Genomic DNA, 58,511 nt, shown 5'->3' on the forward strand with positions numbered 1-58,511 from the left:
TAATTTGGCCAATTGTATATATTAATTTAATAACATTACACATACAACAAATAAAATAGGAGAATAATACGGATTCGAGGATTTCGTAAAAAAATATGCAATAATTTTTTTATGATATTTACAATTGAATTTAAAAATATTATACAACATAAAAAATTAATTAACCCACCCCATTTAACAATTTTCTCAAATAAAATTTATCACAAAATCCACATAAACCTACCCACTTAACCCTTCCCCCAAACACATTTTATCATAAAATTCCCATAAAACTACCCACCTAACCCTTCCCCCAAACACATTTTATCATAAAATCCCCATTAAACTACCCACCTAACCCTTCCCCCAAACACATCTTATCATAAAATCCCCATTAATCCTCCCCACCTAACCCTTCCCCCAAACACATTTTATCATAAAATCCCCATTAACTCTTCCCACCTAACCCTTCCCCCAAACACATATTATCATAAAACTACCTTTTTAAACCCTTCCCCCAAACAAGGGTTATGATAAAACTAGGTTTAACTTAACACTAGTTTTTTCTTAACACTAACCCTTCCCTAAATCAACCCTTCCCCCAAACGCACCCTAAATGATTGTGCAAAAAAAGTAAAGAATCGTGCAAAAAAAAAAAATTATCGTGAAACGATAGTATACCAAAAGAATTTAAAAAAATTGTTTAGCCAAATCTAAACGATTGTCTACTAAATTTTGAAAAAAAATCGTTTAAATTTGGATCTAAATTTAAACAATCGTGTAAGAAAATTTAAAGAGACAATTTTTATAAGATTCAAATCATTGTAATCAAAACAAAATTGAAACCTCAAATACTTAAATTTGAAAAATTGATTAATTTATTTGCTATGAAGTTTGGAACTAAGAAATTACGAATTCTTATAATAGGATGTTATCGTCCATATTACCAATAAACGCATAGTCCATCTAATAGAAATGAGAAGATTCAAAATATTTTTTCAACCCCACATTTAAGATATATGAACCATATCTTCTATGTTACGCATTATTAAACTTGATTATTTTTTTCTCAACATAACTTTAAAATTTGGCTTACATACAAATTTATCTTCTTAGTTCAAGAATCGTGGGAATGGTCAGATATATCAAACACACTTTTGTTTGTTGTTGATAATTTAACGATATTTTGGTTAAGGAAAGCTATTCCATATTCTAAATTCTATAAAAGCAGAGAGCCTCTTCTCTTTCTTGGTCTTTTTTATTTCCTTAGGAAATCTCTTGGCCTCTTTGTTAGGTATAGATTGGGCAGGACATTTAGTTCCTCTCTTTATGCTTAGTTTATGGAAAAAGAGAAAGAAAGAAAAAAAAAACTATATAAATACAATATAATATAATTCAATGTTGTGTATAATTCATCATATTTGATATTTAATGAATGAATGAAGAATATAATAAAGTTACGTGGTTATGTTGGGTGGTGGAGGCAACATATATCTTAAAATATATATATATTTGAAGTTAGTTCTAACAAACACATAAGCTTGGGTGTGCGTACATGTATGTATCATAAACCACTCAAAATATCTTCATATATATATATATATATATATAGTCCACGACTCATTTCTAATTTATCAAAAATTCAACATATATATCCTATGTTTCTTTTCAAATATATATTTTTTTAAGATTAGTTAAATGAAATTTTAAATCAAAGCGTAGGATAGATAATTATTGCTATTATTTACAAAGTTTACACATGTCTGTTTTATATGTGAATAAAGTTTAGTATGTTTTATCTCTACGGTTCATATAAGTTGGCAAAAAAATTTATGAGATATATGAATCTCCGACTTGATGATCAGGGTGGGGAATTCACGATTTGAGAGGGAACAATGATGGGAGAGTATCACTACCCGTCCTAAATCTTGATTCTGTCTCGTTTAGCTTTTTAATATATGTATATTTTAAAAAATATAAAAATATATTAATATATTAATATACTAAATATCATTTATTCCTATAAAGTTTTGAAATTTTGGAAATAAATGGTTTTTTTCTTTTTACTTGCTGTGATGTAAAATGTAATACCTTTTTATAATTTTTTATTTCTAATTTTTAAAATAAATTTATTAACTTTCTTTTAATAAAAAAAATGTTGTTTTTATATTCAACCAAACATGTGAAACTAATAAGGGTAAGTATAATTTTTTAAAAATATATTTTTTTAGGTAAATCTTTTAAATATAACAAAACGCTAAAATATTTATGATCTGTGTAACAAAATAAAAAAATCCATGAAGCCAGTAGAAATTTTTCATAAATTTCAAATTTCCTTTCTTCTATTTTTATTCATCTTCTTTCTCTTTCTTTCTTTTTTCTTCTTCGCTTTCTTTCTTACAGCTCATCTTCTAAAATATCAAGATCGTTTAGATATCACTTTAATACGATCACGATCTAAACGGTCGTCTACCTAGTCAACACGATCGTTTAGATTTAAAGCATTTTTTCCATTGTTAAAAAAAATTACATGATTGTGTATTATTGCCTACACGATCGCGTATTATGATCGTATAGAAGAAGAATTACACGTCTGCATGTAGTAATTGATTAATGACGTGTTGGCTGGGACATTTTTTGTATTTTCCATTGTGGGCCTCTGGGATTTTTTGGTTTTCAAAATTGTTCTATGTAGTGCAAATATTTTGTCGGTTTATTATATTTTGGAAAACCCCAGTTTTCTATTCAAGTTGTACTTTCCAACTTCTTTGGGATGGGTCACAGGGAACCAATGCCCCAACATGATATCCTTGTTCTTGTCTAATCCGACTTCAAGTTTCGAGATTAGGAGCAGAGATGTGGATTAATACCCCTACCTTATTGCCTCTCTAGCGATCATTTACATCTTAGGAAAAATTTAGGAGTTCACACTACAAGAAATCAGGCTTTTCCCAACGTCGAAAAAGACCTCGGCATAAAAGACGTCGGGAATAAAAGGTTCTCCCGACGCATAAAGTAAGACGTAAGGAGAAAAAGTTATTCTCGACGCATAAAGTAAGATGTCCGAAATAAGAGGTTTTTTCGACGCACAATTCACGCGTCGGACACAAGACATCGGGAAATAAGGGGTTTCCCGACACTGACCTAACGCGTTGGGAAAGACCGTCGAAAAATAAAGGGTATTCCCGACGCGTTAGGTCGACGTCGGGAAAGGCCTAGGTATTCCCGATGCTGTAAGTAGTGCGTCGGGAAAAGCCTCACGTGGGATAGGTTTTCCTGACGCCGTAAGTGTGCGTTGGAAAAGGCAAGTAGTGCGTCGGGAAAGGCCTAGGTTTTCCCGACGCCGTAAGTAATGCGTCGGAAAAGGTCTAGGTTTTCCCAACGCTGTAAGTAGTGTGTCAGAAGATCCCGTGAATATTTATTTCGTTTCTGTTTTACACAGAACTGAAAACGAAAGGGAAAGGGTTCGGAGAAGAGAGAAACATTCGTCGTCATCCGTAGCTCGCCGCCATTCGTTCCATCGTCGTTGCCGTCCCTCGCCGCCATCTACAATGATTGTAACTTCCTGAAATAGTTTTGATCGCTCTACTTTCTCTATTATGATTGTGCTGTCATCAATGTAAAGACTTCAACCTTCTTTTTGCTGTCTTTCAAGTTCTTCTCTCTCCATTCTCACATTTTCAGGATCCTGTTTGTCACCCTGTAGCTAAGTCAGTCAATGACTTTCTAAACAGATATATCTTAAATGAATATTTTTTTTATTGAAACAACTTTCATTGAATGAATATGTGTGCGCCTGTGCATCATAAGGTTAGCCTAAAATTGGACAAACAAGAAAAATATCAAGTTTAACGAACCTTTTCAAGTGCCTTTTCTTGAGCTTTCAGTATAGTGTCGGCAAAACGGTTCCTTAACAAAGCTGTACGGTAAAGCCTGTCGAGGGAGGCTTTCTTGACGTAGTATATGGCGTCGGAAAAGCAGATGAGGCTTTCCCGACGTCGTGGATTGTGTCGAGAAAGACGGCGTCGGGAGAGGCTTTCTCGACGCGTGACCAACACAGCGTCAGGAAAGCCTATCCCAACGCGTGACCAATACAACGTCGGGAAAGCCTATCCCGATGCGTGACCAACACAGCGTCGGGAAAGCCTATCCCGACTCACTTCTCCCGACGTTTGTCCCAACGCCGAGAACTGCATCGGGAGATCCTTTCCCGACGTATTTTTCACTTCCCCCGACGTTTTTCGGCATTGGAAAAATTCCGATTTCTTGTAGTGTCATCCAACTCCCAAATTACCAAACATGCTAAATTATGGAATCCTTATCGATAATATTGAAATGAAAGGTGTGACCTATTGGTATAAGTAGTTAGGTGTGTCTTTTAATTTTTTTTAAGTTATTAATTAATTATATTTTCATATCCTCAAGATCCCTCCGAAAATTTACTTCTCCATGAAGCTATCATGATTTGTTTATTAATGTAGTTGATCTAGGTCTTTTCTATAGATTTTGGATTATCTTTTAACTAATTGGGTTAAGATGTGTCTCATTTGATAGTTTGATAGAGTCGAATGTCTCGACCTCCCTTAGCCTTATTTTAGGTCCTTCGACTCTATCATTAGCCTCATTTTAGGTCTAAGGTGATCCGTTAAGCTGGTGCAAGTGTGAGGCATGGCAAGGTTGAGGTTGAGCATGTTGGATTGACCGAAGGCTCAAAACCAACTCTCTTCCTGGCATAGTTTGGTCCTAGCTAGGGTATCATTTTTAGCCTATATATCACTATATTTTGGCTTTGTCTTGCCTTTGAAAAAAGTCATCTAATACAATTTCAAATGTAAGAATCTAAAATTAAATTAACAGTCTTTTAAATTTAGGAAAATATCAAACCATTAATTACACCAATATCACTACAAAATCTACTTTACTTGACACTAGCAACTTTTATATACTTGACGTTTTTAGTAAAAAAAAACGTCACTATTTTAAAGAAAAAACGTCAAGTATAGTCTCCAAAAAGTGAAGTTTTTACGAAAATTTTTGAACTATTTTACGTTAGCTTTTATTTGATGGCTTTTCGCGTTAAATATAAATGAGAGCTTACTTAACGTTGTATCCGTGTCAAGTATAGTGGACATTTACTTGATGCAAAAAACGCGTCAAGTATAGTGTGAAGAAAAATAAAAATGTCGAATTATTTTACGTTAGCTTTTACTTGACGTTTATTTCGCGTCAAGTATAGTAGAGATTGTACTTGATGGTTTATTAACGTCAAGTATAGTACAGAGTTTACATGACGTTGTGGTCGCGTTAAGTATAGGTAATATTTACTTGACGTGAAAAAAACGTCAAGTATAGTTTACATTTTTGTTTAAAAATGTTTTGAAAATGTTAAATATAAAAAATAAAAAGTATAAAAATACTATTTATTCTGTAACGCCCCAAAAATTTAGATAATTTATTGGGCTTATTTTGAATCCATCTAATGAGAATTATTTGATTTAGGTGGGAATTGAAATTAATTAAATTTTTCTTGGATGAATATTTAATTAATTAGAGGTTTTGACATGTGGTGTTGTTGAGTTTTATTAAATGGTAGGTTAAGAGGATTAAGTAAAGTTGTGGATTTTTAGTGTTGTTGAAGTTGAATTTAATTAAATAATTATGGACGTTATTTAATTAAACCGTAGGGTGGAAAGTTTGTTGGAGATTTGATAATTATATGTATACGTGGAAATATATATATAATTATTATGTTAAAGGAAAAGATAATTATATTTGTCGAAATATAATTATTTAAGGAAAAGATACTTGTATTTTGGAGAAAGAATATTTATTAAAGGAGAAAAAGTAAAATAATCATATTTTGGGAAAATATAATTATTTGTAAAAGGATAATTAATTACTTTGGAGAAGATAAATAATAATTAATTATTGTGGAAGATAATTAATTATTTTGGAGAAAGATAAATAATAATTAATTATTGTAGAAGATAATTAATTATTTTGGAGGAAGATAAATAATAATTAATTATGGTGGGAAATAATTAATTATTCTGTAGAAAGATAAATCTTGATTATGAAGTTGAGTTGCTATAGTTGGGTTAAGATAATTCATGTTGAAAGTTATATATATATAATTATTATGTTAAAGGAAAAGATAATTATATTTGTTAAAATATAATTATTTAAGGAAAAGGTAATTGTATTTTGGAGAAAAGATATTTGGTAAGGGAGAAAAAGTAAAATAATTATATTTTGGGAAAATATAATTATTTGTAAAAAGATAATTATTTTGGAGAAAGATAAATAATAATTAATTATTGTGGAAGATAATTAATAATTATTTTGGAGAAAGATAAATAATAATTAATTATTGTGGAAGATAATTAATAATTATTTTTGGAGAAAGATAAATAATAATTCATTATTGTGAAAGATAATTAATTGTTTTGGAAGAAAGGTAAATAATAATTAATTATTGTGGAAGATAATTAATTATTTTGAAGAAAGATAAATAATAATTAGTTATTGTGGAAGATAATTAATTATTATGTAGAAAGATAAATATTGTTTATGGAGTGAAGTTGTTATGGTTGAGTTAAGATAATTCATGTTGGAAGTTATAAGTGATTTATTGGAAAAGATTTGATTGATTAAATTAATTGAGGACTTAAGTTAATTTGAGATTTTGGAGGGAAAAATTAGTTTTGGTGGAATTGTAATTAATTGAGTATATATATATGGATATATATATTTAATTAATAATTTGGAAAAGTGTAGTTAATTATATTATGGAATATAATTATATTTATTTGGAAAAGAAAATAATCCATGAAGAGAGAGATGATTGATTTTGATTGGACGAAAAAGATATATATTTATAAGAGAGAGTAATGGTTTAAATAAATATATATTTATTGTAGATTTTGGTGAGAGAAAAATAATAATAATAAAGAAGTATCATTATTATTATTAATGGTTATAAATTCCTAAGATTAAGGCATTTATTTAGGAAAGATAATGGGAATAAAGATATATGTATATTTTTTGGTATTTTATATATATATCCTAAAAGGAAAGGGAAAAGGAAATAATAATAATAATTATTATTATTGTTATTATTTGGGTCTATAAATAGCATTAGAATGCTTAAGATGGAAATAAAGGAAAAAGAAAAAGGTTCTTTATCTTCTTCTCTAAGATAACCCTCTGCTGTCGCCGTCTCAGTTGAAGTTAAGATTGGTCTCTTTGGAAGCTTGAGGATTTAAAGTGATGAATTTTTCATCAAGGATAAGAGGATTTTCCAACCTCCATCCGAGTAACCTTGGTAAGCCAATAAAATTAAATTAATATTTTATTAATTTAATTTTGGATCTATTTGGGGTTTCTGTAAAGGTTCAATTGGCTAAACTTTTTAAGATTTAAATCTTGGATTTTTCCCAATCAAGGTTGAATTGGTTTCAACCCTTTTTTTAGAAAGTTAATTAATTTGGGAGGATTTTTGGATGTTAGCCAATTGCTAATTTCATTAATTAAAATACTAAGTTTTCCTTTTATGATTAGGATCAAGTTAATTGGAGAATTTTACTGTCAACTAGGGAGTACCTTTGTTTGGCTAAAATCTCCAGGTAAGAGATTCTCCTACTAGACCTTCGAACTGAATTCAAGAGACCGCATGTAATTATGATTATGCATTGATGGTAGCTAAAATGCATAACTTGATGCTACTGATAATGACTGTCATTGTATTGATGTTGATGATGATGACTGAGATTATTATGTTGATGATTGATGATGATGACTGATGTTATGTTAATGACTGGTAGATTGATGTTGATGATTGTTAATGCATGATATATTAATCACATGATTAAGGACGTTAAGATTAATATTCATGCCATGTTATGATGTTATGTTATGCTACATGCTATGGATAGGGTGTTCTGTTAACTTTGTCTATTAGAGTCGTACCTGCATGGGTGTCCTTCGGGATCACCACCTATTTAGGACTGTGTGGTCCGACGGGACGCCAGTCTAGCATGGATATAGATATGATTCGAGTGATTCGACGAGGTCCTCGCATCCCGATTGTCTTAGTGTTACCCCCGGGTTCACTACAGACCAGCATGTCCTAGGTGCTCCCTCGGGACACCGAAGACCAGATTTTCGTTCCTACGGGAGCGCATGTTGCACGTGTTCGGGAACGTGCCAGAGATTGGGTACCATTTTTAGGACTCTAATGGGAAGTTAACAGACACCTAGCGGGACTAGTAGTAGGTCCCTTACTGAGTATATGTTTATACTCACTCTTTCTATGTTTAACATTTCAGGCGAAGGTAAAGGTAGAGGAAAGCTGGCGAGCGACAAAGAAAGATCCGTGACATGCCATATGGGGACTCAGTTTTGCTTCCGCGTTTATGTTTCAGTGTTTTAATATTCCGTTTTTAATGAAAATTTATTCTTCCCTCGTTTCAAAAAGTGTCTCTTGTCATTGTTTCTTTTTAGTAACGACCTCAGCTTAGTATAAAAATTTGGGTCGTTACATATTCCATCCTTTTATTAAATAAATTTATTAAAATAAACTTATTAAAAATTATTTTAATAAAACAATTTATTAAAATAAATTAATTTGGACGTGGATATTATGTCATGAGATACATGAGCGGAATCGTGAGTAAGGACACAAACATTATTACTGATGCGGTATGTTTTTAAACTACTTACATTGTAACGTTATAAATAGTATAATATGTGACTTATTTTTTTAACAAAATATCTACTCGACTTTTTATGTTTTACAGATTGATACGAGAAACTCATACTCATAACTTGAATTGGATGAAATACGAGTGGAGTGAGCTGAATTTTTAGCTCGGTACATATGATAGGCACCTAGATATGATCTTAATTTTGTAAATGGCTAATATACGAGAATGCCCATAACCTTTTTTGTGTAAATATTTTGTTCAGCCATTATACTTATATATATGGAACAATAGATGCAAGGGGATAGACTTTAGTTTTGGTATACAACGCATGTTTTTTGTTATATAAGGATAACTATTATTATTGTTGATTTTGGAATAGACCACATATAAGAAATTTTAGTTGGTTATATTTGGAATTGGAATTCTGTAATTGTTGATATTGCTGAGAAGAAAGAAATTATTGTTGGTTTACTAGTTTATTTGTCATTTTTTTGTTGTCTAACTACTGGTTGGAAAGTAATGTACCTAATGCAGGAAACAAAAAATAGAAAATTTGTATATTTAATATATTAATAAACAATATACATAACGTTAAATACATGACGGTTTTTTAGTGTCAACTATACAATTTTACTTGACGTGTAAATAGTGTCAAGTATGTGATCTTGATGGTAGATTACTTGACGTTAATACAGTGTTAAGTAAACGTATACTCAACGTTTTATTAGTGTCAAGTAAAGGAATACTTGACGTGTTTTGAATGTCAAGTAAATGTATACTTGACGGTTTTTTAGTGTCAAGTAATCTGATTATACTTGACAGTCGATTACGTGACGCTTTTAAAAACGTCACTTGACACTGTATTAACGTCAAGTAATCCATTTTCTGTAGTAGTGCAATTTACAAATCAAATCATATTAAATTTGGTAATTTGGAGCCGTTTCATTTGATTCTATTTATAATGAGCTTAAAATCACTTAAACAAAATTATTATTCTTCAAAAATTAATTAATTAAAGTAGGAAGGAAAAGTTTATAACGTAATTTCTCTAAATGATAAAAGGGAAGAACGAACAAAATGAGTAAATAAAAAAAAATTAAAATTCAATTAAAAGTAGGGTTCTTAAATATAAAAAATAGATGAACTATTTATAAGTTGGACTAATATTTTCTACTTCTTTAGCGCTTATACACATGCGGATAGAAATTTACCAATGTCTATTGGTGATAAAAATTAATACAAATCTATTATTGATAGATGTGGGATTATATGACTGTGAGCTAAATTCACTTTAAAAAACAATATCATCTATTTTATATTATTTATTGCTTTGACCAAGAATCTTGGACCTAAAAAGAATTTCTAATAGGTTGTCTAATACTTAACTATCATGAGTTGACTTAGTAATACGAAGACATAGTGATCTCAATAACTAATTAAGAGGTTATGATTTTAATCCACAGTGACCACCTGCTTAACAATTAAATATACAAATGATAGTTTAACTTTGTCTATATACAATGTTTTTGACGTTTTGAAACGTTTGCTATTTAAAATATATATTTTTTCCTAAAACCAAAGAAAAATGGCTTAAAAAATAAGAATAAATAGGACCGATGAAGAAATGAAAGTCAACTAGAAAGATTCTCGTAAAATGTGAAGAAAAAAAAATACCAAAACTCAAATAACATATTGTTTAAAAAATATTTAAATTTTGTTTTTGGCCCTACACATACTTCTATGCAAATAACAACTTCTGTCTACTTATAAAAAGTATAAATTTAGTACTTATAATTCTATCGGCAACTTTTAATAAATAACATCTTCATCTCTTTATTATAAAATTATAAGTATCAATTTTTAAAACATACCCACGAATCTAATTGTATAAAAATTGAAGTGTGAATAAGTCATTACAAATTATAAAACAAAATAACTTAATGTTATTTGTTGAAGTTGAACTCAATTACTACGTCTATGAAAATTTGACCATAAGTACTTTCTTAATTTTAAAAATAAATATTTTTTATAATATGAAAGTTATAATATTTTAGTTTTGATGTTTGTATGATTTGAATCGGTTAAATAAATAATATTATTTTCATGAAAATATAATATGCGATTATGTTTGTTAAATTTAGAGTGAAACCGTTAAAATATACAAAATTAATAAAAGTCAACAATAAACTAACCGGGAATAATAAAGTTAAAATTTATCAAAAATACGATAATAAAGTTTAAAAGCATGGAGACTAAAATATAATAAATTTGAAAAAATCTCAAATAAAGAAAAGTTTTCATAAGTGTGTAGAGTTAATTATATTTTTTAATTTTTTAAAAAATAAAAAATATAATAACATAGCTTTTTATTATTATTTAACCCATTTGAATGAGAATTAAATTGTGATGATCATATGTATGAAAGACTTAAAATTAGACAAATGAAAACATAGGAAGAAAAATAGAAAGAAATTATAAATACAAAGACTAGAAAGAAAGAAGATGTTAAATTATGATAATTGGCAAAATAGAGAGACTCGTGTTATTTTGTTTCAGCATAACTTACAAATATAAACTTAGGCGGCTCACAAACAAATGATATGTTAATCCTCATGCATGATCAAAGGTGATTATTGGTTAGTCCCCTAAAGCTTAATTTGGATGCCTTTGTCATCTTTGATCATTGGGGATTTTGATGATGCAATACATCATAGGAACTCAAATGGGGTAGGCTATATGGTTAGACTTTTCATGTTTTGAAATCGATCCATGATAAGTTTGTTATCTAACTTATCCAATAAATCTTTCTCAATATAAGCTATAAGACAATCATTCATCCATTGATCTCCCATTCGATTGCGCAGTTGAGTCTTCACAATATTCATAGCAGAAAATGTTCTCTCTATAGTAGCTGTTGCAACCGGTAAAATCAACCCCAATGTGAGCAACCGATAAACTAATTGGTAGACCCTTATCTCTTTTCGTAACGACCATTTTTACTGCAAAATCATCAACGCTTTTTAGTTCAACAAACTCTGAATGCATATCAATAATATAATTTTGAAGTTGATCCTCAAGCATAGAGAGTTCAATAGTTGAAAAGTCTCTTGGATAAAACTGACATGGATGATTCCAATAAATCATTCAATCACATGACCTTCATCCACATATCGTATTACAACTGACATCCGCTCCTTTAAAGATATATCTTTGATTCGTCTATCAAGATATAGAAAATTATTTGTCACTCACGTCTCTTATAACTATATTAACAATTTCTGTTGCAATGCAGTTTACTATATCTTTTTGAATATCAGGTGCAATCAATTTCAAATTATTTGGAGCATTTTTCAAAGTCGCAGTTTCAATATCCTTGTTATGGTTGCACAACAATCGCAATAGTTCAAGAAAGTTACCTTGATTCTTGAGGATTGGAAAGATATTTGATATTTAGGGAAAGAAAATTAATGATGTTTGGAATAAAATATATTTTGTGACAATTTAGGAAAAATTTTGATATTTAGGAAATAAAATTATTGATATTTGAAATAAAAATGATTACAATTTGTAGGATTTGAATCTATAACTTAAAGAGTTACAAAATGAGTACACAGTAACTATACCAAAGCCAAAATTTTGAAGAAAAAAAAACATTGTTTAATATATATTATAGTCTGAAACTTTAAAGTTAATATTAAAATACAAAAATTGATAATGTGAGGGGGGCACCTTCCCCTGGTGACCCCTTAATAAATCCGTCCCTGAATCGTTAAGATAGTCCTTAAAATCTTTGTCCAAGACTCACTATTCCATGCTGGTTTGACCCATTGTAAAAAGGGTCCATTATCTTTTTCTCTCCTTTTATATTCTTCTAGAATGTTTTTGTTATGTGAGGAATTGTTCAATGTGTATGAGTGTAGGGGCAAGATTTTTCATCCCTTTTTTTTATATATATTTGAGGATTATTATATTCAATATCAAAATATAATCAAAATTCAGGGTTTTCTCTTGCATTTATCCTCTCTCTCCATAACTATTGATATTCTAAATGAACTTCTTTAACAACAAAACTTCAGTCGATTGTAAATGAAAGTGGAACTCTCTTCGACCACAACTTCTTTCAAATTTTCTTTCTAGTCCTAAAATTGGTTGAAGTTTGATTGTGTATAGTATAACTTTTAAGTTGTAGTCATGGCTAAGGACAACATGTACCATTGGAATATGGATTGAGGAATGAAGCTATTTGAGGGGGTTTTCTAGTATTTGTCTCTTTTTTTTTTTCTTCACTAAAAAATTACATTATAAAAGGAAAATTTTAAAAAAGAAAGTATATTATTGAAACCCTTTATATATTTATATTATCCTCATAGTTACCTTATAAAGTTTGCATTTGATTTTCTTTTTTATAATTATGGTAATAAAATTATATATTTAGCATAAATATAATTGGATCACTCATCACAAAATCCCATAGTATTCACATGCTATTGATTTAATAAAATTGAATTTGAGGTATGTATAACTTGAAATATGTGATATGTCAATATAAGACTTTCTTGTGACAAAAATAATTAAATATATAAACACTAGTTCAATTATTCAAAACAAATTATAGGAGAGAACTAATTTTAAGAAAATTGGGTTATTTTGTAATCAAATAGAGTCAAACCTCTATCCAAATTCCAAAATCCAGTGAGCGGCTAAACATTAACCAAAAAATATATATAATTTATTAGCAAACTTTCCTAAATATAACAAACTACTTAAATATTTACGGTCGGTAATAAAACTCATAAGTTTAGCTATTTTTTAAATATTTCAGATTTTTTTTTTATTATTCTCTATGATTTTTTATTGTCTTCCTCCTCTACCCAAATTCTATTTCTTTTTTTAAACAGATAATGTATAAAGAATCTTTAAAAAATTGGTTAGACATTTAAATTAGACTAACCAAAATTAAAAGATCGTGTATAAAGAATATTGAAAAAAAATCATTTATACCAAATTTTGAAAAAAAAAAATCGTTTAGATTTGGCGCGTTTAGGGAAATATGATCGTGTATAAAAAAATTCGTTAGATTTGGCTGTCAAATCTAAACGATCGTTGCAAATCTAAACGATCGTGTAAGCAGATCTAAACGATCGCATACCAAATTTTGAAAAAAAAAATTTAGATTTGAAACACCAAATCTAAACTATAGCCAAATCTAAACGATCTCGTACCCAATTAATTAAACGATCGTATACCAAATCGTGTTACCAAATATATTACGCGCATTGTTGACAAGACATTTTTGGTATTTTACACAGTAAGCCTCTAGGCTTTTTCCATTTTCAGAATTGTTTTATACAATGTAAATACTTTGCCGTTTTTTTATATTTTTGAAAAGATCCCTAATTTATTTATGGATTTTTTTAAAATATAAAAAATCGACAAAATACTTATAAAACAATTTCGAAAACGGAAAAATTTCATAGGCCCTTAATGAAAAAGATAAAAAATATCTCAATCAATGCACGATTAATCAGACACACGCACACGTGTAATTTTTCTTTTAAACAATCATGATACGCGATCATTAAATCATTAATAAATGATACACGATCACATACCAAATCTAAATGATCTTGGTTCAAAATCATGTACTAAAATCTTTCATATTTAGTACACGATCTTGTACCAATATCATTTAAATTAGTACACAATCATTTAGACATTCGTGTACCAAGATCTTCTATATTTAGTACATGAATCAAATGACACTTTGAAAAAGGATAATACAAGTTTGATGATTGATTGAAAACAAAGATAATAATAGCAGAAGTATAATTAAAAAATTTTGTACAATAATAATAATGATTTTAAAAAATATAAAAAAAAATCGAATAAGAGAAGACAAAAGATGGAAGGAGAATGAGGAGATCAAAGTCGAGTGAAATTAAAAAGCAGTAAAAATAAACTTGAAATATTTAGAAAAATTGGGTCTTTTCAAAAATATAAAAAAACGACAAAATATTTTCTATAGAACAATTCCAAAAATGAAAAAAGTCCAGAGGCTCACCGTGTAAAATACAAAAAATGTCCCTCAACCACACCGTCAATAACGCGAATGTAATATATTTACGATTTATATGCGATCGTTTAGATATGATTCAATATATACGCGATCGTTTAGATATGATTTAATATATACGCGATCGTTTAAATATGGCTACAAGGCGATCGTTTAGATATGGTTCAATATATACGCGATCGTTTAGAAATGATTATAATTTATATGTGATTGTTTAGATATGACTACAATTTATCTTTTCAATTTCATCATTTAATTTTATTACAAGGTCGGGGGACCCAAATCTAAATGATTTTTTTTTTTAAATTTGGTACATGATTTTTTTAATTCTTTTGCTAGTCGGTCGAAGAAAGACGAAAAGTAGAAAGACAATGGAAAGAAATCGAAACGAAAAAAAGAGAAAAAGAAGAAAAACGGTAGAAAGATTAAACGACGTAAATAAGGAATTGAAAAATAAGAAAGATAATGGAAAGAAATCGCAAAAAAGAAAAAGAGGAAAAAAGAAAGACGAAATCGCAGGGAAAGAACGAATAAGACGAAATGGAGGAGGAAGACGAATCGTGAGTAAGAAAAAAGATAGAAGGGCAAATCTAAAATATTTAAAAAATAAGTAACTTTATGGTATTTGTTACACGGGTCGTAAATAGTTTGATTCTTTGTTACACTTACGATAGTTCCCTAGAAAAAAAATAACATAAATATTTTGGTATTAACAATTTATTTATTTATTAAAAAAACAAAACAATAATGAATCGTTTTATAAAAGAAAGAAAGGAAAAATTCCTTCTAGCAAAGGGTACGCGATGCTCTCCACGTGGTAAGACTATGCACCGTCGATTTCACTATCACGTGGAGCGGAAGCTATTGGACTATAAGAGGGTGTTGATAGGAGACTTGTAGACGTGGCAAGCTCTAAGTGGTCAGAGGGAAGAAAAATGGAAAGACACTTTTCTTTTCTCAAAGAAAAAAAAAGAATAAATCCATACCCTTTTTTACCGATTTAAATCTTTTAACTAATAATTTTGTTAATTTTAATTCTAAACTTTGTTATTATATCAATTTTAACCTCAAACTAATAATTATATTAATTTATATCATAAACTTTTACAAACGTACCAATTTAGATCAAACTTCATAATATGAAAGTTTGAGGATTAAACTGATACATTTATAAAAGCTTAAGATTTAAATTTATATAACTTTTAGTTTGAAGATACTCTAAAATTTAGGATTTAAATTGATACAATTTCAAAGTTAAAAGAATTAATATTGATAAATTGATTTTAATAATTATTGTTAAGAGGGTTTTTAAAAAGTAAAACAATTGGCAAATTATTTATATTCCATATAGAACAAATGGAAATGAAGTATATATATTTTGAAAAATGTTTTATATTTTTTTTATAATTTTTCTATTAAAATAAAAAGAAAAAAGAAAAAAGAGCTTATCCACTCACATTGAAGTCATTGTCTAAAGACTCAATAAAGGCTAATGGGTTATAGAATTATAATAAGGGAGGGCCCATTAATGTTTGACAATAAATGTCTCCTTTTTGTCATTTTCCCAACATATATTTCATAATCCAATTCATCCTTTTTATTATTATTATTATTATTTATTCTACTTCAAATATCAACATCTTTCTGTTTCTTTCAACCTTCTAATTTTTCATGTCTACTTCACCCATTTCTTCAATATACACACATCAAATCTTCAATTTCTTGCAATAGATCATTTATTAGAGTTGAGTTTTTTTAAACTCTTCCTCCAGTGTTGTGTGGTATATTATATTTAGATCCACTTGTTAAGTACTGAAAAAAATGTTTTTCTAATCAAATTTAGATTTTGTATTTAAGTTTGACCATTTGAAAGTGATTGCAATTGTAAAACATAGAAGAAGAAGAGAGACTATCATTAGGTTTAGAGGTATCAATAAAAGAAGCTAATCTTCTTTGAATGCTAACAAAAAAATATGTTGTCTTTGACTATATACATATTTATAGTTTACAAAAAGCCAACGAGTTAGTATACTTCATGTCCAAATCAATAATATTTGAATTGATTATCAACATCACGCCAAAAATAGATTCTTTCAAACAAATGTTGGAATTGGGTTTTACCATACGAATGGATTGTTGTTATTTATCGACAACAAAATTTATTTTACACTTATTGTTAAAAGAAACGTAGTATGTTTGTAGTCTTCTTCAGTACGAAATTGTAGGATAAGGAATCAAACTTTAGTCTAGTAGAAGAAGATGTTATACTAACTAATATCGGGTTAAGTTTATTTTGGCTGACACATAAAATATGCATTATCATCTTAACCAACTATATATGTAAAATTGAATGGTTAATGTAGAACTCCACTTTAAATTTATATGGCCTATGAACCATATGTGTTAAAAATACTAAGCAAACACATACCCTAATTATACAATATCTAAAAAGTTATGACCAAACAATTTCAAGGACTTAATTTCTAATTTTTAACCTTATAAATTCATGGATTTGTTAGACACAAATATAATGGTTTTCTCTTATAGAATGTAGGTTTGATTTTTTGTCTCTTATCACACCGTAAATGATATTTTGGAGGAATATAATTCAAGATCTAGTAAATTATTCTTTTAAATAATTTGATTTGATTGGCAAAGCGCCATAGCTCAATTGATATGTAGAATTTGATCGTTTTGAGTCGGTTTTGTTGACCAAAGTTAAAAGAAGTTGAATATGTATAGATTGTTTTAATCCACCACCAATTTATCAAAATAAATTCCCACAACAAAATTGACTAATAAGTTATATATATATATATATAGAGGTTAATTCTAAAAAGAATGCAGTTGTTTATAAAATTTACAAAAAAGGGATCATTAGCAAATTTATTTTAAAAATAATACGTAGAAAGTAAATAAATGACAAAAATAAGGTGTAATGGAAAATATTACCACAAATAGAGGAGGAAGGAACTCGTGGACATGGTTCACGATTTTTGAAACTCGTGAATCAGATCCACAATTTCTACATAGAATTTATAAATTTCGTTACCTAAAATGCTACCAACATAGTAATTAAAAAAAATGGTAAATTGAACCCACAATCTAAGATGTGATAGTTACCATGTTGATACCAAAAAAACCCATAAGATCACAATGACAACTTTAAAATTTATAAGGTAACAAAATTTATAAATTCTATCATAAATCAGATCAATTCCATGGTTTTTTGGAATAGTGGCAAGATTCATAACTTTGATACCTATTTCTGTCCAATCCTTTTATTTGCACTATTTTTGTGGTTATTTGTTAAAATAATACTATTTTTTTAAAAAAAGAAATTTATATATATTCTGTATTAACCGAAAATTATTGCTCAGATTGATGAAATTAGGTAGTTTTTGGTCTATTTCATAAGTTCTTTCTCAGTTTTGACTTCCATTCAAATTTAAATCAAATTTAGCCTTTTCAACCTCAACTATACAAACTCAAATCTAATTAAAATTAAAATGGTTAAGTCAAACATTTTTAAATTGATGGTTTGAAGGCTGAATTATGTATATATGAGACAAATTGGAGGGTTGAACAACTTGTTTGTTGAATGTGATCCAGTGATGTGAAATTAAGAACAAACTCTATACTATGATTTCTCTTCGAGATTAACACAACACTCTTTTTTAACGTGTACGATGCACTCGATGCAAATGAAACCTCCACTAAGAATTGTATTAAGAAAAAAGTAAAATCCGAATGTATAATCAATTAAAATGAATGAATGTTTATCTCTTTCATTAACCAAATACACATAAGCCAAAACGTGTAAAAATAAGAGGTATCACTTTGAACATTTTTTTTAAGTCGAAAAAAAAAAAAAAAAAACTTGTAAATCTATGTTTTAAAATAGCTTGTAAACCTTCCAATTTAGGATAAAAATAAAAAAGTTAATCCTTAGTTAAAAATTCGATTCTTTTTTATACGAATTTTGAAGTGAAAAAGAAAGGGTTGGAAAGAAAGAAAAGGAGAATTGTGTTTGAATGTTAAATAAAAAGGGCAGAAATGGGCGGCAATCATGGCTATGGGGTTGGGAAAAGTGTGTGAGAGAGTTAATTAGGACAATTATCAAAGGAATTCAAATAATATATACATAAATCTATTTGAAAGAGAAAAAGATGAAGGTTTTGTTGTATTCACTATTGATCCACGGAGGAATTTAGGGAAAATTCCGCATTTTATGGCTCCCAAACTTGCATGATTATTTGTCACTATCTTCCCTCCAATCAAATTAATTCAATTCCTCTTTTATCCACATCTTTCCAAATCAAATTAGGGTTTAGTACTTAGAATATCACAATTCAAACCCACGAGGAAACATTTTAATTCCTTTTTTTTTTTTCTTGTTTAGTATAATTTGGTTCGAGAGATTTGAATCATAAATCTCTTGATGTTCACGCACATATTTTATATATCTTGATTTAGTTATGTCCGCTTTAAAATATTTTGGTTGTAAAAAGTTTTTAGTAAGAAGAATATTGAGTTGTATTTTTTTTTTGTTTAGTACAATGAAGAGGAATGTGAAGATTTTGAACTTTCAATGTTGATAGATAACATACGTTGAACTAGGGTCGCTTCGATTGACAAAATTTGGATGATGGATGTGAGAAAGAAATGGACAACTTGAATTTTCTCTAAATATTGTTTCCTTCCATTTTAGGATCTTTATGGAAGAGATGCAATATCAATCATTGACTTAAATAAATATTTGAAAAATTATAGCAAACAGCACAATTTAGAAAATAAACTAACAATATAGTACAAGTATTGGTAAAAATAGCATACATCGACTAGTCGACTAGTAAATTTTTTCTAAAATATCAAATCTACCCATCAATGGCCATCATTGTTATAAGCTATTATATTAATGATAACAACTTATAGCACATTTCTCAAATTGAGCCATCACCAATAGCATATATCAGTAACAACTTATAGCAACTATAAATTGCTATCACTAATACCTACTATCCGTGATATTTTCCAATTTGAGAAAATTGGGAAGAAACACTCGTAATGGTGACAAATAGAAAATTATCATTAATAGTAGCTATCGGTGATAATAATTGATAGCACAATTGATAGCAATTATCAATGATAACAACCGATATAAGTTATTTATATTAGTTGTAGCTTTTAATTTGAGCAACTCGGGAAGAAACGTCCAAAATGGTGGTTGTACTTGAATATTTTATCCTTGTACTATATATTATATTAGTTTTAGCTTATATACCATTTATGCACGTGGTCCTAAAGGTTTCCTTTCAATTTTTCGTTTCTTTCGGTTTAAGAGATGGTTATAAATATAACAATTAGTTCCAAAATATTAACTATATAGCAACATTTAAAAAAATTGTAAAAATAGCAAAATCTATCAAAGTTTATTAACATTGATAGAGCATGTTGCAAAATATTAGTTCATGACTTTGCTATATATTTGTAATTTTTGTTAGATGTGACTATATATTTAAGTATTATTCACACTACCGTTGGTTTTTGAACATTCTAATTGTGGGCCTCTAAGTGATTGAAAACGGGCCTTGACAAGAGATTAGGCCGAGTCTTGATTGACCCAACTAAAACTTGATCAGATTTTTGGATTATATTTTGTTCACCAAAATTTTTACATTTGGTTTTGAAGGGATATTAAATTAAAACTTTGTAGAAAGTTTAATTCTAAGAAAGTTTGTTTTATTTCAACAATAATTAACCTGACTTTTCATTTTAAAGGTAGAAGATTTGATTTTCCGAGAATTTGTTGTACTGGACAAAAGAACAAGAGAAAAATTTTAGTAATCTAAACTTAGAGCAGTGAGCACAAACTTCATTGTTACAAAGAGACGAGAAAGAACACACTAATCTACTTACTTTTTCAAAAGCAATTTCAAAATGGTTACGACCATTTTTTCCAATCGTATTCAAAATCTCTCTAAAATATACTATTCAAAATCAATTTCATTGGTACAACAATTGGGTTTAAAATTATAAAACTAAAACATTCAGGGGTATTTAGCCCACCAATTTTATAGGTTGGTTTAAAACTAATTCCTCTTTTTGTTTGGACATTTATCAATAAACTTCCATCTCACAACTCTATACCAAACACAAACTTTTTTCAACTCCAAAACATTAACTTCATATTTTATAAGTCAACTCAATGCCCAGAGACCATCTAAATTCATTGTGAATTATTTAAAACATGTTTAATATATTACTTTTAAATTTAAGAAAAAGTGATTTTAACTATTTGAAAAGTTTTTCAAACAAGGCCTAAGAAACATCTGTCGGAGAATGGCAAGAAATACCAACCTCGGCTTAACTCAAGTTCAAGTATTCTTCACTCGTTAAAATTGTAACTCAAAATTAAGAAATTTTGAGGGGCCTAGGTGGCTCAGCCTACTGATGTCAACAAAGAACTTGAATTCTTGCTTCACGAGAATATGCAATAATTTGAGAAATGGCGCAATTGGAACAAAGTTGGAGAAGGAAAAAACAAGCTGAAGCTTCTTAATCCATTTTGGCTGCAAAAGAGTTCGAGAGGGAGGATCTGCACTACCAGCAAGACGACCAAAATTATCGAATAATTTAGCACTCAAATCACGCAACAACTATTTCAACATCTACTCTTCTTGTCTTCCCTGCTCAAGGCTCGATCCATCGAAATCTGTTTTCTCAATGAGACGGATACAACAGATGAACAGATGGTACCTCCAATACAACAATCAAATAAAATCAGCTTCATTCTTGATTCTACATTCTACAGTTTTCTCTGAAATTCTAATGGGGGAATTTGGCAATGGGAAAACAGAAATTTGCACAAAAGACTGCCGAATTCTTATGGCCATACTCTACAAACATATCCCCAATCTACGGTGGTCCATTCAGGTTCAATCTTAATCACAATGCCTAAACCAATAAAAGGGAAGAGCTCTACCTAATGTAGAATCACTCCAGTTGAGGCATGTTAACTACTGAAACATTAAAGCTGCGATCGAGACGACCCAAGGACCTCTGCAAAATGTTCTACTCCTCTTGAAGTTACTTCCTAGCTACCTGATTGTTATGTAGCGATTTGTACCGTGTCTTGCCCAGTGGTCCTTAAGATCCACTGGTACTGACAGATCATGACCTGCTGCTGCTAGCCGACTAAGCAATTTTGTAAAAACACTTCCACTCATTTTCCGCCCACCCATTCGAGCATGGCGTTTATTTTCCAAATGTGGAAGTGGATACATGGACATATGGGTGGTACAACACGACGATTGCCAACCCCCATTTCCCCATTTGTAGCACTGTCTTGCAAACCCAGTACAGGAACAAATTGGTGCTGGCATAGAAGAATCATCAAAACTTACAAGATTCAAACCCACGTCCTGACCATCCCAATCAGTTCTGTATTTTGTACCATCAGTGGCAGCGTGTCTATTCAAATCTTCGCCAACCTTCTTCCTTGGCGGCTTTGATGTCTTTGATGAAACTAACTTGTTATCCTTCGCTCGCTTTCCCTGCTGAGACTTAACAGCTTCAGAAGCTATAACTGTAATTGGAAAGGCATCAGTTATATGCACGTCTTTTGTACCATAGGAAGTTTCCGATATGTTCGGCATATGATTAGATAAATGGTGTAATCGCTTTGTTTTGCGTTGTACCCCACCACCAAGAGGGAAGTTAGAAGCATTATCACGAATTTCAAGAGCAGCAAGGGCATTGTCCCTTTCCATCAATGCAGAATCACGCTGTACAAGTGCCTCATCACGCTGCCGGAGAGCCTCATCTCGTGCAGCCAATGCATCCTTCTTCTCAGATAGTGCTAAATTCCGTTCCCGAATAGCAGCATCTCGCTCGGCTATAATGGACATGATCTTCTTATTCATGACCAAGGCATTTGGTTCCTTTACATGATTTGGGGGCACCATATTCCACTGCATACATCATTTCCAATTCATTCAATTAATCAGGACATTTTAATTGAATGCATTAAAGATTAAGAAGACAACAAAAGAATAGGCAAATTACTGGTGAGGGACTCCCTCGGAAATAATCTAGTTTGTGCCTCCCGTTTTCATGTTGACGGCCATCATCCATAGTCCCAAAAAATAACGACCAAGGCGAATGGATTCAGAATGCTGGTTGGAGTTCGATTCAAAATTTTTTCACTATCAACTAACCTTCCAAATCATAATCATCTACTCTGATTTTACATGAAATTGAAAACATCAGCAAGATTTAGATAATGGGAAGCATCAACAAGGCTTAACAGGAAAGATAGAAACTATGTGAAATAAAACCTCGACAACTAAGAATGAGTGGTAATTCAAAGTCACAAAAGTTTAAAAGAAAACTTAAACCTACAATAATTAACCTAAACTGGAAGGAGACTATCCTTTGGTCAATATACCGACATGATAGAACTACAGTAAAATCATAAAGAAGACTGGAATCACCCCACACTATGATGAATTCTTTCAGCTGCATCAAGCAAATAATTAAAAATGATAAGTCTCTTTCATTGACAAAGATAAGGTTATAAGTTTTGGATAACAGGAGGTACCAGCACGGTCACATCCAACATATCTTGGGGATCAATTCAAACACTTATTATCAAGAGCAAAGAGAAAAAGAGCCTAACAATACTATGAATGTCCAAATAATGGACACAAACTAAAATAGGAGACGAACATTCGAATTTGCAATTAATCAAAATCAAGCTTTCATAAATCTTTAATGGTTCTCATTGGATTGCTCTTTCAAAGATAAAGCATAAGCAGAAGCCTGGTTTGGCAATTTGAGTCTCTTTAAAACTATGTTAGGAGTATGTAGATTCTTCCATTTCAGCTTAAGTTTAATGAAAGCTGGTCATTACCATCCACCGAAAAAATTTTAAGGTCATATTCCGAAGCAGCATTTTACTTATAACATCAAGGGATAATCAACTTCACTTATTCAAGTCTATACCAATTTCTTCACAGCTCTGAACACAAGACAAAAACAAAACGGCATAAATTAAAATAAAAAACAACAGTCAGACTCGTAACCATTATTTAGTCATCTTTACCTTACAAATACATAAATAAACAACCTTTTACCAAACATAGAAACAATACTCATAAATAAAAGTCCAACCAACACTAAGTCCACAACAATTTCCTCAGAACTCTAGACACAAAACATATAACACAAGCTAAACAAATAATAACAAAAAATGTTAAAAACCTTACAAAGTATAGAGTGATGACATTGACACTCACATTCACACACACACACACACACACAAACACACACATATGTTTATCACTATTTCCTTGGCATCAAACATACAAAGACAGTAAAATTTACAACAAAAAAGTGTTAAAACAGCAGTTGATTCAAAAGAAAAGGAATAAACCATACCGAAAAAAAAAAAAAAAGGAGCAGCAGCCCAATCTCCTCGAACAAAACCTAAAAGGAGGGGAAAAAACATAAAAGGAAGAAGAACAAAGAAAGAATGGAGGAAAAGGAATATAGAGGAGGTAGGAGTGAGAAAAGGATAGGATTTAGGAGGAGGAGGAGAAAGAAATTTGAAAAGGGAGAGGGGGAAAAAAGGAGAATGATGAGAGGAAAGAGAGGAAGTTGAAATGGAGGAAAGAAAAACTTACAACAACAGATGCAATGGAGAAGAAGGAATGTTGAGCTGAGAAGAATTTGGAAGAGATTTGGTGAAGATTTGATAGAGTCGGAGATTGAAGAGAGAACTGAGGGAAGGAATGGTGGTGTGTAGTAAGCCTGCTTCCTTCCTTCCTTCGTCTTCTTCGTTTTGATGTGTATTCTCATCCGAAAACGACCCCGTTGGCTTCCAATTCCTTACGACATCGTTTTGTAAGGAAAAATATTTCTTTTCTTTTCTTTTTTTCTTTTAAACTGGATTAAAAGTCTAACCCCCTAAAACGCGTTTTTTCTTTGCCGTTTTGAAGTTTGTTTTCGCCCCTCGTTTTCTTTTTTCTTTTTTTTTTTCCTTCCTTTCTTTTTCCTAAATTATTATTATTAAATTAACAAAAAAAAAAAAAAAAAAGTTGATGAGAATGAAAATATTATATTTTAATTTTAATAAAATGTTTGGATCCCATAGATTTTGCTATGAAAAATTATAGAAGCGAAATTTTTCAAAAGAAAAAAAACTTAAATTAATAATAAATAAATACTGTTAGGAGGTTAAAAAACCTACAGAAAGCTAAACAAGTAAGATATACAAGTCTCCTCACAAGTAGCACAAGAGGAGCAAAAGCATGCAACCTAAAAGAATCTATGTCATCTTCTTTAGAGAAGGAAGAAGAGATTTATCAAAACTAACTCCAATCTTTCTAACGTCGCCGTCATAAGACGATGATTCATTCCATTGGTTGATCTCAACCATTAGGCAAAATATATAATTTGAGCAAACCTCAAACAATGGGACAATCTCCTCGACCAATCTACTAAACTTAGACAAATCACACCCCTCACGATTTGTAATGTTTGTAAGGTTGATGTAATCGATTTTTTTTCCAATCAATTGGGTCATAAAGTAATTAACTACTAGTCCAATGAGGAAACTTCGACAAGTCCTTATTCACAATAATGATTTTGAGATTATCGATGTATTGTCTCTCCACCACCTTCTTTGCAACTTGCAAAGATCAAAGTCCCACCGAAGTGGTGGATGATCTAGTTTATCTATGCACACCATTTTGTTCATATCACAAAACATGCAAATTTAGATTGTAGAATCTCTTCTTATATGGATTCTACAAACGGGATTCTACAAACACTTTTACTCTTCGAGGCTTTAGTTCGTTCACAATGCATAGATCAAAGCAAGAAGTTTAGAGAAGAAGTTCAACTCACATGACTTGAAACTATGGAACCGTCGCTTACTATATTTATATATAGTAGGACAAAACTTAAGGTTTCCTTCCCATTTTAAGAAAAATATAATTAGATTTTCTTTATCTTTTAAGTAATAGAACTCCTGCATGCCACATGGTGTCACCACATACAACCTACTAAGTACAAGCTACAAAAAAGGGAGAAAAACTTGGCCTAAGTCTTCGACTTTAAGGTCAAGATAAGTCATTGTGTTGCACTCTCTTTTTTGACATCAATAAAAAATAAAATGGGCAAGCCGATTCTTTGCCTCAGTTTCTAAGAGCAAGTCGCTCCAATTGGGTGCAGCAACCCAATTGCTTTGCTCACTCTTCGTTGACATCTCTCATGAGTTCTTTTTATGTTTGTCTCAGATCTATTTGGGACGAGACAACTTTTCTTGTTTTACCCTTACATTTGACTTCTTCATAAGTCTAAAGTTACCCACAACACCTAGAATTAATAACGTTGTTTGAAAGATCAAAATGAAACATGTCTTGCTTTTTAAAATTTAATTATTTTTCTATTTTGAGAAAAAATTATGCTAACAAAACATCCCACTTGCAAATTTGAGTCTCTTACTCACGCTTTTTTTCTCGCCACTTTTGAAAAAACAAAGCCATAAATCCAACCTACAAAAACATAGAAGGATACATCTAAAACAAAAGTTCAAGTTATATCCAAAACCCACACTTTGACGAACTCTCTCATTCTTTAATGGTTAGGCCATGACCTCTTTGATGAAAACATGGTTGGTAACCACCTTTGTAGGAACAACTAAAAAAAGTGGAGAAAAAAAAAACTATCATAATGAAAGGCAAAAAAGAAAAAGAAAAAACGAAGATAATGTCACTAAGCAAAATGTCAAAATTGGAAAAAGCTATTTTTAGCTTTTTATTCTTTTTCCTATACAATTATCCCACAAAAATATAAATATGTCTTTTTTCTTTTTCTTTTTCTTTTTATGATTATCTAATTATTTTTATTGCACTATAAACATCAGTCACCGTGACAGTGGAAACCGTCGAAACACTTGTGGAACCGGCGACATTCTTAGCATCGGTACTTGTATTTTCCCTAAGAAATTCTCTCGATCACGCCTAGAATCTTTCAAAATGACGATTCATACTTCCTTTTATCCTGTTAAACTTCCCCTAATTCGTCTTTCTCTTCCCCCAATCTAATTCTATTCGCTTTTACTTTCATTTCAGACGAACAATCGCTTCATTCCTACAAAATACTGTAAAAATCAAGTTTATTGAACCTAATCTTTTGGCGAAATGGAGCTGGGAATTGTTTGGCTTCTCAGAGCTGCTTGGGTTGCAGGAATTTTGCCTATAATTGTAGTATTCTTACCCTTCCCTAGATTGGATTGGTTTTGTGGAATTCTATTAGGGATTTGCGAAGAGAGGGAAGATCTTGAAATCGTCTTCTCAAGTAAGTGATCGAATTCTCAATTGTCGATTTACTTGAATATATTTATCCTCTGAGCATGATTTGAATATCTGTTTGGTGATTGAGAAAATTGAATGGCAGTGAAGAGTGTTGTAAAGCTTTTGAATTAGGATTTGTATTGTGGGTATTTGATGAATTGATTCTATGTATTTTGCCTTTTTTTCTTCAATGATCACTTTCACTTTTAAGAAGAGAATTGAAAATTTTAACCATATGTTGGATTTTTTTTCTTCATGTATATAAAATTTTCAAGTTAAGAAAAGAATGAACGAATGCAACGAGGAATAAAAAAACATGTAGGTAGGCATGAAATCTATGAAAGGATCTATAAATGTATGCAAGTAAAGTTGAAAATTTGGTCCATACCGTTTGAAGAAAGTTAGAAATTAGAATTTAGTCCCGATAGTATATAGTTATAGTTTAGTTTTTATGATTCGATAAAGTTCTCATAAATAGTCCCTATCGAACTATAAGGGATTTTTTGTGAGGTTTTATTACTGACATTTAAAACCATAGTTAGATTAAATTCTAAATTTCTTAGAAGTCAAAATCATTAAGGACCAAATTTCTAATTTAACCAAATATCTATTGTTCCTTTCCTCTGGTGACCCCACCAAAAAACACTATGGGAGCAATTTCAATCTATATAATGACTAGACCCTACACTTAAGACTTAGTCTCACTTTACAAAGTTTTCATTATTTCATTAACATTGGATTTTGATCCAATCTAGTGTTGGTACTGATATTGAAGAGGGACAAGGAAGTAGGTCAACTAGATAGGATGTGGGAGGAGGATATACCAAATATTTGATAAGGTTTTAAACCATTACATCATGTTAGATGTTTGTTTGTGAGTATCTGACATAAACTTATTTGAACCAAAACCGAAAGTACCATGACACTAGCGAAATTTCTTGAAATTTTAGAGCATAACTAACACAACCATCTAAACTTAGAAATTAAATATGCTCTTATCTACCTATATTTTTTAATTTCAGAAATTCACTATACCTCAAAAAATCTTCTACCACTTCTATGTGTTGGCTATTATCTGGACAACTTTGTTGCTAGGAACAACTTGGATTTATGCATATGTATCAACCCCAAAAATCTCAGATCCATTTAACTTTCCTGCCATTACCGGAGTTGACTGGAGGTTTGAGTTTGTTTCCATGGCAAAATTCTCATTCATCTCGGAGGGAACATGGATTCTTGGTCTGGAAAGCGGTTTTTCTGCTTTTATTAATGGAAGTTCAAGTCCTGAGACATCTTTATGAAACAATATACGTTTTCAACTACAGTCCCTCGGCTCGAATGCACATCTTTGGATATTTAACTGGCTTGTTGTAAGTACCACTTTGAAGCTTTCTTTAGTTGACTTGTTGCAATATATATTCACTGGTTTTAGTATTGCTAGTTTTTTTTTTTTGTACTTTTGGCCTTGTTTTAATATGTTGTTGAAAGACTTAAGTGCTAGAATCAAGACTATTTGCTTCTCTGGATGGAAAATACTCTCCGGGCCAATTTGAATTTGAATTTTTTAGATTAATTTGTATTTATTTCGTTTTTCATATGTAAGGATGTAGTATGATTCATTCTTCTAGGCTCTAGTTTTTGCATGGATGATTGGTATTTTGGGGATTCATTGTTCTTTGTTGTAGTTCAATCCTGACGACTAGAGGCTTGTTATGTTGATCTCTATTATTTTCTTTGATTAGTTTCTATACAGCAGCTCCTTTATCACTTTGTAGCAATTGTATTCTAGAAGTGTATCACTTTGCCGCAAGTGGGCTAGCCCAATTTATTGTTCAAAGAAAAAGGCATATGCATGATGTTGAAATTAGCCCGTTGGATGCTATGATTCCTCTATCAAATTTAGGGTGGCGTCAATGGATTGGTGCAACTTTATTCTTTTGAGGTTGGATTCATCAGCATCGTTGCCATCAGATTCTGGTGCAGTAAACATCTTCAATCATAAATTTTTTATTTCATATCTTAACTATAGACCTTGATAGTTCACTATCCTCTCTTATCCTTCATAATCAACAAATTCTTCAACAATACAAAAGTGTTTTGGACTTAAAATAACAGAACTTTTAATGCTCGAATGTGTTCAAAACAAATTTCAAATCAAATACTAGATTCACTTGACTGATACGCAGTGAGTTTAATTTGTTTAGGGCTCACTGCGGGTAGTAGAGAACAATCTGAAGAATATAGAATTCCTCATGGTGATTGGTTTGAAGTCGTGTCTTCTCCACACTATCTTGCCGAGATTGTATGTTTCTCCCTCATGAACTTGCAATGGACCAACTGCTGGTTTTCTTATCACTAACCCTTACCCATTCCTGATGGCTTTGACTCTCTTCATTTTTCCTTTGAAAGGTTATATATAGTGGACTTGTGGTTGCAAGTTGGAGGAGAAGATTTGACAACCTGGCTACTTTTTAGATCTGTGGTAAGAGTCTTATTTATTAAGAAAATTAAATTACATTTTCGAACTCCGTATCCAAATGTGGAACTAAAGATGGAGAAAGGTGAATAATCTTCTGTTGGGTGCTTGCAGGTGGTAAATTTGGCCTTCGCAGCAGCAGAAACTCATAGGTGGTATTTTCGTAAATTTGATGATTATGCGGGAAATCAATTTGCTATTATACCATATGTATATTGAGCTATGTGACATTTTCAAGAACCCTTGCTCAAGTACTTTGTGTGTCATTGTAATTAGGTTGCTTATTGTAAATTCTATAAGGTAATGACAATGATGCTGTGTAGAGTTTATGCATTACACTGGAGTGAAAGCTCTCAGTTATTAATAAGTTGCTCATGGAAACAGAAGAAATTGATAATTAAGTTCTCTAACCTGTTTGGATCTTTAAGTGTAAAATTGAGAAAATAATGGGTTGGTTTGATTTTGATGGACCTGGTCGGATGGTTGGTTTGCAAAAATGGGAGCTCAATTGGTCATGTTATTGGTTAGAGGTTCAAATCTTTCATCTTTGTCCTCTCAGTATTACTTTTGGTTGATAAAATTAACTATGAGTCTACCTCTTCATCTCTATCTGCTACATGTGCACATTTTTAAAGCAATTTTGTGATTGATTTTAAAAAATTTCTAAAACACACTTTGAATAATAAAAAACCAATTATACAACAAAGACTAAAAACATGTTTGAAATGATTTTGAGCCTTAAATTTGTTTTCAAGCAAGCTATTGAAAGAAGATGGCTGTTGTCAAACTGGACTAAAACAGTAAAAACTGTTATGTTCACAAGTTCAACTGTACCAACTGTTCAGTTGACCAGCTTTATAAAACCTATAGAAATAGTATGTTGTGTTGTTGGTATTCAAATCTCCTTTTCCTTATTTGTTGGATTTATTGTGTTCATTTTTGTTTTTTTTTTCTTGTTACATGTTTTTCAAGTTGCTACCTTCTTGCAAACAATGTGTATCAAGTAGCAAGTAACCATAATTAAAAACAAAAATGGAAAAGAAATATTGAAAATTAAGGAGAAATGTTACAAAACTTGCTCATTATTTAGATCCAGTTTCTAATTGTTCCATTTTTAACTTTTGGTTTTTAAAAGAGAAATTATTGTAGTGGACGACAGTTTAGGAATTTGCAAACATTTCACACAATTTTACATTTTATAAATATGACAGAAAAAAAAAAAAAAAACATATCTGACTCATTAAAAACAACATGATGCACTTGATATACTACTCAATACACATAATGCACACATATATACACAAATGTTAAAAACGACAAAATATCAAAAGCCTTTTATTTAATGGCAATTAAATAGGGTAAATAAAACAATTTGACATTCTTTTTAAGTAAGTTGATCTTTATCAACTTTAGGCTAAAAGTCATTACACTTTTAAGAGACATTTAGAGTAAGAGGTGAGTTATTATAATCTTACGTCATTACAGTCGGATTATAATAGTTTGTATTTTAAGGGTAGATTATTTTAGTTTGGGTTATAATAGTATGTGTTTGTGGTTTACATTTTTATTTTTCTTTTTCTAATCATTTAACGAAAATTCAAAATCTTTTACCATAAATCCAAATATTTAGTAATTCAAGTGTGTATCAAATATAAATCCAATGTGTATCAAAGTGGATATTAATAATGGTATATTGAGTCCATATCAAAGTGTATCCCATGAGGTAAGTTTTTTTTTTTTTTTTGCCATTTATACAAAATTAAATATGTTTAGACTATGGACCTAATTTTTAAACTTATTTTACCAGATGTGGAACAAACCATTTTTAAAAACAAAAACAAAAAAGTTAAAACTTTTTCTTTTCAATTTTTGGCTTTGTTTTTAAAACATTTCTAGGATGTAGCCAAAAAACCTTGAAAGCCAACAAATAAAAGTGAGAATCAAAAGGCTTCAATTTTTTTTCTTAAAAAAAATAAAACCAAATGATTACCAAATGAGACTTTAGGAGTCTAATTTCTACAATTATAATAAATTTAAGGGTAAAATTGCAACTGCCATACATGAGGGCAGTTTTTCCAATTTTTGCTTAAAAAGAATTAAAAACAGCCCACACACTACTAACAAAAGGCATCAAATGTGCTAGAAAATTTTCAGATATGAAGAAAGAGATGACTAACCAATTTGGAGACCAACATTGTTTTTCCATACACAAGGGATCTTCATTTACAGAAATGAACACAAGCAAAAAAGACAAACCAATTAGCAGCGTCAAACACCAGAATCCTTGCATTATTTTTCCCGGTGAAAAATCTCTCCCAGATTACCCATTTTGTAAAAATGAACAACGACAAGATAAAAACAACTGCTGAGAAAAGAAAAAGATAAAGAAAACTGTTTATGTTTATTCGATGACAGAAAACAAACGAGAATGTAAGCAAACTGACCTAAAGAAACCGGCTTCTCAGTGGAAGAATTTTTTACTGCTTTTTAGGGAACACAAGACAGAGGAAACAGTTCAAAAGTTTATTATCCATTTCAACAACAGAGAGCATTTAAGAACCGATTATAAGATAAGAGTTTTATGCACTACCTCCTAAGCATATAAGTCTATGCCCCAGAACCTGGCAGGTTGGTTTGTTCGATATTTCCTGTCGATTCCGTTGATCAGATCCATATCCTCTTTCACAATCTGAAAATCGAAGACTTGGAAATTCTCTTCCAATCTCTCAGGTTTTGACGTTTTTGGTATCACGACGGTGTTCCTTTGGATGGCCCACCTCAGCGCAATTTGAGCAGCACTCTTCCCATATTTCTTGGCAAGTTCCTGACAAGAAAAAGGGCCAAATATGAATTGCCTGCAAAATCGAATACTTTAAACAACAAACGTATTGATCTCAGTTGTTCGTGAAAGAAGAAAAATCTAACTTACTTGAAGAACTGGATCTTCAAGACAAGAAACTGTACCAAACCATTCGTTGTTAGCAGCAGCACCCCCTAAAGGAGTATGAGCTGTGACACAAATTCCATGCTTTTGACAAAATTTGACGAGAGATTCTCTTTGAAAGTAAGGATGCGTTTCAATTTGGTTCACAGCAGGCTTCACTTTTGAATAAGCTAAACAGTCTCTGGTTAAAAATATGTCGTAATTGCTGCAAGGAATTATTCCATGAGAAAATAATGTTCAATTGTTGCAAAATTGTGCTTCCAACGTATTCATGTCATCAGGGTTTCAACATGTGATTCATAATCAAGCAAAGAATTTTATTGTTTAGTTCTAATATTTCAAAATTGCTTCTGATAGAAAATGCATGGATTATGGTATAGACAGATCAAATAAATCATAGAAAGTACATATGTGGTAATAGCTGTTCATGGTAGCTGGTAAAAAGTTTATGAGAAAATATCAGTAGTTAATTTACAAATCTAGTTCGACCTAGAACATTAGGATTTTTTTTTAGAATTCAAAGATCCATTAGATACAACATTAATTAGATACAATTTAAATTTAAATTTAATAGATTAATTAGTTTTTAGGACTTTCAATTATCAAGAACTTATTGGATACAAAATTGTAAGTTTCTAGACATATGACTCGATTTGAAAGCATAGAGATCAAATAGGCACGAGCGTCAAAGTTCAAGGACTAAACTTGCAATTTAACTTACATGCAGTTAAAAGTTAGTGTGAGGTAATATCAAAGTTACAACACCTGATTCCAATGCTCCGAACTAAACCACTAGAAACTAGATCTTCCATGGCATGCCAAGTGGTTTCTAAAGATATGGTCGTATCAATGTCCAATATCCCATCTTCAGCCAATTCACTGCTAGTATTGCCGACTCCTTCAAATAATAGGATTTAAAAAAAGAAAAAAGGAAAATGAAAATTTATTTGATGAACAATCATGAGAAAAGGGAGATATTTACAATGAATAGAACCTGTATGCTTTATGGCAACTGGGAAGTGCACCAAGTATAGATCCAAATATTCCAATTGAAGCTTCTCTAAGCTGTCCTTGCAAGCCCCAAGAACATGTCCGTGGTCTGAATTCCAGAGCTGCCATTGTCATGAAAGCCAACAACGATGGTTTAGATGGTTTAAACTTGACTCAGAGATTACTTTGTTGGCTCCATTGGTAACCATTTGGTTTTTAGTTTATTAAATTTAAGCCTATAAACACCCCTTTCATCACTAAATTACTTACTCCTTATCTACTTTCTAAAAATGTCTTTTTAAAAATATAAAGCCAAATTTTTAAACATTTGTTCTTGTTTTTTGGAATTTAACTAATAACTCAACTCTTCAACTTAAGAAAGATGAAAACCATGGTAAGAAATTGAGAGGTAACACATGGGACATGGGAACTAAATGTTTCTTTTAGAAGCATTTTTAAAATTTTCAATCTCTATCCGTTGTGAAAATTATAATTGGCTAAAAGTAATTCTTGTCCTCAAAAATCATACAAACTCATCCTGAAGCTCCCAACTGTATGAACATAAAGAAGGATTCAAATACAGAGAAATAAGAATTCAAAATCAAACTCACTTTTGTGGTAATGAAAAGTTCTTCCCTCTTAACAAGTCCACTCTTAAAAGCTTCTGCTAACGCCTCCCCAACCTCAGCTTCATTTTTGTAATCAGCTGCAAGAATACAACAAAATCTCTATTACAAAACTATGTCACTCAAGTTTTCTTCAGACAAGTATTCCCAACACATTAATACTTTAAAGTGACCACTATTGAAAGTTGACCAACAATTATAATTGCCAGATATGACTGGGAGTGCTTGATCTTGATGTCTATTCTTTAATTAAAAATGCTTCAGAATAAGAAGTCAACCTTTTCTTTAAAGAAAAAAAGTAATACAAAAAGTACCAAACATAAATCCATATATTCAAACCATACTCAACCTTTAGACTAAGCGATTAAATTCAAAGTTTGAATATATAAGAATTGAAAAAAGCTGAATAATCCACTTGTTTTTTTCGAAGTCCTCAGACTCAACGAACATTTAAATCGGAATTAATTGTCTGTAACTGTAAGTACTCCAAAATCAGGTATCAAACATTTTGACACTCAATCCCTCCTACAAGACAACCTAACTCAAGAAAAAAAAAATGGACCCAGAATCGGAGACATTCCATGATTTCGACTTGATTTCTAAGTTATACACAAGGAAAATCAAATTAAACCAAATCCAGTCTCATGGAAGAAAAGATGATAATATCAAAAGAGAAGGAATTAAAAAGCAAGAGAAACTGAGAAATGAAGGAGAAATGGAATGAAGCACGAGAAGAGGGTACCGGCGCAGTCAAAATGGCGATAACCAATCTTAATGGCGTTGATAATGAGGTCTCTGACTTGTTGCTTCTCCATACGCCAAACTCCAAGCCCGATCACTGGCATCTTGAACCCACTGTTAAGAGTTATCGCCATTTTTTTTTTATCGGAGCTTTGTTCTTTCAATCAATTCAATGGGTTCTTCCGGTTCCACAAAAGCTGAGCTCTCTTGTTTGTGATTTTTGTGATTTTAAGCTCTTCTTTTAAGATTTTTTTACGCCGGCTTCAGCTACCACACAAAACGACATCGTATGTAATTATTCGATTGATGGTTTGGGGTTAATTGAAAAAATACGGTAGTTTTAGGCAGAAGAGGGAGGCAATTTTGGAAACATATTTTTCTTGAAAGAAAGAGATTCATAAACAATAAATCAAAGGTAACTTAAAAGAATTTTTTTAAAAAAAATTTTTAATTCATTTTTCTAAAATATTTTCAAAACAAGTAGATTTGAGTAGCTTCTATACACTTTAGTTTTTTTTTTCAAAATAATTTATTTTTTAAAGTCTATTTAACTAGAGGAGGATAAGAATCGATCTACAAACTAGAAGCAAAAGAGCTTAAAGCATAGACATATACTCTTACCATTTCTAAAAACATGAGAAAAGGCGGCCTATTTCAAGCTAGTGGATCACTTCATCATAATAATTTTCATAAGGTGAGTGAGTAAAATTTAATGAGAGAACCATATTAATAACTTAGAGGGCATCAAATTCCAACCAAACATCTAAGAAAATTGGCAAAAGTAGTACACTTTTAGTTTTACATTTCAAAAGTAGCACACTTTCAAAAACTCGTAAATTTATTTTTTTTCAATCAATTTTGGCCAACCTCGACACTTGGGATTCTTCTCAAATTTTAAATAATTGTTTCAACACAATTTCTCGGTCTATCTCGGTCAAGCTCGACACCGAATTTAGGTTATGTTTTTAAATTTCAAAATAAAGAGTAATCTCAAATGACCAAAGTATCCTTGGAAGCATGAACGTTTGATATTCGTAAAACCCAAACCATGTGCTCATTCCGGCCTAGACGAAACGTGTTCTCCCCTAAAATTGAAGAGATTTGACTTATTTGTGTGTGCCCAAAATTTAAGAAGTCATCCTCAAGCTTAAATCTGCGAAGGTGATTTACTTTGAATGGTTTCATAGTTTAGGCACTACAAGAAAACACCTATTTCCCGACATATGAACTTGTTAGAAAATGTTCAAATACACGTGGGAGTTGAATTCCTGACGCCAAAAGGATCATTGGAAGTGTACTTGGGAAACCACCGTCGGGAGGCCATTTTTTGACGTTTAAATATCAACCGTCGGGAGTTACTAACTCCTGACGCCGTATGTATTAACTCTCGACATTCAAATAACAACTCCGATACTTTACTAGGATCGTAGAGAGTTCTCATCTATCTCTTGACACCATGTGTATAGGTATCGAGTGAGAGATAGACAAAGTCCCGATGCATACCATTAGGCGTCGAGAGATACATAATCATTTTCTAAACGATTTCTTTTCACTCAACGCCTTATGGTATGCATTGGGACTTTGTCCCATTTCCTGACACCTACACAACAGAACGTCGGGAGAGGCTATGTAACTACCCACGCAGGTTTCAGGCATCGGGAGATCTATATCTTCCGACTCTGAAATTATTGCGTTGAGAGAAGTCCTATCTCCGATGGTGTAAAGCGACATTGGAAAATCCAAAATTTCTTGTAGTGAGGACCAAAATTGGAATTCCAAACCAAAACATACCATGAAAGTTCACCATTTTGGATGACACATAAATTTTTTTTTGACATTTTGAAATATAGTAAAATATATCAAAATATTTAAAAAATATAGAAAAATTTCAAATTGTATGAGCAAAGTCTATCAGTGTTTTTCAATATTTACGTCAATAAAATATAAAATTTTGCTATATTTTCTAAGTATTAGGCAGTTTTTCCATTCAACGTATTATCCGGAATTTAGATATAAACTTCACTACGAGAAATTTTGGATATCCCAAATGTAACGCCCCAAAGTTTCGAGGTAAGTTCTCAACATAGTTACTTTATGTTAGCGAGAATTTAATTTGTTGGGTGCTAAGTTACTACTACTACGACTACAACTACCACTATCACTACCACTATCACTACCATTACCACTATTAGGGGCCGTTGATTGAGTTTAGATGCTATTATTATTAGTAGTTTAGATGGATTTGATTTGACTATCAAGGGTCGTTGATTGAGTTTAAATGCCTAGACCGTTATGTGTAGTTTATATATATTTATGTATATATTGATGAGTTGTGCTACAGACAGGATGGATTTGATTTGACTGTCAGGGGTAGTTGCATATTGATGGTTTATACTATGGAATGGAGTTAGATGGTGTGACTGTGATGTATAGTTTAGATATATGTATATACTGTGGAACGATATTATTGACTGAACTTAAATTGTTGACTGCATTTAGATTGCGACTAAACTTAGATTGTTTGACTGATTATGCGTAGAGACTGTACTAATAGTCGAGGTGTTTTGTATATGACTGTCATGGACTATTTAGACTGGACCGAGAGGTAACTGTTAGTTTTATCTATGGGGTAGTGTACCTGTAGGCACGGTGTCCTACGAGACCACATGTTGTGTATCCTTCGGGATCACTAGAATGATATGTGTATCCGACGGAATCACTAAAATGATATGTGTATCCGACGAGATCACTAGACTGATTGATGTGTGCATCCTACAGGGTCACCAGACTGTTATATTGCAGTGTACCTCTTAATAGGAAGCTAACTGTTATTACCCCTAATGGGACCAATAGTGAGTCTCTTAGTGGGTATATCTCATACTCACCCTTTTATGTTTAACTTTTTCATGTAAAGGTAACGTGGGAGGTAGACCGGCGAGGGACAAGAAAGATTCGTGAATGCCATATGGGGACGTCTTTTTTCTTTATGCTTCCGCTAAACGTGTTTAAATTTAATTGTTTTAAGGATTGAAAATGAGTCATGTTTAGGATATTTATTCGTTTGTTTTGTTTTTTATAATTTCCTAGACGACAATATGAATGTCTGAATTTGTTTTGAAATAGGGCCCAAAAACGATTTTTGATTTTTTTTTTATGATTAATGATTTTTAAACAGGTTTTATAAGTTTTATGTTTGAATGAAGTGTCTTAATAGTAAAGTAATGACCTCAGCTTAGTTTGAAAAGTTGGGTCGTTACATAAATCCCTTTTTAAATGTCAAAAGACTAGGTTTCGGGAGAGATATGGTATCTCCTGATGCCACAACTAGAGAGTTTGGAGACAGGATATCTCCCAATGATTTATTCAGGCATTAGCAGCAATAAAGAAAACTTGAAATTCAAGGGAACATCTATCGATGTCTTGTGAGTAAGTGTCAAGAAATTGGATGAACTCGTGACAAGCGTCTATTATCATCACAAGTTTCAAGGGAACGTTGGGCACTTAGCGAGGATAAGCATCCAACGTTGGGCTTGTATAAGATACCTCGATGCCACTTTACAAGACGTTTGACGATCCCCATATCTCTCAATGCGATACTAGCATTGTGGGAAAGATGAAAGATATTTTAAAAAGCTTACTACTTCTCCTGATGATTAGGGTTTAGGCGTTGGGAAATATAAGTAACTTCCAACGACTAAAGTACATCATTAGAAGTTATAGGTAACTCCCGACTCTTGTGTGTCGGTAGTTACTCTTTAAAAACCCTCTTCAGATCTGTATTTTTCAGATATGAGAAGAGAGAATGTGAACAGGTAGAGAAGGGGGAACAAGAAATCGAGAAGAGTAGAATTGCCACCTAACAGCCGCCTGTGCCACCACTGCCCTCTGTCCTTCTGTGATGTTGTCACCTGCCTCTATCTCTTTCGGTATGTAACTTCTCTTCTCATCTATATGTTGTGAAAGATTGTTGTTGTTGTTGGATCCAAGTGATGGAATGCATAAAATGAAAGATTTTTGTCGATGGATCCAAGTGGTTGTTGTTGTTTACGACATTTTGCAAAAAAATATTTTGCTTATTGTATTATTTGTAGTTGTTAGAGATGATTTTGAACTATAAGACATAATCACGATTAAGAAAAAGCATCTTAGAGCCACACATGCATTTCTCTATCCTCAACTATGATTAAATTAAAATTTGGTACCTAAATTAATTTCAAAGATTATGGTCTTCGACTATTGGTACAAACTCAAACATTAGATAGAATGGTTATAAATGTTTAATTATGAGCTTTAAAAGGTTTAAATAAAATCTTTAAATGTTTAGAATGTTGTACATTATAACTAAGTTTAATTGAACTAATGTGTATTTTGTTTTAAAAAGACCACAATATAATGCGTTATGAAATTTATAAATTAATATTTGAATCCAATATCGTGATTTGGTATAAAGTCATGGTCCAATCTTTTATTATATATTTTCTCAATTATATATATGTGTTTGTGTGTTAAAGAAGGTTGAGAAATACATTAAAAAAAGGGGAAATTTTGCAAAAATTATTGTATTAGTTGTAATTATATCTTTAAACTTTCAAAATTTAAAATTAAGTTCTCAAATTTATTTAAATTAAGTTTATGGATATGGATGAAGTTTAAGAATTAAAATATAAATTTAAAAAGTAATTTTTAAAATATTGTTTTCTTTTAGAATGACCTAGAAGTGTGTTCATGTATATGTTATAGGGTATTTAAAAAACGATTGAAAATCGAACCGAACTACAATCGAATCAAAACCGAATGCATGTGGTTTGGTTTAGTTTCATTTAAATTGAAACCACTTTTTTATTTAATTTCTTAAACCAAACCGAACGCTTTATTTTAAAAAAAATTATATATATAAACAATTTTATATATATATATATATATATAACATAACTAAAAGCAGAAGCTTTCATCCCGGTGGCACTCGGTGTCACTAAGGCCCGAGATCCAATAACTAAAGGTGGAATAATATTTATGCATTTTGATTTTGGTTCTAATATCTATGCATAAGCGGTTCGATTTTATTCCAGTTCTATTTATGTATAAGCGATTCAGTTTTGATTCGGTTTAACACAAGTGAGCGGTCCGGTGCAGTTTCAGCTTCAAACCGAACAGTGAACACCCCTATATTATAAAGAAAAGAAAAATTTGACAATATTTAGATCTTTAATTCTTCTGATTTTTCTCTCTCTATTTAGATTATTGAATAATCAAACCTATTAATTTTTTAGGTCTTTAACGATGAATAAAGATTGGATCAAACTTAGAAATAAATTGTCGGTTGAGTATAGAGAGGGAGTGTCCCAATTTTAAGAGGTTGCAAAAAGTTTCATGTTGATGATTCTAGACGAACAAGACGATGTACATGCAAGAATTGTATGAATTCAATGTGAGAGTCATTAGAGGTGTGGAACGACATCATTTAACAGTTGTAATATCCCTCTCATGCATATATGAATTGAGTATATCATGGAGAGTCAGTCAACTTTCCTAGAGGTTTAGAAAGAGTTACAATTAAACATAATGGAGAAGAAACTAGCAACCTTTTTGAAGAAAATGAAATGTTAGATCCTTCTTAATGTTCTACAAGAGTTTCGATTGAAGAATAAACTTATTTGAGGATACAACAACTAGGACACGCATGCAATAATTCATTTAGCCGTTAGGAGTTCTGAAATCCCGACACTGTGTTAATAGTTCGTCGAGAGTTCCTCTCCTGACGTGGTTTTTCCAACTACATCCCTGACGACTATATATTATCATTAATTTCTATAAAATTTGAAAACATTTCAAACCACGTCAATATACACATTAGGCTAAGTTTTAAACCCAGTTTGACCTTTTTATTTTGGTAGACAATTTAAAAGTTCACACCCTCAAAACCCATAGTTATTCATTTTATTTCAACAACAAAAGTACTTGAGTAGAATATATATAAAAGAACTACCAAACTTTTAGTCACTCAAAAAAGAAAAAAGAGAAAAAAAATGAAAATGCTCGATAAAGCACGTAATAATTAGATAAAAGTACATAATAATTAAGGTATTGTTCGGTAACTATTTCGATTTTTTTCTTTATGTTTTTAAAATTTTGTTTTTTAATTTTTATTTATTAAAAACAGAAACAAACAAAAGAAAAATTGGTAATTGATTTTGTTTTTTATTTTTGAAAAAAAATTTATATTTTGAAAGTTTTTTTTTTTCATTTTCAACGTCTCTTCGTAACTTTAAAAATAAGTTTTCTGTTTAAAGACCAAAACGTGAATTAGTTACCAAATACACATGTTTTCAGAAAAATAGTTATAGAAAAAAAACAGAAAAGTTACCAAACAAACCCTAGATTAGAGTGAATTAAGCATATATATCCATGCCCCAAGCCAATGTTGATATGAGATTGGTTCTATATTTCTTGTCAATATTTTTGATGAGATCCATATCTTCCTCTTCAAGCTCAAAATCAAAAACTTGCAAATTCTCTTCCAATCTTTTCAATTTTGAAGTCTTTGGTATAACGACAGTGTCTCTTTGAATTCCCCACCTTAGGGCAATTTGAGCAGGGCTCCTCTCATATTTCTTTGCGAGTTCCTAATAAGGAAAAGAACCTCGATAAAATATCGTCAAATTACAAGTTTCATTTACGAATTTTCGAATGGTGTAATTTTCTGAATCTTTTAAAAAAGATATCTCAATAATCTTTGAAAATTGTGTTTGTTTAATCTCCGGTTTAAAAAACAAGAAGTTATATACCTTAATCAAGGTGTAAATTGTAATACAAAAGTTTTAAGATAAAATACATTATTAAAATACCATTTTAATTAGAGCTTTTATGTATTTACAAAGTCTCTATTTGATATATATGTGTATGGAGTTCCATCTCAAAACCAATTTAAAATAAGAGAAGTAGTCCATCCATCTTATGAGAAGTGTGAGTTTCGCTGGTTTTTACAACGTGAGATTCTCAACATCTCAACAATATCTATTTCATTTTTCAATTACTCGTAGAATTGTCCTTGCTATATAAGTTCGTTATTGTTATAATTTTTTTCAACAAAAATCTCCATTAGCATTTTTTTAAGCTATCGAAAATATATTCACCTATTATGTTTATTCTTACACGAAAATTATAATAAAATTTCAATAGAAATACTAAGTTCAAGATGTATTCAAAGTACATAAAACAAAAAATGAAAGTATATGGACGATGACTACAATGAAATAGAACCCAAAATGTACATAGGTTAGTCCAAAATTTATATTTTAAGCTAAAATCACAGGTGTACAGTTTTTTTTCTAATAAACAAAATTAATTTATTTTAAAGAAAATTAACATCATTGAAGAGAAAGAACTAACATTCGAGAAAGATCTTAAACTAGAAATAAATTAGACAAAAACACAAAGGAACTATTGAAGAGTGAAGGATTACACTTAACAAAAGAAAAGAAATGAGATGTTTTAATCGGCATTTAAATCGAAAAAGATATAAGAAATTTCAGTTTGCGTCGTACCTGAAGAAGAGGATCGTCGAGACAATTATAAGTTGCACCAAAAAATTCAGGATTTGCAGCAGCACCACCTAAAGGAGTATGAGCCGTGACGCAAATCCCATGCTTTTGACAAAATTTGACAAGAGATTCTCTTTGAAAATAAGGATGTGTTTCTATTTGGTTCACTGCTGGCTTCACTTTTGAATATGCCAAACAATCTCTTGTCATAAATATGTCATAGTTGCTGCATCATTTTGTTGTACACAAACTTTATTATATAAATCTTATTGCCAATAATAAATAGGTCGATGCATTTCTGTTTTGTTCGCATTTGAAATGATGTATATGTATACTTTCAAAATGTATATTTCAAATTAATTTTTCTTTTAAGAAGTAACGGTTTTACTTACCGACAACGTTATTATGTCTTTACTAACATTTGACAAAATTTTAGATTTCTTTGAAGTGATTATTTGAAATATGATTATTATAGGCTTAAATAGATGTTTTAGATTAACAAGTGGATAATGAAACAACAGTACATAAACTGAAAGGGGTATTTTAATATATAAATAAACCAAAACTAAATTATAAGTACGAGAGAAGCAAGAGACTCTTATAAAACCTAATTACTACAAACACAAGACACAAAAAATGATAAACACGTCCTTTTTATAAAATATAAGACATGTAAACAACATGTTTATTTAGAAAAATGTATATATTTCAAAAAAAAAAAAATTGACAATCGGCATATTTTGTTTTCTTATTGTCTAACAATACCATATCAATTATTGATATAAATAAGTGTTCGACATATATATCTAATATGATAAATATAAAATGGTTGGACCAAGTTATCTAAATATATTGAATTTTTTTTTGGTTAAAGGAGAAAATAAAAGGTGCAATACCTGATACCGATGCTTCGAACTAAACCAGCAGAAACTAGATCTTCCATGGCATGCCAAGTGGTTTCTAAAGATATGGTTGTATCAATGTCTAACATCCCATCTTTACCGAGCGCACTACTGGTATTGCCCACCCCTTTAAATATTAGATTAAAAAGAATATATGAGAATTCACATTATAAGCATTATCTAGAGAAAAAAAATACCATATTAATTTACAAAATCGAAAACTTAGAGACTCAATTGTAAATGTAAGATGACATAAGTATGATGCTGACATCACAACTACCAGTTATTGTATAGATATGGCACATGAAAGTTGATATCAGTTATAAATTACCAATACAAGTAATTGTCATTTTACATACATGATGACATAATTTTGCTTTAAACTGCCATCCTAGTTAATCCATTATTGTACCTTATAATGATAGTTTGCAATTCGACATCATACAACTTAATCAAAAAATTGATTTCGACGCTCATAAACTAAAAATAAATAGACATATATAATAAAAAGCTTAAAACTTGTGATTTAACTTATTTTGAATTTATACTCCCTCGTTATCATGAATATACACACCTAGTAGTTACTAAAAAACAATCTTGCTATTATAATAGTTTTATTTGATAACCGTTTCATATGATGTACACATATATTTGCACATGAATGTTGAAAGAAAAAGAAGAAGAAGATGAACATAACAACATGGACCTGTATGCTTTGTGGCTATTGGGAAGTGCACTAGATACAAATCCAAATATTGTAGTTGAAGTTTCTTTAAGCTGTCCTTGCAAGCCTCAAGAACATGTCCATGGTCCGAGTTCCATAGCTGTCATTCATCATTCTTCATTATATCAACTTAATTTTATAGACCATAACTCTATCATTTTGTTAAAAATTCATTGTCAATGCTTCGCGTACGTATGCATACTTCAATTAGTTGATCTAATAAAACAAACCGTCTGATCTTAAATTATTTGAACATCAAGAAAATTATGATTTAATTATGTATGTGGTCTATTGCCGTAATGATATGGAAAAAGTTATAATTTAATTCATATGATTTAAAAATTAAAATTTAGTTTATATGGTTTGATAAAACTGTATGATTAAGTAGATCTTATATAATTTGATAAATATCCTCATGAATAATTTGTTTCCTGATAGACTATTTATGAGAATTTTTCAAAATATATAAACTAAATAAGTATAAATGATATATACTATAGGAAAATTATAAAAAACAGTAACTATTTACAAAATATAACAAAATTTCATATGATATCAATACTAAACATGGATAGACACTAATATGCTTTTATCAGTAACATTGATAAACAGTTATAAAAATTTATCGGTTTTTATTATCGATAGAATCTAAAATTTTGTTATATTTAAAAATGCTGATATACTATATTCTAACTTTAGATTTAATTTACAATTTAATAATGCATAAAAAAAATCACCTTAGAGGTAACGAAAAGTTCTTCCCTTTTCACAAGTCCATTCTCTAAAGCTTCTGCAAGTGCCTCACCTATTTCAGCCTCACTTTTATAGTCAGCTGCAAGAAGATAACATTTTATTATAAAATAAATTGGTACAGTTTTTTATTATATTCTTTTCACATATTCTAATGGCATAGATTGCATATATAAGACTAAAATTTCACTGATGTTTCTATGTTGACGTTGATTTTACAGATAGATGAATCATCTATATTTATATTATATTGTAGAAAAGTCTACGGAATAAAAGAAATAAGCAACAAAAGCACCAATGTACTTTTCGTATCAACAATGAATATATGTATGTAAGCTTGTTTTAAAAATCATAAAATATTTAATTTAACTTTTTTAATCTTTTGTTTTTAGAATTTTCCAATATTATGCAATATCCAACCATTTATTGATATTTTCCTAAACTTAAGATTACACTATTTCTCTCTGTATCAATATCCAATTTGAACTTTGGAACATATTTTTCATGACTTAAATTAAATTCAATAATTACTCACTCGTTTTAATTTCATGTTTGAAAATAAATAAATAAATGTTTTAGAGATTAACTCGTTTCATTTTTTTTAAAAGATAAACAATAAAGACTAAATAACCCAAAGAATTTGAACCAATCCAATTTAATCCAAAATATTTCATAGTGAAAGGGAGAAGTTATGAAATTTGAAATCTTTAAATTAAATCGAATTGAAAAAATAGTAACATTTTAAAAATCAAACTCAAAACTCATATTGAAACAAATAAATAAATGGATACTAAATTTAAAAGATAATTTTCATAAATGTAACAAAACACTAAGCTATTTACGGCTCGGCTCGTACAACAAAGTCCATAAAATTAACCATTTTTTAAATATTTCAGGTTTCCGTCTTTCTTCTCTTCCTCGTTGCGATTTCTTTCGTCGTCTTCCTCCTTGTTGCGATTTCTTTTATCGTCTTTCTTATTTTTTCCTTCTTTTTCCTACTACGATTTGTTTCCATCGTTTTTCTTCTTTCTGCTGCGATTTGTTTTCATCGTCTTTCTTCTTTTTCGATTCTTTTTTACGTCGTTTAATATTTCCATCGTCTTTCTTCTTTTTCTCTTTTTTTTTGCTATGATTTTTTTCCATGGTTCTTCTTCTTCTTCTTCTTTTTTTTTTTTTTTTATATCGTAAACGACATGTACAAAAATAGTAAAATATAAAAGATTGTGTATAAAGAATCTTGAAAAAAAAATTATTTAGATTGGAGTAGTCAAATATAAACGATCGTGTAAAAAAAAGTAAACAATCGTGTAAAATAAATCTAAACGATTGCGTACCAAAAGAATTAGAAAAATAGTTTATCCAAATCTAAACGATTGTTTACTAAATAATCTTGAAAAAAATAAATGATCATGTAAACAAATCTAAACGATCGTGTAAAAAAATAAATGATCGTGTACAAAAAGAATTAAAATAATCGTTTAGCCAAATCTAAACGATCGTGTACCTAACGAATCTTGAAAAAATTTGTTCGCTCAAATCTAAACGATCGTGTACAAAAAAAATTAAAAAAAATATTATTTAACCAAATGTAAACGATAGTGTACCAAAAAATCTTGAAAAAATTCGTTTAGTCAAATCTAAATGATCGTGTACCAAAAGAATTAAAAAAATTGTTTAGTCAAATCTAAAAAATCGTGTACTAAAGAATCTTGAAAAAATAAGCGATCGTGTAAATAAATATAAACGATCGTGTAAAAAAAATAAACGATTATATACCAAAAGAATTAAAAAAAAAATCATTTAGTCAAATCTAAACAATTGTGTATCAAAAGAAAAACGATTTACCTATCTAAATCTATACGATCAAATCTAAACGATCATGTAATCAAATTTAAATATAACCAAATTAAACGATATAATTAAAAAAATAATAGCAAAATTAAATGACCAAATCTAAACAATCATGAATCAAATGTATTATGCGCGCGTTGTTGTACCAAATATATTACGCGCGCGTACTTGTACCAAATATTTTACGCGCGTGTTGTTATACCAACGATATTACGCACGCGTTGTTGACATGACATTTTTGGTATTTTACACGATGGATCTGTAGGCTTTTTTCGTTTTTAGAATTATTTTTTACGGTGTAAATATTTTGCTGATTTGTTTTATTTTTGGAAAGATTCAGATCTAAAAGATTAAAAAAAATATTTTCTTCAAAATTAAATAAATTAATTACAGAGATCAAAATAATATTTGAAGGTAACAATGTAATAATGGTAAATAGTAAAAGAGTGTTACCCGCGCAGTCAAAATGGCGATAACCAATTTTAATGGCGTTGATAATGAGATCTTTGATTTCTTCCTTCTCCATTCGCCAAACTCCAAGCCCCATCATTGGCATTTGGAAGCCATTGTTAAGAGTTATTTCCATTTTTCCTCTCTTTCTTATTTTATAAAATGCTTCTTTTTCAATTTCAATAATTTTAAACCATTCCTCAACTCTAATTTTATAGCCTTTTTTCTCTCTCTCTCTCTCTCTTAGAACATATTATTTTTAATGTTATCACTTTTACCTATTTGATTCTTACATCAGTCCATCTTTCAATTACATCAATCCATCTTTCAAGAATTTATTCTCCTAAAAGATTGTTTAAGATACTGACTAGGCTAGGTTTTGTGTAACTTACGTGCATCCTTTTTTTTAGACACAAAGAAAAAAGAGAAATGAAAAGAGAATTCCGGTCTACATTGAGATAAGTGCAAACCTGGGAGTACCAAAATTCTCTTAGTATGAGAACCAACTTATTTTTAACTTTTTCTTTAGACTTATCTTTTAAAATTGATTCTATGGTACAAATATGTTGAATTAATTCTTTATAGAGGTAAAGTTAGTTTCTTTTTCTCTTTTAAAAGATGAGTTTATCCTTTAAATTTCACTTTTTTGTTTTTGTTTGAAAAAAAGTAATTGCACTCGTTAACGTGAATGCTTTTTCTCTCTTTATGAGCGAGTAAATCAAACCTCTAACTTTGAGGGAGTGTTTGGGGGAAGGGTTGATTTAGGAAAGAGTTAGTGTTATGATAAAACTAGTGTTATGTTAAACCTAGTTTTATCATAACTCTTGTTGGGGGAAGGGTTTAGAAATATAATTTTATGATAATATGTGTTTGGGGGAAGGGTTAGGTGGGGAGGATTAATGAAGATTTTATGATAAGATGTGTTTGGGGGAAGGGTTAGGTGGGTAGGTTTACGTGGATTTTATGATAAAATTTATTTGGGGAAATTGTTATATGGGTTGGGTTAATAATTTTTTTTATGTGGTATAATATTTTTTAAATTAGATTGTAAATATGATAAAAAAAATTATTGCATACATTTTTACGAAAGCGTCGAACCCGTATTATTGCAAATAATTTGTTGTATGTGTAATGCTATTAAATTAGTACAGACAGTTGTCCAATTTAAAATTAATTTCTGAACATATTGTGAAAATTTTATTACAATTCATTTTTTAGAAAGACAAAAAAATTATTTCGTATTTCTAATCGGCGATAGCGATGTCCTTCTATTTTAAACCTACATAAATAGCCGTTATAATGCTTTTGGAAAATTGTGACTATTTTCCTTAATTTAAAATAAACATTATGAAGGAAAAAAATAGTTCTTTACAATAGGAAATGCATAAATAGTCAACATCATACAGAAAAAAAGGTAAGGAAATAATAAGCAATCTAGGTCATTAGAAACATAAACTATATCGTAATGTCTCGTAGGATGACTCTACAAAATCCCTCCCTCTCATCCTCAGGCATGAGTACAAAACCCCGAAGGTCGTCCATACGAGACAAAAGATGCCTTTGCAATAACGCCCTATCCAAACTTGTAAGTTCTGGCATCTCACGCAATATGTGGAAGAATTTCGTGCACACATGGTTGTCATTTGCAAGGGTGCGTGCAGGCCACTCCGCAATCTGCCTGAGTTGCTCGTTTGTTTGGTCGAGCGCCAGATGTATCGTTTCAACATCGAAGTCTCGCTGACTTTCCCTCTTCCTCTTGGATCCACTCAATCCGGTCCTACCCTCTGAAGTGCGAGAAGGTCAGGATGCACGTACATCGTTCTGCGAGAGGTCAATCCCCTGGCTGTACACGGACGGGAACTCCTCGTTTCCATCCCCCATATAAAATCTGTCATATTCGCCACCAAGCTCGTTAGACCCGACGTCGGCGAATGTCTCAGCGAACCGACCCGTCGCCCTATCGCAACCGAAGACATATGTAAGTTCGTCGTAATACGGGAATGGTTTGTTCAGGAGTCCCTTCGCTACAGGATACGACTGCGGGAAAAAAAATATTACGTATGAGTACTGATTGAAAAATTGTTAAGTAAATGTACATTGTGAACGTTGTGTGACGTTTATATTATTTTCCTTACTCTAACCCAATTATCAAATAATTCTTTCTCTGCAATGATACATTTCTCTTCATCGTTCCACCCAAAGCCACTGTACGCTGGCCCCCGCATTTCGACAATGACCTGGAATATTCGCTTCAGTGTCTTAATTCTACAATCAATTACAGTCGTTGCTCGGATCTGACATCCAGGTAGTTTCTCCGCCATCATGCGTACCAACTGCGCAAGGTAACCTGGGCGGAACGTACCATTATCTGATTTCCATCCCCCTATTGACACCAACTCCATTAAACATTCCACAAGAGTACCCTCCTCCTCCTTCGTCCAGACATGTCTTGGGGCACGATTTGAGGTTGACATACTGAGAATGACAAATTAGAAAAAATACATGGAGTACGTTAGTAATTTCACAATTTAACAGTTAAAAAGAAAAGACATGATAAAAATTCATGGCATGCGTACATTTCATATGCAACACCCGATATTACTTTTTACAGTACATATTAGACATGGTAGAATTTCAACCTTACAATCGAAACTTGTAATGTAAAATTGTCTTATCTAAGCGTTACGCAACTACCAATCAGTGAACATCGATTCGGCTAGTTCGTCGCGCCACTGAGACCACTCGTTTGTTGTCTCAATGTAGTGAATGTCTTTTGAAGCGGTGGTCGTCGTGTACGTGGAGTCCCCCTCGTCTACGTCGTCAACGTGCTCGCAATATGTCATTTCCCTGTTGATCAAATTGTGAAGCAAGACACATGCTAGTATGGTGCGACACTGGACTTGCAGGGGATAGTACGACTTCCCACGAAGAATGGCCCAACGACCCTTAAGAACACCGAACGCGGGCTCAATGACATTCCTTGCCAAGGAGTGCTTCATGTTGAAGTACTCCTTTGGATTTGTTGGCGCATTTGCAGCACCACACCACTCTTGCAAATGGTACCACTGGCCTCTGTATGGGGCGAGAAATCCCTCCGCGTTGGGATATCCCGCATCGCACAGATAATAATATCCTGTTATTAAATCATTCGTTTAAGACCTTTAAATAGGTAAGTAGGAAGCGACGATGTTTTATTATAAAGAAGATATACCCTTTTGGCACTTGTAGTCCATTTTCTCGTGAAAAGGCATCACGTAGGATCCGCGAGTCTGCTGCGGATCCTTCCCAACCGGCCAGGACATAAACGAAATCCCCTTTCGTGTCACACACTCCCAGAACGTTTGTAATTTCGCCCTTACGCGTTCTGAATGTAGGCCGATCTCCTACGGGGACGTTGACCTTTATGTACGTCCCGTCTAACGCGCCAAGGCAATTCTGCAGGCTCAAATAAAGACGCTGAAATAAGTGCGACGTACGTAAAGGTCAAATACAGTGAACTTCTATGATGTCCACCTTGAAACACTTCCAACGTTGATCATTGCAGTTATCTGTTACCAGAACAGGTCTCTTTATCAACTCCTCGTACAGTCGAACAACAGCCAACAATACGATGTTAAAATGTCGAGATACTGTCTCACCAGACAGTACAAATTCCCGTTGGATGACGCGGTTCTTTACGTCATGAGCAAGGACGTGCAAGAACATTGCTACCATTTCCTCAACATCGACAATCTCAGTCGACGAAAGACCAGCCACATTTCTAAGTAAATGGCATAGAATTGCGAATGTTCGCCTGTCCATCCGCGTGCTCTGCCGACACACAAGATCTGACTCGTGTATCATGCGAAAGTACGCAAGCTCCCTAATTCTATGGCGTGTATCGGACGATGTATGTGGGAGACGCTTATTGTTGTTCATTAATAGTTCCAACGTTAGTAACATCTGACGTTGGGCCAACGTGAATGCAGTTAGGACTCCAATAAGTTTTTGTTGATCCATTACAATGTATGTAAAGTTTCCTAAAAAACATGTACTAAGTGAATTGGTACAATATCGATATATAGTGTGAAAAGATCCCTAAACTTAGTAATATCCCTATTTACTAAAACCATAAACATAGAACAAAGAACTTGTTTTAAACATTATTTAAAAAAACGGGTTGCAGTAAAAATAGTATGTGAGATACGTACGTGCTCGTGACGATAGTATTTAAAAAAAAGCCAAATTTGACATACGTATGTGTCATAATGCATACAAATTTCAAGTAATTAAACACATATTTTCCAAGTTGATGAAATGTGTATTCTATTAATTTAATTTAATTACTATCAAAATTTATGATCATATTGAAAAAACACTATTAGTAAAAAGTTGTTGATATGCAAATTTATGATCATATTTCAATTAATTAAACACTTGTTTTCAAAGTCGATAAAGTTAATGAAATTATTTCTATTACTTAGAATGATTGGTAATAAGGTTAGAACTTTGTACTTGTAAAAAACATTGTTAAATAGTTGTACTTATTAGGTAGTAGAAAAGTTTTTATATTTTTTAAATTAAGAGTTGTTGTGAATTAATTGGATAGTTAATACGAATTGTTGTTAATATTTAATTGGATAATTAATTGAAATTTTCTTAAATAGAAATTGTTGTTAATTAATTGGATATTTTGTAAATAGAAATTGTTCTTATTATATAAAAAAAGGAAAGATAGTTAAAAAAGAGGAAGTTAATAACTAACAATATTTAACAAAATTTTGAGAAAATGTTCTATATACACATTATAAACCGAAACAAAATGTTCATAATAAAATTATACAAAACCAAAAAAAAAGTACAGTATACAAAGCCTACAAACGGCCATTACAATAGTACCGCTTCGAATAGTAAACTCGTGAATGGCGACGTCCTACATAAGACAAAAAAGATGGTTAATATTTGTACATAACATACGATATAGAAGGTCAAAAAATAAAATAATATTATATATACATACCTTATATGACGACAAATCTTACCCCAAATCAACATTGAATGGGGAAATCGATTAATAATGAACATGCAGATGAAATCAAAAAGAAGTTTTTTTTTTAAAAATCGTAGCCTCAGACTTTTGAAACAATTCAAAATAATGAATGGAATTCCATCATAGTGAACACATAAAAAATAAAGAAGTAAACATGAAACGATAACAGACAAAGAAGGAGAGAAACATATAGCAAAAGGAGGACAGAAACATATAGCAAAAGGAGAACAGAAACATAGCAAAAGGAGGACAGAAACATATACCAAAAGGAAGACAGAAACGTATAGCAAAAAGAGGACAGAAACGTATAGCAAAAGGAGGACAGAAAGGTACAGCAAAAAGAGGAGACAAACATATAGGAAAAAAAGGACAAAAACATAACACAAAAGGATGACAGAAACATATAAGAAAAGGAGGACAAAAACATATAGCAAAAGGAGGACAGAAACATATAGCAAAAGGAGAACAGAAACATAGCAAAAGGAGGACAGAAACATATACCAAAAGGAAGACAAAAACGTATAGCAAAAAGAGGACAGAAAGGTACAGCAAAAAGAGGAGACAAACATATAGGAAAAAGAGGACAAAAACATAACACAAAAGGAGGACAGAAACATATAAGAAAAGGAGGACAAAAACATATAGCAAAAGGAGGACGGAAACATATAACAAAAGGAGAACAGAAACATATAGGAAAACCAAAATTAAAACATATATGGTAACTTAAATGAAGAATCAGCAAACAAATGAAGAATTAGCAAAAGAGTAAGGTAGAGTAAATGAACAGAATCAGGAAAAAAAAAAAAAAAAAGATAACTTATAAAAGAGAAGTTACAACCAGAGAGAAGATACAAAGAGAGATAACAATGCAGTGAATGAAAAGTGGAAACGTGGTTATATATAGGAGAAAGATGGGGCAAGTTGGGGCAAGTTGGGAGGACTTTAATGGAGGCAAACCAAAAAATAAACAGGAAAGTAATGGACTGCAAGCTATCCATCAATAAAAGACAGGGAATCTCTGCTAGAACTGACATAAAGCATAGCAAAGTCCAAAGAGTCAAAGCCTATGTACCGAAAGCTATACCAAAACCATACAATATAAACAGATGGAAGAGACGACACTGGAAGCTATACAGAAACCATACAATGTAAATAGATAGAAGAGACAATAGTATGCAACCACATAATTTTGAACCGAAAGGATGGAATAAACAATACTATGTAAGAAAAATGTGTAAAGAACTTGAAACAAAATTTATGAGTAAGAAATGAGGCAACACCAATGGTATGAAAACAATACAATATGAAAAGAATACAACAATGTAAACCAATGTAAAAGGTAAGGAAATGTTATGAAAACAATGTACAATGTAAACACAGAAGATAGAATCGAACACATGGCCGCAAAAGCTAAAGCAATAAGACAGAAGACATGGCCGTAATAAGACAGAACACATGGCCGCAAAAGCATGGATAACCAGTTTACATACATATATGGAAAACACCAGTGTTAAATTGTTTCAATCAACACAGAACAAAATGCAAACAAATACATAAATTCCAAAAGAAATCAGTTTGAATTGAAAATGGGAACTCATCATCAGTTAAAAAAAATTAAATTCAAAAGACTCAAATACCTCCCTACCAAGCTCCATCGGCATCCAATGGCAGACAACAAGGGTGTGAAGTTTCTGTCTTATCAGGGAAGGGAATCACTAAATCGCAAGCGAAACACCCAGCCGCAACAATGGAACTGCGAGCGGCAAGGAGTAAATTAGGGCCACCTTCAACAAAATGACTTTGGAGGCAAAACCCTAGATTCCAAAAGAAAATCGTGTTTGGAGTCAACGACGTTGGACGGTCGACTTCAACAAACACAGAAAACCTTTCGGGAGTGAGAGAGACAGATGAGAGAGATACAGAGAGAGATTCGGTGTCACGAAATCGGGTTTCATCGCGAAAACGCAACGAACGAATGAAGGAAAAAAATTTACACAAATGCGGGTTAGGATCCATCGATTTTACATGCAGATGGATTGAGGGAGAACATAAAACGATAGAAGGAGAAGCCGATTTCATTACGGAGAACACAAAACAAAATAATAAGGAGAACTCGATTCGTTGAGGGAGAAGACGAAACAAAACGAACGAAATGGATGTTGGATGAAGACGAAACGAAACAAAATGGAGCGGAGAACACAGAACGAACAGAAAAAATCGATTCCTTGAGGGAGAAGACGAAACGAAAGAAGGAGAACTCGATTCCTTGAGGGAGAACATAGAACGAATAGAAAAACAAATGGATTTTGGATGATGACGAATGGAGGGGAAGATTTAACACGGGTTTAACACGGAAATGGAAGACGAATTGAGGAGAACGACGAAACCGGATTAACGAAAATGGGGAAGACGCGAATCGGCGTTTCTTTGCGGCAGGCGAAATCGGGTTAAGGAAACCCAGGTTTCCTTAACCTTCGGCCCAAACGGGGGTTAAGGTTGGGCTAACCTAAGCCCACAGTCCCAACCCTAACCCCAAACGGGCCCTGAGGTTTACAGACTAAACATTATGTCAGTTGAGTTAGATTCATTGTGGTTTTTTTTTTTGTATTGTATTGTATCTATATATATAAACCTAAAACCTAAAAGTGAACCTCCTTTTGAATGAACATTGTAGACTTGAAATTAGAATGTATACATATAAAGGGCATTTGACGTGCAGGTTCAGAATTAAATTCCTGGGAATTGAATGCCTGTGAGCTTATTTGATGGGGTTCTGATGTTTGGAAATTATAAATGTCTGTGTTTGGGGTGCAGGATTTGGGAATCTGGATTTCTGATGCCTATATTTGGGTTTTAGTTTTGAATTTCTGTGTTTAGCTAATCTGTTTTGTTTAATTTAGTTTTTTTTTTTTTGTGAATTGTACATCCTAAATTTATCATGTATCAAAATTTTAATTGATTTTTTTTCATATTTAGTACTTCTAATTCAATTTCTTTAACTCTATTGATTTGCATGACAATAATGTAAAAAATGAAAATTTTTAATATTCAATAACAATAATTTTGATTACATTTACATGAATATTAATGATCTAATTATGAATATTACAAACCATTCATAAAATATAGTAAGTCGAATGGTGTTTACGAAAGTTGCAGTTTAAGCAACATTAAAAGGTTTAATAGGTTTCAAAGAAGAAGAAGAAGAAGAAGAAGGAAAGAAAGAAGAGAAGCAAGAAGCAAGAAGAAGAAAGACAGAAGAAGAAGAAGAGAAGAAGAAGAAAAGAAGAAGAAGAAGAAGAAGAAGAAGAAGAGAAGAAGAAGAAGAAGAAGAAGAAGAAGAAGAAGAAGAAGAAGAAGAAGAAGAAAGAAGAAGAAGAAGAAGAAGAAGAAGAAGAAGAAGAAGAAGAAGAAGAAGAAGAAGAAGAAGAAAAGAAGAAGAAGAAGAAGAAGAAGAAGAAGAAGAAGAAGAAGAAGAAGAAGAAGAAGAAAGAAGAAGAAGAAGAAGAAGAAGAAGAAGAAGAAGAAGAAGAAGAAGAAGAAGAAGAAGAAGAAGAAGAAGAAAGAAGAAGAAGAAGAAGAAGAAGAAGAAGAAGAAGAAGAAAGAAGAAGAAGAAGAAGAAGAAGAAGAAGAGAAGAAGAAGAAGAAGAAGAAGAAGAAAAGAGAAGAAGAAGAAGAAGAAGAAGAAGAAGAAGAAGAAGAAGAAGAAGAAGAAGAAGAAGAAGAAGAAGAAGAAAGAAGAAGAAGAAGAAGAAGAAGAAGAAGAAGAAGAAGAAGAAGAAGAAGAAGAAGAAGAAGAAGAAGAAGAAGAAGAAGAAGAAGAAGAAGAAGAAGAAGAAGAAGAAGAAGAAGAAGAAGAAGAAGAAGAAGAAGAAGAAGAAGAAGAAGAAGAAGAAGAAGAAGAAGAGTAATAATAATAAGAGTAATAAGAGTAATAATAATAATAAGAGTAATAAGAATAATAATAAGAGTAATAATAATAAGAGTAATAAGAATAATAATAAAAATAATAATAAGAGTAATAAGAATAATAATAAGAATAATAATAAGAGTAATAAGAGTAATAATAATAATAAGAGTAATAAGAATAATAATAAGAGTAATAATAATAAGAGTAATAAGAATAATAATAAAAATAATAATAAGAGTAATAAGAATAATAATAAGAATAATAAGAAGAATAATAAGAGTAATAAGAATAATAATAAGAATAATAAGAAGAATAAGAACAATAAGAAGAATAAGAACAACAACAAGAAGAATAATAAGAAGAAGAATAATAATAATAATAATAATAATAATAATAATAATAATAATAATAATAATAATAATAATAATAATAATAATAATAATAATAATAATAATAATAATAAAAATAAGAATAATAATAATAATAAGAATAAGAATAAGAATAATAATAATAATAATAATAATAATAATAATAATAATAATAATAATAATAAAAATAATAATAATAATAATAATAATAATAATAATAATAATAAGAATAATAATAAGAATAATAAGAATAATAAGAACAACAATAAGAAGAACAATAAGAATAATAACAATAAGAATAATAACAATAAGAATAATAACAATAATAATAATAACAATAATAATAACAACAATAATTAAAAAAACTCAAGAAGAAAAGAAAATTTAAGAAAATTTAAGTATGAAAAATATGTATTTTAAAAAATGTTATTGTGATTAAATCAAAGGCATATTTGAAAAATGACTCAAAGAAAAAAATTTAAAATTTTATTTTATTAATTTTTCAAGGTTTGCAACGGTTGCCGAAGTTAATAGTCGGAAGTTCACTGACGGAGTTGTCAGAAATGACATCCAATAGTCAGCCGACAATGGTTACCGAAGGTGGTGTTCGGAGTTGGCTGATGAATTTTCTAGATTGAATTAGAAAAAAAAAAAGGTAATCCATGGGCTTGAATATTGTTTACGATTCAAACTCATGGGAAAGAGTGTAAGAAGCCTTGCTAAAGTGGTCGTTGGTCAATGGTGAAGACGGTCAATGATTGCCAATGTTTAATTAAGACAATTGGTTGGTCATCAATCATCATGATAATTGGTCGCCAAGGGTCATGGCTATTGGTCATTGACCATCATGACAAGAGGGACGACATCGATAATTAATGATAACAATTGATCCAAGATGTTCACTTGATGACAGAAACGTCCAAAGGTGTAGGTCACCGATTAAAATGAATGGTCATTGACGATCGATAATCGACAGTCAATATGATCCAAAGGCGATAATCAAGGTGATCCGAAGTCGACAGTTAAGATGATCGATCATCGTGACCATCGATCGATCATGATGGTTGATTGTCAAGTTGGCTAATGTTTGTTGTCAACGGTTTTCAATGATTAATGGTAGGAGGTTGAAGTGAAATTTTTTCTAAAACATATGACATTCAATTATATATAAAAAAAAGATATTCCAAACCCATGGATTTGGTTTTTAATCCCACGAATTTTATTCGAGTGATCCAAACATGGGTTTGGCTTCAAATGCCAAACCCTCCTAATTCCAAACCTATGGGCCAAACACCCTCATATATGTCACCTTCTATCTTAAATAACAATTTGTTTACTTTGCATATTAAAAAACAATATAAAAAATTGTCTAAATTATGGAGAGATGAAAAAAAATCCAACCTGCCAACCTAACCCGACCTAATCTTTTTTAGTTGGGTTGGGTTAGATTGACCTGCATATTGAATTGATATAGTTCATTTTTTGTCAACCCGAATACTTTGGGTTGGTCCATTATTTTCTTCCAACTCGATCTAACCTGGCTTATGTACATCCCTAGGAAATGGTTTGATTAGGTGGCCAAATTGAACCGATTTATTGGTTCGAACAAAACCAAGTTGAAATGAACTACGTTTCAAATTCGGTTTTTGGTATTTAAAAAAACTAAAAAAAATAGTTCGGGTCGGGTTTAAATTTGGTTTTGTCTGCGATTCAACTTGGTTTCAAATTTGGTTTTTTGATTTTAAAAATATTAAAAAAAATAATTCAATTCAGTTTGGTTTCAAATTCAGTTTTTGGTATTTTAAAAAATTTTAAAAATAATTTGGCTCTATTCAATTTTGTTCTTTAAATTAAAAGTGGTTCGAGTTTAAATTTGGTTTTGCTCTATTTTTAAAATATATAAATATACAAATAAATATATATAGTAGTTAAAAATGGTTTGATTAAGTTTTAAATTTCTTTAAACGAGGCTGAATTGCACTTTTCGGTTTTATTAAGTTTTTGTTTAAGTTTAATTTGGTTTTAAGAAACGATTTGATTTTTGCGTTTGAATGACCACCTCTATCTAAGAACATGACACATGATGATC

General features: G+C 31.0%; 3 protein-coding genes and 1 pseudogene across 15 annotated transcripts; 1 reads left to right on the top strand and 3 right to left on the bottom strand.

Annotated features, from left to right (window-relative positions):
- Window positions 1-21,522: 21,522 nt before the first annotated feature.
- Window positions 21,523-24,653, bottom strand: LOC103490336 (protein BASIC PENTACYSTEINE4-like). 9 transcript variants are annotated; one of them, XM_008449811.3, is made up of 5 exons: window positions 24,444-24,653; window positions 24,199-24,246; window positions 23,672-23,779; window positions 22,825-22,999; window positions 21,523-22,730 (listed from the first exon to the last, which is right to left on the bottom strand). In XM_008449811.3, exons 4-5 carry the CDS (start codon window positions 22,891-22,893, stop codon window positions 21,858-21,860), a joined length of 942 nt encoding a protein of 313 aa, XP_008448033.1. In that variant the 5' UTR covers window positions 22,894-22,999; window positions 23,672-23,779; window positions 24,199-24,246; window positions 24,444-24,653; the 3' UTR covers window positions 21,523-21,857. The 9 variants fall into 9 exon arrangements, with proteins under 9 accessions (XP_008448033.1, XP_008448035.1, XP_050946604.1 ...); XM_008449813.3 differs by having other exon boundaries at window positions 22,825-22,994; window positions 24,444-24,634; XM_051090647.1 differs by lacking the exon at window positions 24,199-24,246 and having other exon boundaries at window positions 22,825-22,994; window positions 24,444-24,634.
- A 2,313-nt stretch (window positions 24,654-26,966) lies between these two features.
- Window positions 26,967-30,199, top strand: LOC103490337 (polyprenol reductase 2-like; annotated as a pseudogene).
- Window positions 30,200-31,752: 1,553 nt separating this feature from the next.
- On the bottom strand, window positions 31,753-35,591 carry LOC103490340 (NADP-dependent D-sorbitol-6-phosphate dehydrogenase-like). Of its 5 annotated transcripts, none has more exons than XM_051090673.1 (8): window positions 34,898-35,262; window positions 34,141-34,235; window positions 33,534-33,651; window positions 33,305-33,437; window positions 32,525-32,744; window positions 32,186-32,419; window positions 32,040-32,075; window positions 31,753-31,812 (listed from the first exon to the last, which is right to left on the bottom strand). In XM_051090673.1, the coding sequence occupies exons 1-6, from the start codon at window positions 35,028-35,030 to the stop codon at window positions 32,189-32,191; spliced, it is 930 nt and encodes a 309-aa protein (XP_050946630.1). In that variant the 5' UTR covers window positions 35,031-35,262; the 3' UTR covers window positions 31,753-31,812; window positions 32,040-32,075; window positions 32,186-32,188. The 5 variants fall into 5 exon arrangements, with proteins under 5 accessions (XP_050946630.1, XP_050946628.1, XP_050946631.1 ...); XM_051090671.1 differs by lacking the exon at window positions 31,753-31,812 and adding an exon at window positions 31,855-31,957; XM_051090674.1 differs by lacking the exon at window positions 31,753-31,812 and adding an exon at window positions 31,855-31,960.
- A 4,806-nt stretch (window positions 35,592-40,397) lies between these two features.
- On the bottom strand, window positions 40,398-47,284 carry LOC103490341 (NADP-dependent D-sorbitol-6-phosphate dehydrogenase-like). Its single transcript, XM_008449819.3, has 6 exons — window positions 47,118-47,284; window positions 44,801-44,895; window positions 44,046-44,163; window positions 43,334-43,466; window positions 42,441-42,663; window positions 40,398-41,519 (listed from the first exon to the last, which is right to left on the bottom strand). Exons 1-6 carry the CDS (start codon window positions 47,248-47,250, stop codon window positions 41,286-41,288), a joined length of 936 nt encoding a protein of 311 aa, XP_008448041.1. The 5' UTR covers window positions 47,251-47,284; the 3' UTR covers window positions 40,398-41,285.
- Between the last annotated feature and the right edge of the window lie 11,227 nt (window positions 47,285-58,511).

The sequence above is a fragment of the Cucumis melo genome, chromosome 1, assembly GCF_025177605.1.
Source record: "Cucumis melo cultivar AY chromosome 1, USDA_Cmelo_AY_1.0, whole genome shotgun sequence".
Classification (NCBI taxonomy): Eukaryota; Viridiplantae; Streptophyta; class Magnoliopsida; order Cucurbitales; family Cucurbitaceae; genus Cucumis; species Cucumis melo.

Bases quoted from the DNA above. Each gene is read 5' to 3' on its own strand.
- LOC103490336 (XM_008449811.3), bottom strand. From the start codon at position 22,893: ATGGATGATGGCCGTCAACATGAAAACGGGAGGCACAAACTAGATTAT. The intron at 22,731-22,824 runs GTAATTTGCCTA...TGATGTATGCAG, and splicing joins TCCGAGGGAGTCCCTCACCA to TGGAATATGGTGCCCCCAAA.
- LOC103490340 (XM_051090673.1), bottom strand. From the start codon at position 35,030: ATGGCGATAACTCTTAACAGTGGGTTCAAGATGCCAGTGATCGGGCTT. The intron at 33,438-33,533 runs GTTCTATTCATT...TATTATTTGAAG, and splicing joins AGTTGCCATAAAGCATACAG to GAGTCGGCAATACTAGCAGT. The intron at 32,420-32,524 runs GTAAGTTAGATT...TTTTCTTGTCAG, and splicing joins TTGAAGATCCAGTTCTTCAA to GAACTTGCCAAGAAATATGG.
- LOC103490341 (XM_008449819.3), bottom strand. From the start codon at position 47,250: ATGGAAATAACTCTTAACAATGGCTTCCAAATGCCAATGATGGGGCTT. The intron at 44,896-47,117 runs GTAACACTCTTT...ATCTTCTTGCAG, and splicing joins TCGCCATTTTGACTGCGCGG to CTGACTATAAAAGTGAGGCT. The intron at 42,664-43,333 runs GTATTGCACCTT...AAAATGATGCAG, and splicing joins GTTCGAAGCATCGGTATCAG to CAACTATGACATATTTATGA.